The sequence below is a fragment of the Drosophila busckii genome, chromosome 2R (assembly GCF_011750605.1).
Source record: "Drosophila busckii strain San Diego stock center, stock number 13000-0081.31 chromosome 2R, ASM1175060v1, whole genome shotgun sequence".
Taxonomy (NCBI): domain Eukaryota; kingdom Metazoa; phylum Arthropoda; class Insecta; order Diptera; family Drosophilidae; genus Drosophila; species Drosophila busckii.
Genome location: NC_046605.1, coordinates 3,667,027 through 3,739,115, shown reverse-complemented (window position 1 = coordinate 3,739,115; position 72,089 = coordinate 3,667,027). Strand labels below are relative to the sequence as shown.

Genomic DNA, 72,089 nt, shown 5'->3' with positions numbered 1-72,089 from the left:
AAGAAAGCTTCGTTCCTAAGCAATCTACGCTTGCCTGAAGTCTACAAGCCGCTGTTTATATTGATGGGCTTGTTTGCCTTTCAGCAGCTCAGCGGCATCTTTGTCATCATTGTGTACGCCGTGCAAATCTCTACGAAAACCGATAACTCCATTGATCCTTTCATGTGCGCTGTGCTCATCGGTGTGGCACGTGTGCTTACCACTTGCCCCATGGGCTATGTTTTAGAAAAATGGGGACGTCGTCTTGCTGGTCTCATCTCCACCTTTGGGATGTGCTTCTCCATGTTGCTGCTTGCCGGCCATGGCTACTTTGAATTCCTTAGACTGCCTTACTTCACTGTAGCTGCCATTGTTGGTTTTATTATCCTTAGCACTCTGGGCTTGTATACGCTGCCGTTCTTTATGATCTCGGAGCTGTTTCCTCAGAAGGTGCGCGGACCCGCCTCAGGCATCACCGTTGCCGTTGGCATGTTCTTTGCCTTTCTCTGCATCAAAACCTATCCGGATATGCAGTCCAGCATTGGCATGAGCAACTGCTTTCTTGTCTTTGCTGCGATGTCCTTTCTGGCCATGTTGTTCATCTACTGGACATTGCCGGAAACTCGTGGACTCACTTTATTGCAAATCGAGCAACAATTTCGCAGCAAAACCAAAACTATAAATCAAGTCGAAATGGAGGAAATGCTGCAGCACAGAGTTGGTTAAGTTAGCTCTTGAATGCTACAAATTCTGTGATACAACAACAAGGATATGAGCTATTATTAGTAAATGAAGGCATTTATATAAACCATAAAGTCGCAATATTAAAAGTTAGCGCAACATTTATAATAATATTTAGACAAATGAAGACATAGAATGAATGGCGGCCATAGCAAATTTAGCAGCATTTTTAAATTGAAAAATGCTTTGTTTTATTTTAAAGCTAACGTTTGACTAATTTTAAGTATTTTTGTGCAAAGTAAATTTATGAATTTATGCAAATTAATAATGTAAAATAAAAATTCTGACATAAACCATTTTTTATTGTAGCTCAATTTAATTGTTAATACCTATGCCTATATTAAAAGTATATATTTTTCAGCTCCCATTTCGTTTTGGCTTAATATCAAAAAAATATGCTATATATAAATCAAATACTTTAATTTGAAATTTAAAAATATATGTTAATATGTTAATGCTTACTAATAAATCAAATGCTTCAAAAAGTAATTTAATAATATAAAAAATATCAGTACTGACAACAGCCATAAATTTATAATAATTAGATTTATTTATATATACATATATATTTTTGATCTAACTTTGTTTAGCTTTATCCATTTGAAGCTTCAAATCTTTAGAGACTAATATTTCAAGCAGTGCAATTAGTTAATTTGTTAAGACAAGATTATATATTAAATTTTTACATATTCCTATATGCAATATATTTTCTCGCTCTAACTTGCTTCCATCTACATGAACTCAATCTTCACTACCTATAATTAATTAATTATAAAAAATGTATGCAAAATGTTATTTGTTCAAAGTGTAGCTTTGGTATGAACAATTTGATTAATGTAAATTTCATGCTTGTTAACTTTTTGTTGCATAAAATTTGTGTAATTAGCAAATGACAGTCATATGACAATGTTAAAACATCTTACGTGCATAAATTTTAAGCCTTGTTTTGTTTTGGGGCCACAATCAGTTAACCAGCACCAGCCTCATTATGTGCGTTTTACCCGAAAAACTGTTCTGCTTACTTTTGCCTTTTGCTTTGGTTATTAAATGTAATGTGGCTGGAGCGCTGGACCACAAACAAGGAGGAGAGGCCCCAAAAAATGCACAGCGAGCGGTAAAATGCAGTAGCTTGGGGCGTTGAAGCGTACATTTATGCAATTATTATGAATTTGCAATTTTATGGCTTAATAATGCGCTGGGCAAGGAGCAGAGCAGGCCAAGAAGGAGCTGGTGCGACAAGCGTTTAAGCATTGGTAGCAGCAACAAATTGGTTAAGTCGGCGCTTAAATCAAGTTGAATGAACTTGCCACAAGTTAAAACGTTAAATTGATGAGCTGCAAATGTGCGAACATTAAAGTTTCCGCTGCAGCCACAGCTGCCAACATTTTGCTGCGACTCTTCGACACCTGTCGCAAAAATAAAAGAAATTACATAGCGCATCAATTTTGGTCAAAACAAAAAATTATTATTAAAATGTCAACGCGCGCGCAAGTTAAAGTTAAATGATACGTAACAATTTGAACAATAGCCGAACCGCAAATATTTAGCAATAAAAGCGCAGCATATGTGCTGCCTAATAATGACAATCTGTGCGGTTAGCCAGTCACTCATTCATTCATTCAGTCGCGCAGTCAAGCGTAAAGCGAGTCATTGAGGGGTTGGCTCTAGGGGTGGTGGCGCATCCTCAGTTGCAGTCCATTGTTCTGGCCTTGTTCACACTATGCGTTTGTTTTGATATGTTTTTGATTATGTTTAGCAGTCGATAAATTATCTCAAGTTTGACATTGTTTATGGGGGTTGCAGCTGAACCAAAATGTAGACATGAAATTTAAACATTTTTAACTGCATTGCAGCCTTTGGCTAAAACTTAAGTCTTAAGCTCGATGCACTGCTGATTACATACTCGTACTTAAGTGCCCTACAATTGATAGACATCGCTACAGTTACCCTCAAAAGTTAAGCACACACTGCAAATTAACGCGCTGCATTTGCTTTGCAGCTGCGCGTGTCCTTAAAGCTCCCAAACGCGCGATTGATCTGCAGCCCAAGCAACAGCAACAGCAACAGCAAACAAAAAGCAGAAGTGATTTGCAGTCGCATTAAAATTCACTTGAGCTGCCTACAGCGCTTACCCTGTGTTTAACTTTATGCGATTATCTTGCGCGCCAACAATTTTTTATAATTTTCCTTTTTTTTTTTCAACAACTTTTTCGCACATCTTTATGCACTTGCGACAGAGGTGTGCAGTCTGGCACTTTAGGCTTAGGTAGAGCAGGCAGATCATAAGCCAAGTTTAAAGTCAACAATTACTTTAGTGCAAAATTTGGTAGTCAAAGCAGCAAGTTTTGAAATGCTTTATAGCTTTATTAAATACATATAGTATTTGCTAAAACTAATATCTAAATATTTTATTTATTTTTGTGATTTTTTATTAAGCTCTTATTTTTTAAATTTTTAACGTTTTTAACAAATATTTTTAGTATATTTCTATTAGTAACACTTATAGTTCTTAATATATATTTTTTTATTTTTGCTAACATTTTTTTAAGCTTTTATATATATATTTAAATTTTTATATCCTTTTTAACATTTATTTTTAACAAATAATTTTAGTATTTTTCATCTAACAAAAATTCAGATATTTATTTTATTTATATTTTTGATATAAGTTTTTTATTTATTTGTAATAAAATTATTTTTTTTACAAAAAATAATCCTTTACTAATTTATTTATTTATTTTTCGTTAATTGTTAGCAATTTTTTTTTATTATGCTCTTATTTAGAATTTTATATAATATTTGTAGTACTTTTCATCTAGTAAGCATTAAAATACAATTATATTTTTGTTATAATTTTTTTTATTTATTTGTAAGCACTGTTTACTTTTTTACGATAAAAGTTGTGAAATGAAATCAATTCCAATTAATTTAATGCAATTTAAATTCTTTTGATGTTATGATGACTCATGCGCTAATAAGTATTTTATTTTGTTTATCATAAATATATTTTTTGGGTATATATGAAAAATTTGTTTATATATTTTTTTAATTTGGTAATTTGTCAATTGATTATGCTAATCAATTTGAACTCTTTGAATGTCAGCGCTACTTTAATAAGTAATATATACGTTTTTATAAATATACTGTGCAGCTTATGTACAATATTTATGTTATGTAGATTTTATTGTTAAGCACTAATTGGGCATTGATTATTATCATTATTTTGCTCTAACTCTTTTTGTTAATAATTAATATTTATCGATGTAGTGCTTAGCCCATAAATTCATTCATAAGTGGGTCAGCCCAGCAGCTAGAAAATTTAGCAAACCATAACAATAAAGCAGGAATTACGCACTTTAACAACGTTTCCTGAATGGGAAAACTGCAAGATTTATGAGCCAAGCTTTTTTATGCTTGGCCAAAGTGGAGAATGTTGGTGCTGCTTTGAGAGATCTTAAAAAAGAAGCAGCGCATTTTTCAATTAGTTGAGCTACTGTATTTGACTTTTGTTTCTTGCTGCCGCCGCCAAAGCTGCAGCTACCAGTAAATTGAAAAGAAAGAGAAGCCACAACGGGCAAGCGTAGTGCGCCGATTTGTCTATGAGGCATTAAGGATGAGCATATATATTTAAATAATGCGTTTTGTGTATGTGCAGCAAATGCTTGCAATGCATTTTACGATGCTGCTGCTTTGCGTTGTTTTTTAAGTGGCAAAAGTTTTACGATTATTTTTACACTTCGAGAGTTGAAGTATGGCGAGTTAAAAGCTATGAGAACACAGCGGAGGAGCAATGCCGACCATAGACAAGCGTAAAATTGAATTCGTTTCTATGATTTCCGATACACACACACACACGCACACACACACATGAGAGTGAGGGGCGTTGCAGGCTCTTAAAATGCAATTACATTCACGGCCTAAAGACAGAAATTCATCAGCAAGCTGCGCGGCTTGTAAAAAACAGCTAACAATTCTCAACTGTAGACGCTGCTGTAACTTCTGTGAATGAGAAGAGCCAGTTGAGCATGCTTAAATTATATTAATGTGAAGATCAAAAGCGTTTAAGTAACAGTTTGATTGACTTGCTTTAATAAATCAATAACAAGCAATCGTGCACTCGACTAGTATATACACTTGAGAACAATTTCAATTATCATCATCAGCATCACTTTGTTGAATATTAGTAGCAGTTATAAATACTATTACAGCTCGACTGCAATATACACTTGACAAAATAAAAGAGTTTGAAAGGCATTCGACTTTGATATTTGCTTCTCAGAGTTATTCTTTTAAACTATTAAAGCCGTTTCGACTACGCTATACGCTTTAATCACTTATTAAATACATTAAAATCTATTGGTAGAACACAATTAACAATTATAAACATTACTACAAATATAAAAGATGGAAAAAATATTCAACTAGGATATACGCTTTACAAAAAAAGGTCAAAGTGTATAAAAAAGATTGAAATCAATAAAAAAGAACGAATCACTAATCTTAAATTAAAAAGAATTATTCAGAACTAAGAATTATAAATATTATTACAAATATAAAACACAGAAATGTATTCAACTACGATATACGCTTTTAAAAAAAAAAGTTTGAAAGGTATTCGACTCACTAAAGTTAAATTAGCTTAAGTTCTTTCAGACTTATGCACAATTAAAAATATTACTAGAAATATAAAAGAAGGAAAAGTATTCAACTACGTTATACGCTTTACAAAAAAAAAAAAGATTGAAAGATACGAGTCACTAAACTTAGCCTAAGTTATTTAAGTATTGATACTTATTTACTTCTGACAATATTTAAATTAATCAAAATCTTTTTGTGGAATACAATTAGTACAAAAAAGCGCAACTACTATATATACCCAATGAAATAGAGATTCGACTAAGACGCTCTACAAAAACTTCCTAAACTGCAACTATCAGTTTAAAAAATCGTATATGCCTAATTGTTATTTTTTCTCACATGTTACATACCTTAGCACAATTCGTAGCTACCTATCAAAAATATGCTCAAAGTGTATGCAAGTGTAAATTCTTCAATTGCTTGGACTTGCTTTCTCTTGAAAATTGAAACTGACATTTTATTATGTTAGCGCTGCATAAATTCTATTATTTCTCAATTTAGCCATAATTATGTCAGGCCACTACGAAAATTTATTATCCTTAAATAAACGTAAACTTTTTTTTTGGTTGCCGCTCATCCCTGTTTGGCATTGAGTGGCGGCCATTTTTGTTAAACAGGCGACGCAGTGAAGCGTTAGCTGCTCGTCCTTTAATGTGAGAAAATGTTACAATAACGCCATACTCAATGTAATTGTTCATATCGGGGGCTTATCTTGATTGCCAGCAAACAGAGTTGGGCAGGTGTCGTTACCTAGAAAGTTTTTTGTTTTTATTAATTGGCTGGGCCAATGCTACGAAAAGTAGTTCAATGCTCTATGGCAGGTTTTATGTCTGTCAAATCGCGTGTAGGCGTAGGCGCTCTACAATAAAATTCTGAGTCTTGGGTAATTGCAAGAATTTTGTGGAACCCTGGCCATATCATATCTTATCGTTTGTCGGCAAAACTGTTTACCAAATTGTTCGATTGTCTTTGCGATTAACTGCATGGGCCACTTGCCTGCCCCTTGTCCATCAAGGTGTGTGGAAGGCGCGTGTCTGGCAGGCAGAATGCAAGGTGCACACGCCGCCTGCTGCAGCCGGTTTGAGTTGCATCCATCAGTTCAAAAAGAAGCGAACATCGATCGCGTGGTAACGCAGACCCAAACATCAATGCTCATGATTTTTTTCAGTTGGGTAGACACATGCGTAGCCTGTGCGCCAATTTTGTGTGTACCGCCAAACTAAAAATCGTTGTCGTTGTTGCATCTGCTGATTGCAATGTCCAGGGGCAGCGCAACCCTCAATTAGACCGCCCCTACAATTAAAAAGTAAACACTGTCTGCCAACTAGTCTTACCAATACTTATGTCTGTGAGCCCCAAGAGCTCAAAGCATATAAAAAAACATAAAATATGCTATAACGCAATTATTGGCAGCGCTTCACCCACGCAAGCGAACGAGCCAAATTCAGTTTTTTGCTACTGTCGACAGGTAGCAATTTATAAATTCTTGCACAGTAGCTGCTTTGCTTTTGGCCTCAAGCATAGGCCACAACGTTGCTGTTGCTGCCTTAGCATAATGACCATGAAATCTGAAGAAACCGAGCAGCGCTGTCTAGCGCACCTCAGGCCATTGGCATGTTCTTCACTTTATTATAGCTTCAAGCACATAAAGGAATTTGTGTGCCAATAAAAAACTTTCTTTTTATAATTAGTTAGTTAGCATTACTTATAGCAAACGTTTGTTCAATTTTCAAATTGTTTTCATTACATAAATTAAATTTGCTAGAAAGATTTTAATTTTTATCTGCTGTCATCACTTTGACTCTCAGATTCTCATGCGTCCAAGAATATAAATTAACATTTAAAGCTTAGAGAATGCAAAAATTTAAATTTTTATTCGTATTCATCATTTGAGTTCTCATGCGTCTAAAAATATAATAAAACTTCTAAATCAGACCATAGTCTTTGATCAGACCATAGTCTGTGAGCAGAGTTAATTAGGCTAAATGGGAAATGGGAGTTTGTTTGAAGTTCAAAATATAACAACAACAAAAATGAAGAGCAATTTTTTAAATGCATTTATTTTAGCTAATTTGAATTTAATACAAAAGTTAATTCAAAAACTGTTTAACTTTTTTATTGAACGTAGTTTTATTTATTTATTTAATGTCAACTATGAACAGTCGAACAGAAAATTATTACAAAAAATATTTAAAATTTAATTTAAATATAAAGTTTTTGTAGTTAAATATTCAGTGCATAATCTAGTTTTTTTTAAATAATTGAAAATGCCAAATAATAATTAATTTTGTTTAAACACTGTACATTATTTTACAAGCAGTTTGCAATTTTTTTTTAATAAATTCTTACGTAGTCAATAAAAATATCTAATATTAATAATTGTCAAAAAAAATAAATACACTTTTTTTTAAATATTTTACATTATTTTACAATAATTTGCAATTCTTTTTAATAAATTTATAGGCAGTCATTAAAAATATATAATACTTGGTACAAATTAATAATCAAATTACTTAAGTTTCATAGCTGATTACAATTAGAGACTTATTAGCTAATTTGAAGCTAAAAGTGTTTATTTAATTTAATTTAAGCTTTAAGAAAAATATTATAATTTATTTTGTAACAAATTAATAGTCAAAACATGCTATAAAATCAAAGTGCACTGATAAGTTTATGAAATTGACAAGCGCTATGTATAAAACTAACTAACTAACTTTAATACGCTGCGGTCTGCCTAATTTTTTTTAGCCGCTTTGTTTTGTGGTCAGCTTAATGGCAGCAAAGCACGCAGAGTGCGACAAAATTGCCTGCGGTCGAATGAAATGAAAACTAATTTATATGAGAAATCAAAGAGCGAAAGAAGTTAAATTCATAAGCGTATTAGCGCTGTTGAGAGTTGAGGTGTTGAGCCCGAGGGTTGCGGCGGCAGCAACAAAAACTGTGGCAGGGCTACTCGCTTTTATTTCAATTACAATATAAGCGAATGTAATTACGTAGATAGAATCGGAGCGGAGCAGGCCAAGTGAGCACGCGTGGAGCGGAAGCAAGTCAATTGGAAGAAGTTAAGCCGCTTTGACGCCGCCTACCCAGCAAGGACTGCTGAAGTGGCTTGCAGTTGATCATTTTGTGTGGATTTACAAAGCGCACTTCCCACACAGATTTGGCATAATTGGGGCGTGTTTGGCAGGCAGGCAGCAACAGCAAAGGGTGTAGGTTGTATAATAAAAAAGAGAGCAAAGCACATGTTCATGTGATGGACTTGCAAGGACGACGACGACGACGACGACGACGCTTTTGGGCGTTTGGGCATGGCCTGCTCGTATGTTTTGGGCGTCGTTAGCTGAACGCATCGTTGAGTCGCTTGATCTTATTAAGGCGTGCATGGCTGCATGAGAAAGTACAGTGAGGCTGAGCTGAGCTGGTGCTGCTGGTGGCCAAGCAGTCATCAGCTGCTGACAGCAGGCGCATTGTGAGGACTCTTTGACATGCTTATCGCTGCCACGCAGAACTTTATGGCAGCAAAAAAAAAATGTTCAGCCTCTCTGCCATGCAAATGGCAACTAGGAAGCTAAGCAACTTGTGGGCGTCAAGTAGCTTTGCAACTGCTACGCAGCTTGTTTAACTTAACTACACTAACTACCAACTTATTGATTATGTGGTGCTGGCTATGGCAGTTACTTTAGCATTTTATTATAATCGTAGCGCCCAATATGACAGTTTTATCTTTGCATGCCAGCCCTGCTGTAGCGCCCATTTGGCATTTCAGTTTTCAATTGCAAACGTCAAATTCAATTAACGCTTATGCCACAAAAGCAACAAAGCCAAGCCAGCCAGCCACCCCACCCACAGGCCAACCCCAACCCCAAACCCAATTCCAGAGTAAGAGGAAGCGAGCGTGCTGTATCCACAAATCGCGCGCACGCCCGTAGCCGTAGCGGTTTCGGCCCAAGCACAAAAACGGCTATGCTGCCAGCACAGTGGTGCCAAATTAACAAACTAGAATTATAGAAATAATTACTGAAATATTTTAAAAGCGCTTTTAATAATTATTTTAAATTTACGTGCACAGTGCTGCAATTAAAATATTTTTAAAAATTTAAATTTAAATTTAACATTTAAATATTTTGAAATAATTGCTTAAAATATTTTTAAAAGCTTAAATTACATTTATTATTACAATTATGTTGCAATTTAAATATTTTTAAAAATTTACATTTAAATTTAACATACATAAAAAGTAAAAATAAATGCTTAAAATATTTTTAAAAGCGCGTTTAACGCTTAAACTAAATTTATGTGCATTGTGCTGCATTTAAAATATTTTTAAGCATGCAAATTGTATGCAGTTTATTAATAAATAATATTTTAAGCATATTTTATTTAATAAAAATTTTAGTTACGCTTTATGCTTTATGCTTGCACCACTGTGCCAGCGCTAGCAAGCACATGGGGTTGGTTTTAACGCTACGCTACGCCATGCGATTGGTCGGATAACTTTTTAGCTATATACGCTAGGACTTGTAGGCGTTGCCAGGCATAGCAAAAGTTATATACGCTATATGCACGCTGACAATTAAGTTAGTCAACTGTTAATTGCTTGGCTAAGTTTGTTTTAAATTAAGAGCGCACAAGTTGCTTAGCTTGCGCTTATTTTTGTTATAATTAAAAATACATTGAAGTTTACTCAAGTTCGTTTAATTTTTTTTTGGTCTTGTAATTAAATTTGAAATGCTCATGCGCTTGGCTACGCTGCGCTGCGTTTTCAATTTGAAAAGCATAAGCATATCCTGCGTTACACACACACACACACATGCAATTGCTGCTTGCTATAGCAGCGTGCGCGCGTTAGAGCGAGATGGCGCGAGCAGCAGCTAACGAAACGCACGCTGATTGGCTGAACGGGCTTAACACAGTTCGAAGCGCTGCCGCATTGGCGCGTGTGTGCGACTTTTGTTGTTGCTGGCAAACCGGTTAGACTGGAAAAACTGTTACGGCACGCCCACTTTAGAGGCGATTGTGTTACCAAAAAGGTAGCAAACGCAACGATTTTGTCAGTGTGTAAATTTTTGTCGGGCGGCGTTCAGTATCCCAGCGGACCACAACCGCAACACGCAACGGATACAGCTACAGTTCAAAATAAAATAAAACGTTAAAAGCAGAACCGTTGATGCTGCTGCTGCTGCTGCTGGCTGCAATTTTAGTACAATATACGGCGGTTAACTAACAAGTAAGCAGTTAAGCTACATAAAACAAAAAGTGCAGTGCATACAAAGCAAAGCGTTAAGCTTACAATAATTGTGTATTGTGTATAAATTAAAGTGAAAGTGTTGACAACAATTCAATTAACTTAACATTAAGCCACACACACACACAGGTAATTTGCTAACTTTTAACTAATTGCTTACTAACGGCACACCAAGTGTTGGACTCTGCATTGCTTTTTGACTTTAGCTCCCATTCACACGATTTGTTGTAGTTTAACAATATACATAATGCATAAATCAACAACGGATATTGCAGAAATTTTTATTATGCCATTTACATATGCCGCAAAAGCAAGTAGTTCCATTCAAATAAAGTTTTTGTTGTTGTTGTTGTTAGTTTTGTGTCTTTTTGCCGGCATCTAATAAGCCATAAATGAAGCTGCTACTCTAATATGCCGGGTGAGCGTTTTCCCACGAATCGTAGCTGCGCCAAACTATATGCATATATATACTATATCGTATGCTAATTAATTCTTTGTCGTGTTGCCGTCAGTCATTATGTTTTCATTGATATTCCAAAAGCTTTCTACTAAAAACAAGCTGCCGAACAACTTATTTAGTTTTTATATTTAAGCGTGGCCAGGCCCAACTCGCAGTCCCAGCCCTATATCGAGTGATTAGTGTATATTGAAATAGTTATATTAATGCAAAGACATTCAAAAGTTGTTGGTTTTGTCGACTACCGTTTTTTCTTGTTATTGTTGCTCGCTATTATTTATGTTATGCGCTTGTGATTAGCGCTGCCTTTTGTCAAGCCCGCCATTCATAACTAGACTCTTTCTATGCAAATTCAATTAAAGTAAGTTGTAAATAGATTTAAATCGATGCGAACAAACCACAGCGTATCTTGAAGATCTAGATTAAATATATTTAGCCAACTTCGATTCTCTCTCTCTCTTTCTTGCTGTTAATCAGGCCGTCGCATTAGCAATCAATTTTACAGGTTCTCGCTGCCGAAACAGAAGCTCGATGAACCTGTCGGTTCCACTTTCGGAAATTCGAAGACAAATTTGAATAATTTAGTATAAGCTTTAGCTAATTTCTATTGAGTTTTATGTTCGCTACGCCTGACAAGTGTAAATATGCATATTCCATAGATAACTAAAAAGAGTTTTTTTTTGTAAAAAAATTAAAATTAATTAGTAAAGTTTAGTAACAGTTTAGTATTGTGTAGGCTAACAAAGGCTTTGTTTTACAAATTTGTAAAAATTGATTTGGAAAACATGACGAAATTGAAATTTAATTGCCAAAATTAAGAGTGGAAAATTTTTAAGAAAAAGTTGTAATTTAAAATTTATTAAAAATACAACATAAAATAAAGATATAGCTATATAATGTGCAAGTAAGGGTAGTGTAGAAATATTAAAGGATAGCATAAAAATTTAATTCAAAGTGGAACAAATAATTAAAATTTAGCTAGTGGCAGTTAAATTGAATAAAACTTTTATAAAAAATACAACAAAATATAAAGTTATAGATGCATACGGTCTAAGTAATCTGTTATAGAAATTAAAGGATAGCATAGAAATTGAATTGCCGAAATTTTAGAGTAGCGAAAATCTTAAACTTAAATTTTAACTAGTGGCAGTTTAATTAAAACAAATTTGTCTACAAAAAAATTGAAAAAAAAAATACATTTATTTGCGTATAATGTTCAAATAATCTAATTTATGATCGAAAGACGTTACGCTTAATGAACTTAGCCTAGAAGAGCGAAAATTAAAATGATAAACCAAAGCGGAAAAACAACAATAAACGATTTTCATAAATTATAAATTCAAAAAATTATTAAAGTGACCATTAAGACTATTAGCAATTAATTATTATAACATAAACGACGTTATCATAGGGTTTAAAGATAAATTTTTATGGCAGTGCTTAAATTATGAATTTAACGTGTGTGGGCATAGGTCAAGTTTTTATTTTTTATATATAGACGTGTGTTCGATTTGCTTGCAATACAAAATTTGGTACAATTAATTTTTACTGCTTTTCAAGTGCTAGGCCTAAAAATAGTTTAGCCTACAGCACAAATCTCACTCTCTAACAGTTTTCTAATTGCTCTTATTTATGTTCGAAAAAAAAGTAACCCTTTTATTAAGTTGAAAGCAATGCGACAAGAGCTAAGCTGAGCTTGCAAATAAATGCTTATCGCCTGTTTAATGTGGGGCCTTAAGTCACTGGGCACAGTTTATGACCCTAACGGCTGCCACGAGTTTCCCCTTAACCAAAAAAAAAAAAAACATTCGTTTCCAAACTGTGCGCTAGAGAGAAACAACTTAATTTCGTAGCTACACACGCGCATTATTTTTTTTTTTATTTTTTGGGAATTTTTACGAGCTGAAAAGTAGCCGAGAGTAGCAAAAGGACTTGAAACAATTAAATCTAATGTGAATTCCTTAATAACATGGCCCATGACAAAGTGTAGAGCTGCAAGTCAAGGCAGTTAATGCTGTTTTGTTATATTTTGATTTATACGGTTCTTCGACGCGCGTTTTCATGCCTTTGACAAGCCGGCGACAGGTTAACCGAGAGCCGCTAAAATTGGCCCGAAAAGCCGAAAACTTAGATATGCTAATGACAGGAAGCGGAAACCGCAGCGCGGGTGGTTCGAGCATTTGCATATAGCTGAGCATTTGAAACGAAATGGGCAATTGGCCAATATATATTTTAATTGTTAAGCTTACAAAATACATTTGCATATTTGGGAACATGCAATGAACAGTGGGTCAGGTTCACGCTGAGCCAAGAATGTGGCTTGATAAGCAACTAATTTGAGATAAATACATAAACAAAAGCAATGCAGTTAGTACCGACTACTAACATTTATGGCACTCTTTGGCTAGTTTTATAAAATAATTAAGTTTTATGTTTTATGTATTTTCTTTACTAGTTTTTCACTGATCTGCGGCACGGCTGGAGAGCGTGCGCTTCAATTTCGTGGAAGCCGTAAAAACAAAACCCATCAGACATCCCAACCAACCCCAGCCCCAGCCCCAGCCCCGGGCAGAGCTCTCTAGCTACCTAGCTAGCTACTTAGGCCAAACTCTACTCGTCGTCGTCTCGTCAAGCTGTTTGATTGTTTAATGGCGCGCTTGCTTTAAATTTGATTGAATTTCAACGATTAAGCAAAAAAAAAAAACAAAAAAAAATACAGACAGGCAATATCACAATTCATTTGACTTGATTCGGTTGAATTAAATTGTTGCCACAAAATACAACAAAACAGTTTGTTGCTGGATTTGGATTACAACTATGCCACATACAGGTGAGTTTACGTTCCTTTGCTTTTCACTCTTCTCTCTCTCTCTCTATGCTTTGCTAATGAGTTAAAAGTGCTTTACTAAAAGAGATTCATGATCAGTCGCTGGTTTACCCCAAAGCCAAATGCCAACACCAACACCAAAACCAAAGCGTACGTAATTGGCTCGTGTTGGAAGTTTCGATAGCAATAGAGTAAACCAGATTGTAATTATTATGTTTCCACTTCATTAATTTCAATGCAACTGCATATCGAGGGTGTCCTGTGGTGTTGCAAGCGCAAGGGTAACAGCTTGGCAGCTCGATGTGCCAAGTCCATAAATAATAATGCAGTGTTTATAAAAATGTCAAATAAATTAAATGCACACACACATACAAAAGAAAAATACGAGCAGCTACTGTTTACATATAAAATAAAAATTCTAGTGAGCAGATTTTCTTCAATAAGCATCATTCGATTTTAATATAGTTAGGAATGAAATATGCCTTAGACTGCAGTTTGTAGCATTTAGAATTTCTTTTTACTTTAGTAGCCACTTTTAATTAATATTCGCCATTGTAATTAGTTTTGTCATTTGGCATTTTAAGTAAATAATATTTTTAAAAACTCTCTAAGCTTTCAATCTCTAATTTTCAATACTAAAAAAACTTTTTAACTTAAACTTTGTATCAAGTATGAAAATAATTTATTTTTTTTTGCTTATTAACTAAATGTGTTTTTTGAAATTTAATAATAAAATGCTAAGCTCGTAATATAAATTATTTTATACATCAAATTACGATACTACTAAATTATTTTATTTTATTTATTTAATATCAATTATGAACAGTCGACAATAAAAGAAAATGATTAGAGAAAGTTAAATTATGAAACTACTTTTTTACTTAAATATTTTACTACTAAATTATGAAACTACTTTTTTGCTTTTTTGAAAAAGTTTTACTTCCTTTCTCTCTAACTAGGTTTTGTTTTTCAAAATAGTTGATTACAATAATTGTTTTGGCATTTGACATTGGCGAAATAAGCAATAAGCGCTGCCAAATTCATTTTTTAGTTATAGAAATTCATTAGTAAGCTGAAGAGCTTGAAGAATTTCTAGTTAGTTCAATCTCTAGTTATTCATATTTATTTAAAAATTTGATTTTCTTGTAAACTTGTGTTTCAGGTCAAGCTGGTGTCAATCAGTTGGGCGGTGTCTTTGTCAATGGCAGACCCCTGCCGGATATTGTGCGACGTCGCATTGTGGAGCTGGCAATATGCGGAGTCAGACCCTGCGATATATCGCGTCAATTGCTGGTGTCACATGGTAAATAAATTGAAATATGAATAGCACTTAATAGAGTCTAATTTGTTAAATACTTTTTACAGGCTGCGTTTCGAAAATCCTGACACGCTACTATGAAACAGGATCCATACGTCCTGGCTCCATAGGCGGCAGCAAAACGAAGGTAAGTGTAGTGTGGCAAGTGTGTTTGGGGACTAGCGTGTGATACGCACATCTGCATGTGGCGTGAAATCAACAAACATTATAAATAAAATCAAAAGCAGAGCAGTAAATCCATAGATAAGTTAGCTACTGTTTGCCCCATGCTGCATGGCTAAGTTGCACAACAAAATCAATCCACAACTACTGATAAGTAGCAAGTGCGACTTGCTGCCACACGGATTGCTGGCAGCTGTGCCAATTCGCACGCTCAATCAGGCTAACGTGTGTGGCTAAAAAGGCTTCACGGCCAATACGCTGCGAATGGTCGTCGGGCTTATTGCTATCGAAAATAGCTACGCCAACGTCAGTAGCCTGCAGTTGATAAAAAAAATGTTGTTGCTGTTGATAATAACACGAATCACTGTGTAATAAGCATGAGGCTAGAGTGTGAGTGCACTGAGCGAAAAAGGGGGTTAGTCAGTTTAAACTCTTTGGTAACATTTGATGAATGTTAAAACAAAAAGTTGTTTTAATATATTTTTGCTCTTCTGCATAACAATTCTACTTATATTGATATGAGTGCATTATGAGCAAAGTAAAAATAATAATTAATTAAGAAAATTGCTCTATAGTAATATAAGGACAAGTGTGTATCGTATTTTTTGATAATCAGTTCGAGTTGGGTCTTAATTATTGATTTCTAGTCAAGCTTTCAACAAGCAGATTCGTATTCATCTCTACTCATAATTATATAGTAATATATAGTCCATCTTTACACATAATTTACTACACTAGATATAGTCCATCTCACTCATAATTGCCTACACTATATGCACTATATATATGAGTGTGCTGGACACAAATTTCCTTTTTGAAAGCTTGGAGATTGAAGCTTGCAGCCTTCTATATCTTAAACTAAACCCCTCAAAAGGAATCTCCTATTTGAAAGTTGTGTGATTGAAGCTTGCAGCCTTCTATTTCACAAACTAACTCCCCTTTTTGCGCAGTGTCTGCACATAACAGACAAGTCCCTGCTCACCTGAAGCATAATGCTTGTAGTGATTCTACAAAAACTACATAAAAATCTAATAATAATCAAGTGTTATGTCCATAATTTGATGCATGGGCTTGAAGCAAGAAATAAACGCCCACAATGCTCACGAGCTGTTGTTGCCACCTGTGCCACTGTGCCACACAGTGGTTGCATTGCATGGTGATTCAGCTGTGTGTGGTGCTGCTGTTTAAACAAAACGTGCATTTAACACCTACAACGAGTCAATAACGTGGTGTCGTCCTGCCGCCCAGTTGGGAGTTGTTTGGGGGGGGGGGCCAGCCCAGCAGCAATTACCAGGGTTAGTTGTCGGTCATACAATGCACGCACGTGTAGATCAACGGATAACAAACTGTTAGCAGTGGGGGAACACTCAACTATTTATGAATTTTTAATGAATTGCCGCGTCACACGAAACCATGAAACGGGCCACATAAAAAAAAAAACTATAGCAAGCTATAAATTGCTGTGCAAATTAAAACTTTAGCTCGAGCAACAAAGCGATATAAATCTCTTAACTGTTAACATGACAATGTAAGTGGGCGTGGCTCTAGGCCAGGCGCCAGCGCTTTGTGTCAAATATTTTGCAGTTTAGCATAATTTTTGGCAGCTGCCAAAGTCACGGCAATTTATGTTGCACTAAATTTAGTGACTGCACTTTGAGCTTCAAATGCAACAGCAATTTTAGTTTATGTTAATTAGCTTTCATTTAGTTTCATTGTAAATCAGAAGGTCACAAAATTGTCGTCAGTCCGGCCACTTGTATAACCGTTTAAATATTGGCCTAAACGGTTATAGCTGCCAGTCGACAAGCTATTGACGAACTAAATGCTTATAATATGTTAATCGCCTCGCCTTTCATTAGGTCTAAAATATCGATTTATAAATATCTTAAGATTTTATCAGCTATTAATTTGTAACAATTTGTATGCCCAAAGATTTTTTGCCGCCAAGTGTATTAAATGCGTTGGGTCAGCCAATTTGCCCCAAGCACGTGCATAAAATAAATTAGTGGTTCTATCTAAATTAAATTAGAGCTACTACTTCAATATGTAGTAAGTTCAATTTGCTTTAGATAAGTAAACGAGATGTTTATTCTTTTCATTTATAACAATTTGTTTAGTTTTGGTTTTGAATATAATATGAGAGCTATAAATAACGACTCTATAAGCTTATCGAATTCAAAAACAAAAACGTAATTTAAATACTTTTAAATTTAACTTTATATATTTTTTGTAGTCATTTTTGTTTACCGTCGACTTTTCATAGTGACATTAAATAAATAAACAAATTAATAGTTGGCTGTGTTTTATACACTTATTGAAGTCAGCTAGTCAGCTAATGCTTAAAATAAAAATTAGTAGAATATTAAACTCAATTAAATGTTTTTGGTTATGCTAAGAGCTTAAAGTTGCTAGAGCGCAGTTTTTCTTCAGCTTTACTTAAAATATTGTATTTTAATTAAATTATTTTATATATTTTTTCGGCTCAAAGCGTATTTTATAGTTGGGTTTGATTTATTAAACACATGAAATAAAAATTAAAATAAAAATTTTAATAAATATTAAACTAAATTTAATATTTTTGATTATGCTGTGAGCTCAAAGTGTATATTAAAGTTGCGCGTATAAACATATTAAAGTTGCTACATAAAATAAAAAAATATGTTCGATTAAATTAAATTTATTTGATTATTTTTTGGGCGCAAAGTGTTGTTAGTTGTTTATATTTTAAACAAATATTGCGCAGTTTGACAATAAATAATAATTTTATACATTTTGCTTGTTTAATTGCAGCAAGTAGCCACGCCCACTGTGGTGAAGAAGATCATACGCCTCAAGGAGGAGAACAGCGGCATGTTCGCTTGGGAAATACGCGAGCAGCTGCAGCAGCAACGCGTCTGCGATCCCAGCTCGGTGCCCTCGATCAGCTCCATCAATCGCATATTGCGCAACAGTGGACTCTGGACGGATGAGATGACATCGAGTCAACAGAACGCAATGGCCGCAGCCGCTGGCGCAGCACAAGCAACACAACAACAAATGACGGCGGCTGCTACTGGAGGCGGCGCTGCTGCTGCCGCTGCTGCTGCTGTTGGAGGCGTGGCATATGGCACGCCCACACATATGTATGGAGGCGTAAGCAGCGCAGCGACGGCAACAACGCGCAGCAATGCGCTAAATACGCCGGAGCGTTATGCAAAGCCGCCGCAGACGGCAACGCTGCTGGCCGAGGGAATGCCGCTGAAGCCGGAGGCTAAGCACGGCGTGAGTTTGGGACATGCGCATGGCCATGGCTTGAGCAGCGGCGCTGCTAGTCAGCTGGGCGGCCTGGACTTGAGCTACTCCAATTTGCACAAGCATTGGCTATGGAATCCTTCGCTGCTTTATTACACCCAAGCGCACATGCAAGCGGCGCAGGCAGCTGCGAGTGGCGCACAATTTGTGCCCTATGGAGGCGCCTACTTGTCACATGGCGCTGCTGCCGCCGCCGCTGCTGCAGCTGCTGCTGCTGCTGGCAGCGCCAATTGCACTGGCGGCTTTACCAAATCGGAAAGTTCCATTGATCTGACAGTCAAGCCTGAAACGCTGAGTGACTGCGATTCGGGCAAATCCTCGCCAGCGGCGCTCAGTTCAGCACTCACAGAATCTCACACCACCACTGGCTACACCAGTCGCAAGCGCAATCCCTACTCCATTGAGGAGCTGCTCAAGAAGCCCGAGAAGCGTTTGCGTCTGAGCAGCGAAACGCAGTCAAGGCTCAAGGATTTGGTGGCCATCAAGCGTGATAATCTTGAATGCATTAGCTCCAGCTCCAGCTCGTGCGAGAGCAACAGCAATAGCAGCAACAATAGCGGCGCCAGTGCTGAAGACTCCACCGCCAGCTTGCCACATGTGGCAGCTGCAGTCTCTGTCGACGACATTGAGGAAGATTGCAGCGTTGAGGTCGTCAACTGAACAAATCAAAGGCGTGTGCGTTCTTTGTTTTAAAATTGCTTAAGAGTTCTCTTTAACGTGATAATAAACTACGCGTAATTTTAATAACATTTAGCCAAACTAAATGTTTTTTAAGTCCCCCCAACATTTGCTTAGCTTATAGTTTGTATATAGCTTAAAGTTTACTATTTGCTTGTAAATTAGGCTTACGTTTAAGCTTCACAATTAATTAAATTATTTAATTTAGCAGCTCAAATATATACTATATAAAAAACTATGCAAAGCGCCTACAGTAAACGCTCGCTAATTGCTATTATATGCAATTGGAATATTCGCTTTAAATTCTAATGAAAAATATGCTAATTAGTGAGCGTTTCGTTTGTATTTTATGTGTTTTTCTTTTATCAATTAAGTGATGAGTTTTTAATACGTCGGACTGGTTAAATTTATTTCAAATGAGTAATGTGATGATGCAACTTTTTTGTCAGCTACATAAAGTAAAACGTACAATCAACAAATTATTTTTATTAAGTTAGCTGCTTAGGCTATGCATAAGTCTTTTGAAAATATCTAAAAATTAGATTTACATTTACAAATATAGAAAATTCTTTTCAACAGTTGGAAGATGGAAATTTAAGAATTACTTAATTCAGTTCACTACTTTGCTGGATTCAAATTTTTCCATCAGGCTATTAAATGCAAAAAAATTCCACTAATTAAAAAAACACATACGTAAGCAAAATTTTTGTTTATTAAGTTATGTTCTTAGTCCCTAACTCTTTGAAAAGCAGCAGATTAGCAGATTGAAATTGGTAAAATATAAAAAAGAAAATTAAACTTTTTAAAGCATAAACTTGAACAAATGTAAGTCGAAATCCAATGTAAGACTTATATATTTTTCGAATATAACTTGAACAATTTAAGTAGTAAGCCAAGAATTGCTGCAAATGCAAATGAAATTAAAACATCTGAAACTTTTTAACAAACAAACCTTTTAACAAATATTCTGACTACGCTTCGCAAAATATAAAAACTGATCTTAAACTTAAAAAGCTAAAGCTAAAGTGCTGAAATTGTTAAGTCGGCATGATAATCGCTTGATTCTGCGATAAGTTAAGCAATAAATTTCGAATTGTTGCAAGAATTTTGCACTTGCTGCAACCCTCGAGGCTTGCGGCTTGAGGCTTAAGTGACGAACTCACTTGTAAGTTGCAATGTATTCGCTGTAACGACAGTTGTTTTGGTGTAGTCTTTTCATTGAGCAGCCAGTCAGCCAGGCCAGCCTGGTGGTCCTGCTTGACCAGGCCAGCGCTTTAATTAACTTGCACGTCAATGAAGTGTTAATAAGTGTTGGCCAGCAACGAACGCGGCAATAAAAACGTGGCTCAAAACAATGCATGGCAGTATGTCTGACACGACGACCATATTGTCTATAGAGTTAGCTCTATATAGAGTGTCGACTACAACTAGCTGCAGCACAGTGGGGCAAAGTGTAAGACGCGCAAACCGCAAAGCAAGCAATAAGTGCAAGTGACACTGTGCGTGAGTCCAAGGTGAGAATGAGCGCTACATATTTCACCAAAGATTTGGTGTATGCAACAGTTTGTGCGCTGAATTCATAAACAGGCAACAAAACAACTTTTGTTAAGCTAAAGCTGTAGCTTAAATTGTTTATAACTTTAGTTTATAGCTACGCTATGCTAAAGTTGCTGTCTCCCTGCTCAGCTGTGTTTTAAGAATTTATTTTGAGGCGCGGAGCTGGAATGTGACGCCTGTGGCATTAGTAAAAAAAGCTGCCATAATTGCAACACATGCAACACAGGCACAGACATAGACACAGACACAGCCACAGAAGCAAGAACATTGTACTTCATAAACAATGCGAAGCGGCAGACCGACCGACCAACCTGTGCTCCGGCTACGGAATGCTGAAGATCTCGCTCGCTCTTGCGCTCGCGCTCGCCTGGAACTTGATCATAGCCACTTTTGAATGCCCAGGCATGACTATGACTGACAGGCCTTGTTGCTTGACAAAAAGCTGCTGCGTCTGGAGCACTGATTGCAACGCTGGCTCGTCTTTGGGCTATCTGCAACGATCGATCGATTCGATTCGAATCGAATCCCAGCGTAGGAACCAAGGCGACACTTTTAGGACAAAACACTGCAAGCTGCTGCCGGCAACAGAATATTTTTATACGCTCGCGTTCAAAATTTCAATGAGTGCCCAGTGCTCCAGCCAGCTACAGCCCAAAGCAAGGCGATCCTCTTTTTTAGTCCCAGCTCTCCACAGAAGCAAAAACTTCAAGCACGACGCGCTCGTGTTGGCTGAGCATTCGGATTTCGCGCTCGGTTTCTAGCGTTTTTTTTGTTGCAAGTTGCTGCAGCTTACGTCTACTACATGCAACAGTCATTTGGGGCAGGCATAAGCTACGGATCTGCTGCTGATCATCATCATCAAGTTGTGGTGAAGAACATAAGAAGCTCTGGCTGGGCTCTCTGGCTGGGATTGCTCAGATTGTTTTGTCGCGCTGTTTACGTTTGATTTGTGTTTTTGGCTTTTTGCTCACGTGCACGCTCCACGTCTTGAGCATAAATCAAAATCTGCTTTTGGCCAATCTGCCTCAGATGTTAATGCGTATATATTATATTTTCGCAATCAAACCCGCGACCGACCCGAGACAACAACTCAGCGCAACAAAAAAACATTTCAAATTGTACGTTAATAGTGTTATAAGTTGCACGATTAGCAGCCGCAAATATTTTATTAATGCATTGAACATATATCCTGAGTGCTATGCCCAATAATTGTGACACTTGTTAATGCCACTTGGATTTTGAATGTTGGGATTAAGCATTTATATTGAATGCTTAGAGAGTTATTTAGTTTGTAGCGCACTTTCTTTGTAGATTTCTTGATTTTTCAATTTATATAACTAATTAATTAATTTCTTCAAGCTTAAAAGACATTGACTACATTTTAACAATAACTCTTTAAGCCCTTAATACACTAAACTTGGTCAACCTCCTTTACTTTTCATTTGCAAGAATTCTCTTTAATAAAGTTTACATTTTTTTATATATTGTCTAGATTGTAAAGAAAATTTCTGTTTATAAATGAACGCTTTATGTTTTTTCATTTAACCAAAGAACTTGAAAGTTTCTACTTTTACCAAATGATATTTTTCTTTATTGATATCAACACATAGCTAAATTTATTGGCAACAATTCTTAAGTAGAGCTGAAGAACTGACGCATGTGAGAGTTAGTAAAAGTTATGATTTAATGAATAAACTTAGCTTAAATCATTTTGCAATAAACTGAATTGGTAAACAATTCAATAAGCTATACAATTCTTTTATTTTCTTTTACCTAATTAATATTTTCATGCAAAAGATTTTACATACACTTAGACAAAGTCCAAATGGCAAGCCCAATGATTATGGCTCAAGTTTTAGTTTATTTATAATTAAAACTTTATATACATTGGGTAGATTTCTTTGCTTTAAATAATTTATAAATTAATTTCAATTGTTGAAAAAATTTAACGCATTGAAAGTTGTTGGTTACGCTTATAGAAGTTTGTATAAAGTCTTCAATTAATTTCCATTAACTAATTTTTTAAGTTTTATAAGCAAATAATTTTTAATAGATTAAGTAGCACATGCATTATCTATAGAGTACTTGCTTTGCAGAGTAATTTTTTTTACAGCGTACTTTTTATTTATTTAGCTTATTTAACTAAAATATAATTTGCTATTTTTATCCTTTTAAATTTCTATGAATTATGTGCAATTTCTTTTTAAGTTGTTTACGATTTAAGCTTTGTAGATATTTTAGATAATTTGCATATATGATCTATAATAATCTCGCTCTAAGCAAATCCAATTATGTCAATTCCAAAACTTTTGACACGCATGTGGCTTTGGCTTGATTTCAAAACTGGGCTAACTTGCGTTTTAGTTTGGCGGGTTCAGGCCACTCCGGAAACAACTTTCTAAGCTGGGGGGGACCTTTGACACATGGATGGATGGGGGCTGAGAGGTTATCTGGGCTGGCTGCTTGTAGTCCTCACGGGTTGTTTTAGTTTATTTAATGGGCGCTGGCCCTGGCTAAGTGGAGGCATTGTGTGTTTGTTTTTATGGCGCATTGCTTAAAGTACTTAAATGCGCCCAACAGAGCACTAAATCCAAGAGAGAGAGATGCGAGATCTTGAGTGGCGCAGCTCAGCTCAGAGTCGGAGTCGGAGGCTTGACTTGTCAACGTATTTCGAGATTGATTTCGCTGTTAATTGTGTGGCTAAGACCGAACGCTGTGCGCACAATTAAGCGTAAAAAGCGGCCACAAGATCTAAACTAAAAGATGAACAGGAGAGCGGTGTGGGGGGTTGGGACTGAGGTTGGGGGGTTAATTGGCTGGGCAGCGTCAACAGAAGCAGTTATGTTCTCATTTAAAACGCTCGACAACAGGTTACGACCGGCATATAGTACTACCAATAAAAATTAAAATGTTTTCCTGCTTTGCTACCTAACTCGCGCTCTCGCTCTCGCATTGGCTCTCGCTCTATCTGCGCTGCCTTTAAGATCGTTAAACTAGTGAACTTGGCTCTGGGCAGGCGCACACAGAAGCGTCTGCGGCTCTTCGGAGTTTCCAATAACTGTTTGACATTTACATAATTAGCTTTTATTGCTTGTTGATCGCTCCCACGAGCTGGAAATTAATAAAGCAGCAAAAGACAAATGTTCAGAGTTTATTGGGAGAGGAAACGGAGTTGGCTTAAAGACTTAATGTGTCAAGTGTCTAAGCGGAAGCTGCAGCTCTGCGCTCAGTCCCAAATGCTATTAGCGTCAGTCACAGTTTCTGTTCAGCTTGATCGATTTACGTCGCAAGCTGCAGCTGCTCCCTCTCTTTCTAATTGGCATAACGTTTGCCAGAGTCCTTCATGTACTTCCGCATCCCTGATTCACCTGCTCGTGGCACACACAGACCACTAGGCGCGTTAAGATCCTTGCGCGCATTAGCTCTGCAGCCCGCATACAGGATAATTAGCTTGTTGCCTCTTTTTTTATTTTTTTTTTTAGCAATTACCACCGCACACACTTGAAATTGCCTTTGTGATCTGCAATGTTTCGTCCTGCACCTTTCAAATCGCGCACTCAAGTTCGCTTCTCTCTTTCTTTTTTTTTTTTTTCGCTGACTTTGGGCACACGACTGCGCGCGCCTCCTTCGCTTGGGTAATGGTAATGGAATTATAATTATAGAGCTGCCGCTATTTATGTCCTGTCTGTCTCTCACTCTTTGTATGTCCTGGGCTAATGTTGTCAGCGCGTTTCTGCGGCCAGCTTGCGGTTGCATGTTCTCTGATGTCGCCACATTAAATTGTCAAATTGTTTGTGCCAACTCCTTATCATGTTCCTTGGTCAGCGGCGACGACACGTGCTCATCAGAGTTCACTTCTCGTCCAACCTTTCATCAGCGCTTTGCTTTTTTATATGGGCCAAAATTGTCTTTCATTTTTTAATAGCGTGTACTTTAAAACTGTTGACAGTAGAGTGTTTGAAGCCCCCATCATGTATATCGATCATTATTAAACAATATCTGTTAATAATTTATTTACAAACTATTATTATTACTATTGTATTTAAAATTTGGGTTATTTAAGCTTATATTGAATACTAATTGTACGCTATTATTATTATTAGATACACAATTATCCTCTTGTAATTAATACACTTTGCAAATGAACAACAACACTTATTTAATTAACAAGATATTTGGTTAACAAGATAATATGAGAAATTCTTAGTTTCACCTCATTTTGTTCCCACTACAGTTCATTGATTCCATTCCGTCAATAGGGCTTACTTATTATTTTTAATATTAATAATAATGCTTATTATTATTAAATCCAACCGCAAGTCCGTGGCTTACTCTAAAACATAGAAAACAACCCTGTAGTTCGAATATCATGAACTCTCTTAAAGCGATTTATATTTTCTTATTCTATTCCAACACCCGTTCTATGTTTTGCTCTGCTACACAAACCAAGGGAAATTAGGTTTGTGAACGCGCTATGTCTGGGTGCCATTTTTTGTCATGTGTCAAATTAAACATTTCTTTAACATATACACAGGGGTTGTGTCTTTGCTAAATTAAAAGCAGTGGCGGCAAATTCATTTGTTATCTTTTTACTTTCAACAAATAATGTTGATTTATTTATTAATAATTAATTATACAAATGTAGCATTTAAAAATAAATGCAAAGCACATTTTGGCAACATCCCACTTTTTTTTTAATAAGTTCCATATCGCAAAATGCCATTACACAAAAATTAAATTACTTCTGGAGGCGGTTATTTGAAAAAAAAAACTTATTTATGCCGACCATATTTAATGGATATGTTTCAGCACACAGTCACACCAGCAAGTCACAACTGATGCTGATAAAATGAAAATATTCGCATTTAAAATTGTCATACAAGATACCGATACAGTGAAAAAAATTGAGGCTTTTTATCTTAAAAAAAATGTTAAAGTGTAAATAAAATGCCATGTGGCTGAAATTCGTAGATGTATAGTCAAGGCCTATTAACTTAATAAGTTTATTTTGTAATTTAGCTTGCAGTTAAGCTTGCAGTTTTTTAATTGCTGAATCTAAAGATGGAAAGTTACGTTTAAAATAAAGCGAATTAAATTTAAGAAAACTTATAGCCAAATCAAAATCTTTACTAAACTACAATACTTATTATACAATAAGGCAAAGTCTATCAAAGCTATCAAGTGTCTTGAGCATAACTTTTGTTACATAGGTCAGGTTGGGTTAACCTAATTTGCTACGGAAATTGAGAAATATTTCCACATAAGTAGCTAAAAGCATTGAGTAAACAAAAACTCTAGTGAAGCAACCGGCAGTGTCAACTAATTTGACTTTTATCAAGCACACACACTGAGACACACACACACACACATGCACACACACCCATAATGCAATTAAGTAAAGCAGCCCAAAAATGTTAATTAAATTTGAAATTGGGCTCAATAAGTTCTAGTTGGGAGGGTTAAAGTTCGCCTTTGGGTGCCATGATTAATGAGGCAAGAACGCATCAAAGGGGCAGGGGCATGCCTCATCATGTTTGTGGCACTATTGGTTTATGAATAATTATTAAGGTCTGTTGCGCTCTCTTTTGTTCGAGTACAAATAAGCGTATAATTAATAAATATACTTTTTCGCAAATGTTTAGAGCGCAAAATTTAGTCATGCCAAAGAGAAATGGTGCGATTGTTTGTTATTTATAAATGTACGTCAACAAAATGTTGTAAGCTGAGTAACAATAGACGCATAATAGGCTTAGGGGGGTTCAACACGATGACCTTAACGCTTACAGTTCATTTTTATAAAGTCTAGATTCGTCATCATGTGGGTCGATGTCGATGAAAGCGAGCCCACATATACAGTCTATATAGTATGTATATGGACACAGGCGGACGGACATAAGTACACTTATGTTTTTGTTATTCTTTCTTTTTTCACTGGCATGGTCAATTGAAGAGGTTAAATGTGAGTGAGTGTGAGTGAATTTGTGGTTGGATGTCAGGGCTGCGCTAATTCCGACTCTCTGGGGTGTTTAGTGTTAATTTCATCGGTTAACATCAGTGGAAAGCAAAATATGCGTAAGAGGCGCGGAACTAGCAGCAATTATAATTTGTTCAAATTAAAAATTAATGTCTGCTGGTCATGCGCTCGGTTAATAGAAGAATAAACGAGAGTTGATGGGTATGACAAAATGTTTGCTTTTCTAACTGTTTATTTATGCAAGCTTAAATATAGAATGCCTTAAATTAAATTATTATTATTAAACTGCTTTCTTTGCTTACTATTTTCATTTGGCATGCCATAGAATAAATTATTGAAGCTACGACTATGAACTCATTAATTCTTTTAACTCGTTCAATTTGGAACTAAAGTTAATTAGTTACATATTAAGTTATTTATTACATAAAAAATAAATAAAAGTTCAACTTTACAACAGACAAAAAATATTAAAAAATAATTAATGACATTTTTGTTTTTTTTTTTTCTACTTAATGAATTCATTACTAAGCGGCTTCTAGTTAACTAGTTGTGCTTTAAATTATAAAATAATAAATAAATTATTATTAAAACATAATTAAAATTATATTAAATTTAGATTCTTTTGAACTTTTCGAAAGACAGAAATTCTTAAAACATAATTGTTTACATTTCTTCTTTTTTGCAAACTATTTCCATTTAAATTATCCCACTCTAGATTAAATTATTAAAGCTGCAATTATTAACTCATTCTAATTCTTTTATCTCGAAACAAAAGTTAATTATTTATTAAACTTTCTTGCTTCAAATTTTTTGATTTATGACTTATTTCTACAAATAAACAAATTATTATTAAATACTATTTAAAATTAAATTTTTTTAAGACACAAAAATTCTTTAAAAGTATTTGTTTGCATATGTTTTTCTTTAGCTTAGATTAAATTATTAAAGCTATAATAATAAACTCTAATTCTTTGCGAGTTGTTCCTGCTGCATAATTCCAATGCCTGCGCTCATAACTTGTGAATGCCACTGCCCTTTGGCTTGATGCTACAAATGTACAAAATACATATTCTTGCAACATTGCTAAGCCCCTCAGTTTTGCTTGTTGCAGCATCGCTTAGCTGTGTGGCATGCAACGCGGCAAGGCTAGAAAGCAAAAATTCACAACATATTCCGGCTAGTAAAAAACCAACTACAGTCCAAATAGCTTCGACTCTGGGCAACAACTAAGAATTGTTTTAATTTTCATGCTGCGCTGAGGCTGAAAAAGTGAGGACACAACATTCTTAAAAATTAATCCACTGATTGCTAACCTCGTAGCTCGAAGTGAGCCACCCACTGTATGCAAATGAGGGTGTGGTCAAATCACTCAATGTCAGAGCCCAGAGTCCTAAGGAATGCGTTGAGCATGTCCCTTACTCTATTTTTTATATTTTACTTGCAGCCATTTCTATAACTTGACGTTTTGCCTGCTCTCGCAGCCCCCCAAACCAAAAGGTTTTGCCTTTTGCTAGACTTTGTCTACAGATTGTGCTTTCTACCAATATTTTAGCGCCTTAAGACAAACGCTAACAACTTTTGAACGAAAAAAAAAGGATTTAATTGACGTTTAGGTTGCGCGCTCTCATACTCTGACCCAAAGACTTTTTTCTGAATCAATAAAGAGCAGCGAGCAGCACAGACTGACAAAAGTAGAAAAATTCTTTAGCACAGCAAATTCTTTGTTATCAACTTTATGTGCAAAGCGGCTTTACTTAGAAGTTTGAATTATAGTACAAGTCACAGCAGCTGCGATGGTATTAAAGTTGCTAAGCGCGCTGATAAGCTGAGGCTGCAATTTAAGAGTGTACTAAAGTAAGAGCAAAAACTGTTATACTAAAGAGTGTTTTGGGGCAAAGAGCAAACTGCTGCGCTAAATTACAACAAAGCATTTATTTGCAATTTGTATGATATGCTTAACAATTTGTGTTCATTTCCGTTGATTTTATTGCCAGCCAAGTGGCAGCGTTGGGCCAGCATTTTATATAAGGACACTAAGCTTGCTTGGCTGCTAACAAAGGCAGTCGTATGTACATAAATTCCAAATCATTTACTTTAGTTTCCTTTTTGTCTATTTTTGCCGGCTTTATTTTGCGCTCTCTTTGCTCAATCGCCTGCGCTTTAGTCGCTCTCTCTTTGCAACTTCAGTCTCCAACTCTTAGCAACTTCTTTTAAGTCCACGTGTATTTTTAAGACATTTTTAGCTTCAATTTTGTCTTTAATTGTTGTCTTATAAATTTTGTTATCAAGCCTTATGTTTGCTCAAGTTTGTTCTTGCATAAAATCAAATGTAACTCTTGTTTTAATTAGCATTAGCGCTTGTTCCATATGATAATGAAGTCTATTAAATTCATTAATAAAACGTCTGTTACATTTCATAAATAGGCTAAATTAACTGTAAGCAGCGCAGTATTGTCGACTTATGTATGTCTGTCTGTCTGTGTTTAAGTACATGTAGCCAAGTCCTGGCGGCTGTTGGAGTAGGCAGGGGCAGGCTCAGAGCATAGGACATGCGTTGAATATTAACTGACTAAAATGGGACACATACATATCTAGATTTCTAAATGTATGTACATATGTCTGTCTGTCGCTCTGTCTGTCTGTCTGTCTATATCTGCTACAAGTAAATTTTTGTTGTGGAAAGCGCTCTTGCAGTTTTTCATTCTCTCACCGCCGCACCACACATAGTACGTATTTACTGTATGCGAGATTAATGATTAGTGTGATGTGCATAATAATCACGACGCCCAGTCGCCGCCGCCGCCTCGATTAGCTTCTATCCTAGCCCCATAGTCGAAAAGCAAAGCCATTGTTTCTATTCTTCGGGCTCTCTACTTGAATTTCTTATGCTTTTGTCTTTTATTACTACGTTAAATTATTAATAATTTGAATGGAATGGCGATTACGTTGGCGCGTATACCCCCCACCCGCTACTCAGCCAAAATCGTAGTAGGCTGCTTAAGTTTTCGTCGATTTGTCTGTTTACTTAGCATGCATTACGTGTTGCCCATGAATTCATCAACATATTTTCGCTTTTGGGCAATACAATTGCCATCAACTGTGCGTTTGGTCATAAATAATAAAAGACACATATATACGTTGCTTAAAAATAACAAAAATCTATTGAACTTAATTGGCATTGGTGGCTAATTAGAAAATTATTTAATTACGGCGCGCAGTGAAAACTAAAAATTAGCTTTTGTCACTGTGCGCATTGTTAGCTGACAAAAGCTGTCGGCGCTGCTCGCACAATATTATGCTGGATAATACTTGTTAATTTCGCTTCGCTGTGCGTGCAAGCAGTGCAACAATACGCGGTGCAAGCGAGAGCTGCGATGTTTGAGCTCGACTGGCAGATGACAATAACGATAACGATAGGCACGATTGGACTGGCAATAACGATACAGTTACAGTTTGAAAATAAAACTTGCTGTCAAAGAGTGCGGACGTGGGTGCGGACGTCGCGTTAAAAAAAGCGTTTTATTTTTGCCGGTAGCATTAACGGCCGGCGTGCGTGGGAGAGTCGCTTTAAATTATTGCTTGACAGCAGCGGCAAAAACGAGAATCAAAAAAACAACAAACAACAGATCGTGAATGCAATAAAAGCAAAAATACAACAACAACAACAAAATGCGTAACTAAGGTGTTGCATATTGTCTTTAGATAAGAAAACAGTGGGACAACAACAACAACATGTGTAGTTAAAGCAAACAGCTTTAAAAAAATATATAAGTACATACATGCGTCTATCTCTATGTATGCCTGCTGAGTGTGTTAACAAAGAAAATAAAGTTATGTGAAATTTAATATCAACGAATGATATCATTCGCAGTGCAAACGTGAAAATTAGTAAAGAAAAAAAAAATAAAGTTAACGAAGAGGTGTACGTGCATGAAAGTAATAGCTAAAATAAATGAAAATTGTTGTGCATACGCCGGTGGTCGTTTAGGGTTTTTGCAGTGTTTGTTTTTGTTTACTGGCACTCGCTGAGTCGTTAATTCTGCGTCTTCTGCACACACACACACACACATACACCCACACTCTTGTTGTGTACATGTATGTATAGTTTTTATGTATGCGTGTAGTTATGCGTACGCTTGTGTGTTTGCGTGCTTAAACAGGTTTTTTGCACAGTTGGAGCTCGTCAAAGTGACAAGTGTTGCAGCAGCGGCGGCAGCAACAACAACAACCGAGACTACAACTGCAATTGGTAAGCAAAAACAAAAGTTTACAGATTGGTTAGCTCATTGACTAGACTATCATACACATACAACTTTACTACGCTCTGCGCTCTTTTTGTCTTACGCTCTTGCTCTCTGCGCTCTTAAATTTGTGAATCATCAGAACTAAGCTAGCACCCCAAGCGCTGCTGGAATGCTTGCTTAACCGCAGCATTAACACTAAAAATACTTGGAGCTCGCATACAAACAAACAAATATGTATATATACACGAGACTTGTATGCAAGCGTTTAATCATAACAACTAAAGTATTCTTAAGATTTTTATAGTTTGCTTCGCCCGTTGTGTTTATTTCAATCAAATAACTTTGCCGATTTAACGTTTGTTGATTCATGCATACTATAGTTCTTTTTTTTTTGCTTTGCTGCTTTTGCGGTTATTGGGGCGCTATAAAAAATATACACTTGGCATAATACATATGTGTATGTATATAGCAAAATAAATATGACGCTGACGCTGATGCTCATATGCATATTATGTATATGTATGTGTGAAATAAATATGACTGCGAGCATATACTATGAGTGGCCATAAACATATGTATGCATGTATGTGTGTGTGTGTATGTGCTAATTAAATGGAATGCCTGGCCAAACAAATAATACACTTGTTTGATGATTGATGCGAACTTGCGCTTGCTGCGCTGCCTGCTGCGCTGCTGCCGCTGCACTCAGCTTACAGTTTCGAGTTTACGTATAAAATAACAGTTTTCTGTAGTACTAAACTCTACTACTTGTTATTCAATACTTTTGCCAGTAATTGTTAAAAGAGTTGGAAAATAGGAAAACTCAAACTTGTATACGCTACATACAAACATATAAATAACGTTTTGTTTATAAACACAGTTTGCTATAAATAAAACTTGTGAAGATTAGATATATGTACATAGAGCAGTTTTCCATTGCTATTCCCGACTTCTGAAGTGGCGGCGCAGCAGCTCTTAAACAAATGTGTGGCATAGCTATTAATACATACTATATAATATGCTGGCAAGGCTGGGAAACACATTTTGTTTGTTTAAAATTGTGAAGCCAACATTTAAGACGCTGACAATAGTTTTGTCAAACGCAAAAGTTTCCATTTGTAATGAAAAGTAAACAAATTGCCAACAAGCTGGCAAGCTGTCTATTTGTTTAAATATTTATAGCAACAACTACGCTACGCACTTTCGAGTTCTTTGGAGTTTTTTTGGAGTAGCGCAGTCTTGTGTTTTTGCCTTTTATAGCTACGAATACTTAAAATACTTATTTACCAAAAAATATATGTAAAAAGAAAAGAACTCAAACTGTACCAAATGGAAACGAGCAGCTCTAACTGGTGGGCTCGTACTTTTTTCTGTTGTTGTTGTTGTCAGTAAATACAAAAGACAAAAAAAAAAAAAAAAAACACAAAAAATACAAAAATATGTTGTGGAAAGAGCTAACAAAAACAGGTAGTAAAAATCAACAGCGCTGCTGCCCACGGAGTGAATTTTGTATTTTTTTTTTCTTTCATTCTGTCGCTGGCTTAGTTAGCAGGGTAGGGAACAAAGCGCTCAGAAATTAATGTAAAATTCAACACATCGGAACGAACGAAGTAGAGTCGGAGTGGCCCGAAACGAAAAACCCGAAACTGACTGCGTTTGAGCCGTGTTAACGTTTTAACGTTAACGTCACAGAGTGCCTAGGAGTTATGTTTTTGGCTTGTGGAACGCTCGCGCACACAGAAACAAACTGAAAACAACATTTGAGCTGCAACATAACACATTCAACTGAAGGTTGTTGACCCAATACTTTGTTGTTGTTGCTGCTGCTGCTGGCCTGGCAGTGAAAACAACAACAAAAAAGTGTTGAGTGTGGCTAAAAGCGTCGTAATACAATATTTTTGAATACATTTTCTTTTTTCCAAAACAAAAGGGCGCAGAAAATTCCCATTTCCATTTCCATGCAACAGAGATTTATTTTAAAACAATGCACACAGCCTATAATTGTTTAACTTTTGAACTAAAACGCATTTTTCTTTCTATTTGCAGCTCAGCATGTTCAAACGTCAATTTCGAATGCGCAACAATTCTTTAACTTTATTATTATGTTGACAAGCAAAGTCTGTTTAGCGTCAGTAGCTGACCAAATTAATAATTATAAACAAATGTGTCAAGTGCAATAAGTAAATAGCAACAATCAAAAAGTCATACGTAATAATAGTAACTATTGCTCAACATTTTTAATATAAACAAATAAACGCTTTTGGCCAATCCAGTACAACTACAACGGCCTCAACACGGAGTCGTTTGAGTTTTTACCCGTTGAGGAGGACGACTTCGACATGGATATATTACCAAGTGGCAATATATTCAATGAACTGGAACGCATCTGCAACACCGGCTATTTCTCATCGCAGCCATCGATTGAGGATCAATGGCAGCAGGTGCGTACAATTATATTATAAATAAATACAACTACAACTATTAATAAATAAATAAATCAAATTCCAATTAACACACACACAATTGTTGGCAAGCTGCTTAGGCTAAAGCTCAATTGTTGGGTTTATATAACAATTGTTATGCAAATATTTGTTTATCCTTCACATACAAAGCGTTTATCTATAAGATACTTACTGCTTGATTATACTGTAGCGGATATGTTGTGCCTTTATACAATTGCCTATCAAGATTAGATATTACAATTAGGCAAGCAAAAAGCAAAGTGTATACAATATAAGGTTGATGCGTTCGATTTTCGATATCGAAAAATTACTTACAATTTCTCTAAGCCTCAAACATTGTTTTGCATCACTATAAATTATAGTTATAATGTTAATACGCTTAAGCAGAAAATATTTAGTTCGAATTTCGATATCGAAAAATATTTTAAAGGCATAAAGTTTCTTTGGCATTACAAAAGTCGCAAAAAATGTGTGTATGCTGCTAATACACTTAAGCAGAATATTTTAAGTGCGAATTTCGATATCGAAAAATATTTGAAGCCATACAATTTCTTTTGCATTACAAATTTCGCGGCAACTAACCAGAGTTAATGCATATGCTGCTAATACGCTTAAGCAAAGCCCTTTTAGTGCGAATTTCGATATCGAAAAATGTTTTGAAGAGTAAACATTACTAATTTTGTAAAACTTAGACCAAGTTGTATAACATTTGTGGCTAATAAGCATAAGCAAAGCCATTTTAGTGCGAATTTCGATATCGAAAAATATTTTAAATGCTTAAATTTGGTATTGCAGCACATATTTTGTAGAATTTCCACTACAAGTTATACAACAATTTAAAGATAATATGCCATGCATTACATTAGAACAAAACTGCCTTCATTATCTAATCGTAGGGTATGCATAATGTTTGCATATACTATATTTGCATATCGACAATGGCTGCTGCTAAATTGTTTGCAGTTTTTTTTTTTTCTGCTTTTTTCGTGCATTACTGAAAAATTTATAAATTTTTGATAAGCAAAGCAGAAATTAATACGGGGCATGCACAATTTAAGCTACAAACACACACACACATATATAAGTATATATGCTAAAATATGTGCGTATGTGTGTGTGTGTGTGTGTTTGTGCTTTGTTTAATCTTATGGCATGTGTTTATTTCATTTAGTCATATGTTTGTTTGCTTGTGTGTGCGTTTTTTCTATAATTTGTAAAAATAGATGCGGTCATAAATTAGTAGCTGACGCTGTTATCAACGAAGCTTATAAATATTCTATATGTATATGTTTTTATTTTCTCTTAGCGTCTGTGTGTGTGTGCGTGATAAAAAGCAAGCAAGCGTCACTTGTGCTTATCAGCGAGCAACAATAACAAAAAAACAACAACAAAAGTTACATATATCTTTGCAAACTTGCGTTAAGCAAAAATTTGTCGAATTTCACTTTCAATAGCTAAGTTATATATTTATACAATAATTTAATTTTGTGCGCTATGAGCATAAAATATTTTGCATCTGCTTGAAATCTCAAGGGTGTTCAATACATAAATAAAATAAACAAATGCCAAAACAGCCAAAGAAAAAGCTTAATAAAACTATTCAAATATAAACAAACAAAAAAATGTAAAAAATGTGCAGATAGAGAAATAATGAAACTATAGAATTAATAGCTTGATGGATAGCGCTTGCAACAAAATGTTGTAGCTCGCTTTGTTTGTTTAAGGCGGCAACTGAGGCATTTGTTGCAGTTGCAACAACAGCTGTGCGCAGTTGGGCAAACAAAAACTTAAAGCAACAGTGGAGAGCTATAATAGTTTGCCCAAAAGGACACACACACACACATACATACATATGTGCTTATATATAAGTATGTGTGTATGCGTAATTGCTTAAAATATGCTTAATGTGGCACGAAACGTGCTTGCGCTACGTGCCGCTTGCTTATAAGTATAATATATATAGTATATATATATTTTATTTATTTGTGAAAATCAAGTAACCCCCAAAACTGCGCACACTGCACAACAAAGCAAATGTTTCGCCTATGAATACACTAGGCAATCATTTATCATGCATGCTGGACTTGTCTGTAATTAATCATTAACTACTTATGCGGGCTCTGCTGCTGCTGCTGCATTGTCTACCAAGGTTATGTATGAAATTTTCATTTATAAGTAGCTGGGCGCATACAAATTTAATGCCTTATCAAATGTATAAAGTCACTGTGCTCGCTTAAACAGATAACATGGCATGTTATAAACAATATAAGAAAACAATGCTATAAACGATAAATGCATATTATTATTATTGCTGCCTTGCTATCAGCGCATGTGGCAGGATCAATGTGTTTGGTTGGCTGCAACTTCCTTGGGCTTAACTTATTATCAACTTGACTCATAAGCTGACTCATAAATATGTCAGCGGCTTAATCACGTACGTGCGCTATATTTAGAGCCAACTACTGTTAAACAAATTTTCACAAGCTTATGCATAATTTAGTGTAGTTGCTGTAATTACAGCGCCCCTGCTGTTAAACAAACCAAGACCTGTGCTCCAATTTAAACCAACATTTATTTCGATATTATTAACTTGCTTCTTTAGATAACAAATTCCACTGCTATGATTGCCAATTTGAGTATAATGGCAAAACAGAAGAGAAACAATATTAACACCTTGTTTGGCCTTTGCTTATTTTCTTCACACGATTTTCTGAACATTTTGAAGCTGCTGCTGCTGCGTTGAAAATTGTTTGCTGCGACGTTTTTCTCAATGCTTTTACCAGGTGTGAAATAACTTTTCAAGTGGGCTAAAACAAATATTTAACTAAAGCTTTCTAAACTGCATTTCGTGTCATTTCAATTTAAGCTTTAGCTTATCGACAAATTTGTCCAACTCTATAAACTGCACAAATTATGTGTAGAGTAGATTCTACTATAAGCTAATCAAAGTTACCTGTGTGTCTGCTCTAAAAAGCATTTCAACATTACATGCGCCTTCTAATGACTTACTGCTGTTCGCGCTGTCTCTTTCACACACACTCACGCTCGCTCTCGTTCACTCGCTTGTTGCTGTTGTCAAAGTTTTCCCCATTTGCCGTTAGCAGCAGGCAGCTATCATCGTCATTTTGTATGTGTGTGTGTGTGTTTATTTTTTGCTCAAACTGTTTTTCAACGGCTTTCAACATTTTCTTATGCTTGTTGTTGTTCCGGTGTTGCTGCTGCTGCTGCTGCTGCTCAAGTGCTAAGAGTTTGCCGGCTTTTCTTTATCATTGTCATGAGTAGTTATTGCTGTTGTTGTTGTTGCTGTTGCTGTTGTTGGCTCTCGGCTTTACCTTGCCAGCTGTCGTCTTTGCTTTTTCTTTGCTTCGTTGTAAGTATTTTTCCTTTGCCAGTTTTCAAATTCAATTTTTGTCAAGTTTGTGGCTCGAAGGACGTTGTCATGCTTCCTTTTGCTTGTGTCTTGCCACCTTTATTATACACTTTGATATAAAAGAAATGCAAAAGGGTAGCATCAAGTGCTGCAAATGTATGTAACAAAAAGAAGAGGGCGTAAAGTATATAAATTCTTAAGCAGCAAGACAAACTGCGTCGATTTAGACATGTTCGTCTGCCAGTTCGTCTGTATGAGCAACAAGAACTCAGCGACTTTAAATGCTAGAGCTACCAAATTTTTTGCTATGTAAGTTCTGCTCTTTCTGAAGCATTTCTCATACATTTTTTAATATATTTTTTCCATCCCCCACCTTAACAAATGCAAAAACACATTTTACGCCCACTCACAAAATCTGACAAGCTTGGTTATGTTTTTGACCGCTACCCAAGTCGCAAGTGCGTATAAAAGTTGGTTGCGCCCAACTTTAACTTGTTTTTTTTTTTCGCTTTGCTTATTTGCTGATAAAGTCCTCGTTACATTTGCCTACTTATGTCTCTTGTGACACACACTAGTTCTCTTAGTTCTTCGAGCGTTAAAATACATTTTATATTAATTGATTTTTGTATGCCGCAGGCACGAAAAGTACAGAAAAAAATACAGAAAATTGCGCATACGCAGCATTGCACATTAAAAAAGTTTTTACGAGCAATCATTTGGGCTGGCTGGCAGGCGAATATATACAAATATATATATATATATGGGCACATGCATGAATATTTTGGCACATGAACCGAGCTGAACTGAACTGAACGTGGGTGCGTGTTTGAGTGTTTGAAGTGTGTACGACTCGCTCTGTGGCTCAAAATGTGACCGAGTGGCATGTCCTTATAGCAAGGGCTATTACCTAATGCGCTGCGACAACACGTTGCGACATAAATTTCGCTCCCACTCACTCTTTCGCTCGCTCTCATCTCATCTCGTTGTATTACAAATGAGCTTGAAGCTCTAACAAAAATTTATATTAATATTTAATGCTGTACGCAATGCGCTTTAATATTTAATGCGCTTCTTGGCACTGAGCGAGCTCTCAGCGCCCCGAAGCGTTTTGAGCTTTAACCTCTTTTGCCTGCCTTTTAATTTCTTTTGCTTGGCCTGGCCCACAACAACTTTGGCTAATAGAAAGAAGCAAACCAAAAAAAAAAGCAAATAAAATAACCAAAATAAACTAAATAAATTGTCAACTGATAATAAGCTGCTGACGAGGGCAGCAGCAGCTTGGGCTGATAAGCAAGCGATAAATATACCTGAATCAATTAAGGTGTATTAAAAGTTGGTCAATGTCGTAACTAAATACGTAACTTTTATATATACGCTGATACTTTGATATATATTTAGATAACTTTTTGTAAAGAATTTCAATTATTTGGTGTCGGCTTAATTTGTAAACAAAGTGTGCATAGCTTAGTTAAATACAATTGCAGCATAAAAGGTACACTAAGAAAAATTGAAATCAATTGATATTAAATTAAGAATGTTTGCTTACTAAATAGGAACTAAGCAAAAATGTTCTTGAGTTTAGTCGCTATTAAATCAAAAACAACTAAGAGCACTGGTACTGAAATTAAGAACAAATGTTACTAAATTAATACGCAGCGTATAGCTTACACTGAAAACAAAGAATTATAGTAATTTTATTACTATTTCAGTATAAAAATTTATATTAAATAAAGCACATGCGGCTAATAAACTAAAAACTTTGTTCTCAAACCAAAAGCAAATGTTCTTAAGCTTATGCCGCATAATAAAATAATTATAAAAAAATTTGAATTATAGTAATTTTTTACTATTTTAGTATAAAAATTTATATTGAATAAAGCTCATGCGGCTAATAAACTAAGAACTTTGTTCTCAAACCAAAAGCAAATGTTCTTAAGCCGCATAATAAAATAATTATAAAAGAATTTTGTTTGCAAAAATTGATAGCTTAATTAATAGCAGCTCAGTGAACTAAAAATAAGTTCGTTTCTCCAAGTGTGGCTTTCTATTTATATGAATTGCTTGGGTCAGCCAAATGTACTATAACTACAACTTGAATAGTCTGGTAGTCCATTTATTATCTAATTTCCGCTTGAATGCGCATAAAATTTAAAATAAATATAAACGTTCCACAGTCACACACACACACATACAAAGGCAGAGGCAGCGACACATACGCGTGTATAGCTTAAAATTTAATAATGAAAATTGCAAGCGACAGTGAGAAATTCAATTAGCTTGTGCTCTCGACAATACTTGCCCAAGGGGGTGGGGGCTGTAAGGTGAGGGGGCGAGCAGCAAGAGTTTGGGGCATAGAAAGAAAGAGACGGCAAGGGAGTGAGACCAAAATTCTCTCTCTCTCTGTGTGTGTGTGTGTGTCGCGTCATGGCATAATTTAATTTGTACGCTTGCTGCTCATTCATTCATTCATTCATTCCAGCCAGTACATTCATTCAACGCTCCGGCCATTGTAAGTTGCCTGTATAGATATATATTATATATATACATATATCTATGTATTTGCTTAATAGGTTACTTGCACTATTACATCTTAATTTAGCTTTATTTGATTTATATATACTAAGCGTTTAAAACGCAGCAGCATTCGATATATCTATGCTATAGTAATATATATATCTAAAGCAATTAAAAAGACAATTGCTATTGAGCAATTTCACTTGCTGCTGCTGCTGGCTCAGCAAAGAGCATTATCGTATAAACTCAGCCTCTGCGTTTGCCCTCTCCATGGACACAAAATTAACCTCTCCAGTGGCTGCCCACCCTTGCTTGGCTGCTGGTCTCTTTGTTGCTGTTCCTGCTGCTGTTCATGCGGTTCAATGTTCAATACTTTCCATTTCGAATTAAGTTATTTCCAAGTCGAATGCAATTTACTGTCCCTTTGGCACTTTGGCACTTTAGCCTCAGCACTGCCACCACAGCCGCAGCATCCACTTAGATATGGCAATTGAACTCAAATGTGCGTGACACGCAGGCGAAGGGCCAAAGCTATAAGCGTAAAAAAAAATATATTTTAATTTTGTTAACACTTAGACAAAAGGGTTGCATTTGTAAGAGAAGTGGGTGCACCCCTTTAACGAAAATATAGAGCAGCGTGACCTAACTGAGTCGTTTGAGCCATTTCAGACTGTATGAGCAACAAAATCTTAGAAACTAGCAGAGCTAGAGACGCCAAATTTGCTGTGTAGACACTCAATAGGTAGCTAGATAGTATTAGTAGTCAACTAAGCCTTGACCTTGACTGTATGAGCAACAAGATCTCAGAGCTCAGAAGAGCTAGAGTCGCCAAATTTGGTGTGAAGATACGCGATAGTTAGCTAGATAGTATTAGTAGTAGTAGATAGTTAATTAAGCCTTGACTGTCTGTATGAGCAACAAGATATCGAAAACTAGAAGAGTTAAATGCATTAAATTTGCTGTGTAGATAGTCGATTGATAGGTGGTTAATATTAGTATTAGTAGATAGTCAATTATGCCTTGACTGTCTGTATGAGCAACAAGATCTTAAAGACTAGCAAAGCTAGAGACAACAAAAATGTTTTTTTTAGATATGCAGCAGAGTTACTCAAGTTGATTGAGTCATTTTTACAAGATCTTAAACACAAGAAGAGCTAGAGACACCAATTGCGCAAATGATTCCATGTCAAAACGTTGACTGCACCCAAGTTTAATATTTTCAATTGGCATTGACTTGCTTAGAATTTATTTTGTCACGCGCTCATCTCTAATATTGATAATGTTGAGTCAGCTGCACCCAATTGATGATCGGGGCAATCGAGCGTGGTTGCTGGCTGAGGCCCTAGAGAGTGCTACTGCACTTTTTATCATTTGCAGCGAGCGTTGCATTTTAGATGAAAAAAAAAAAAGAAATGAAAGAAAAAACAGAACTTGTTGTAATCAAGCGACAAGCGCGTGTATTGAGCCACTTGTTTATGCTAAAAGCAACACATAAAGTATGCAAACACACACAGACACACACATGCACATAAACACACACACACACATACACACGCACACTGATGTTTGCTTGTATGCTATCATAACATTCTTTGGGCTTGACGTAGCCATTTGCTTAGCCGGCTTATTATTTGTATGACGCTGAATATAATAATTTGTTATTTACACACACACACATGCATTGCATACATACATACAAAGAGCTACGTGTTGTCTGCTTTAATTGCGCGAGAACTTTAGCGTCGATTCATACAAATAGAATTAACCTTCAACTTTCAAATGTTTTGCTGTTGCTGCTGCTGCTGCTTCGACTGAATGCAGTTGTTGCATTGTTTTCAGTTTGTTGTGTCTTGCAAAAACCTTGACTGTGTTTTTTTTTGTTACAAAAACTTTGGTGAGAACCCGAACAGCAGCAGCAGCAGCAGCAAGTTGTTGTTTAGTTCATTGACACAATTTTCATATAAAATCAAATGTTTGTGTATTTGTGTTGACTGTGATATTTTGTTTAGCTGCTGGTCAACTGGCAGTTAGTTTGCAATTTATAATAAAAACTCGTTTTCGTTTGCGCTCAGCCGCAAGCCAAGTTAATAATTTGTGCCTTTTATTTGTTAAGCCACAAGCATGTTTAATATTTTTTGCACAATTCGCAGGCCAAGCAATCCACCCTCGTAAAGTTTGTTGGCAAAAACAGACAAAAGCCACCCCCAAGCAGCAGCAGCAGCAGCAACAGCAACAGCTGCTGGTCAATTAATGTCCAACTTGTGTTGTGCCCACTGTAGTTGCTGCTGCTGGTGCTGCTGGTGTTTTCTGGTCTTGCAATAAACAGGGTTTTAATTTTCTAATTACACATGCCAAACAAATGAAAATTTATTGTTAACCCCACAGCGGCGTTGCCACAAAATTTTTACCTGCGCGCTTTGCCAAGGTGTGGCGCCTAACCATCCCTCAAAATAACAACAACAACAACTACGAAATTTATGCAAACAGCACACAGGCTTGGCTTTAGTCAGCGTGTGTGTGTGTTAGTGTGTGTGTGTGCGTGTCTCAGCTTGGTACGCAGTGAATGAAATTCCTTTTATGACTGTGCGCCTGTTTGGTTTGGTTTGGTTTTTGGCCTTGTATGTTGTTGCCAGGGCAGCTCGGCACAAGGCACAAGCAGTTCGTGCAACAGTCACCCTGCTTAATGTTGCACAATCCGCAAGTGTATAACGTGGCACGCCTCCCCTCTTTACCAACACAAGCACACACACACACCCATTTAAACCATTTAATGTGTTACAACAAATTTATTAAGAGCTGCAAAAAAAAAAGACGTTTTTACTGCTGCTTGCCCCTGGTTGTTGCCGCCGCTGCTGCTGTGTGGCACAAATTTGTTCAAGGTGGAAATAATATTGTCATAATTTTATGTAAAACATGCAGCGACATTAACTGTACATATTAATGGAATTTGGCTGTAAAGACAAGGCCAAGTTAAAGTCAATTTAAGCTCCATTTTCCAGCCATAAATAATAATTGAAATAAACATTTTTAAAACACCCCTTGGTATGCATTAAACAATAAAAATAGCACTTACACAAATTAAATCATAAATATTTTAGCTGCAATTAAAGGAACTTAACTTAATTGATTAAATGTGTGCGCAAGTTTTAAATGCGATATCAAAGTGTTAAAAGTGCACAATAATAAAATTCTTAACAGAGCATTTAACAATTAAAAATGCATTTTTTAAAGTGCAATTAAAAACTTAAGCGATAACAATTTTTCTCAAGTCTTAAAATCGATTAAAATAGTTTGTATCATGCAAAGTATTTGAAAAATGTAAGCTAAATTTATTAAGAATTTAAATTTCAAAAGAATAAATAGTTAAAAATTTGTTTGTATCATAAATATATTTTAAATAATTTTTACTTTAAATTATATAAGTTCAAATTAAAAGTTAAAAAATTTTTAATCACAAAATTGAAGGAAGAAAAACTATAAAAAAAAGAGCCAAGTGAATAATAAATCTTTGAAGCTTAATTATTTTTTATATTAATTAAACTATTACTTACTTTTTAAAATCAATTAAGTAACGTACTAAAAATAGTTACAAATTTATTTAATTCTTGCTACAATTAAAAATTGTTATATTTAAGTTTGACTTAGCAAGTGCGCACTTTTAATTAAAAGATTAAAATGCTTTTGATATATTTAGAGTCGCGCTTTGAGTCGCGCAACTTCAAAGTGCCAACTCATTAAGGACTTTAAGTCATGATTAAGTGCAATGAAGTAAAGTAAACGTTGCTGCTAAGAAATCAAGTGCAAGGCAAGCGACAAAAAATGATGAGGAAGAAGCAGAAGCACAAGAAAAAAAGTGGCAAAGAGTGTGTATGTGTGTGTGTGTGTGTGTGTTGCAAGTGAGCTAAAGTGTCAACAGGGCCTGCGTCAAAAGTGTCATTGTGTGTGTGTGTCTGTGTTTATATCCTTATCCTTATAGCCAAGTGTTGCTGAAGTATGTGTCGCCAGCTACGTCTCTTCCTCTTCTTCTTCTACGTGCATAAAGCACTTAATTAAAACATCAAATGCCCCTTTGAGTGCTACAAATCCTGAGTAAACACAAACTCTTGAGGCACAAAGCGCTGGATCCAAATATATATAACTCTCACGCACGGAGCTATATCAGATCTATATGCCGCATGCTAGAGCTGAATAACGTATCTATTCTACCTCTTGGTTAATAAAATATAAGAAAATAAAATATAGTATAAAAATCATAAATATGCTAATACTAACTATTATAGGAGCACTAATGCAAGCTTCTGTGTCGACACACGAATCTATATAAATATAAATTAAAGTATACATATATTTAAAATATTAAATTACAGCAACTCCTTGTCTTGGAATGTCTAATATACAAAGCTAAACAAACGATCTGTTTATATATATAAAAATAAATTTATACGTCAATTGTAATTGCCATGGAAGCACATTGAGTGCTCAAAAGTAGGCAACACATAATTGTCAACAATATTTGAAGCACTTGAATATCGAATTGACATCAATATTTATTTATTGAACTGATACGCTCTAAACTGTCTTGACGCAAGACTTAAAGCTAATCATCTATTGTGTTATTGATAAATTTGATTTTAAATAAAATGTCTACATATAAAATTATAAAAAATAAAATTAATTGATATAAATTAAAATTAAACGCATGAGCTAAGCCAATAGGCCATGTGTTAGCTAAATGCATAAAAAAAAAATTGAATTGAATCAAACCTTGCAAACCCAAGCTTATTAGCATATCGCACTAAGCCTTAGTAATTAATAGAACTTATATAGTATTAAAAATATAAACACAATTATGATTTTCAGCACAAATATAAAGCAAGAGTAGGAATGCGGAAATATTTTAATGAATTGCTCTACTATTGAGAGACTCATATTTATTAAGCTTTAACTAAAATCGACAATTGATTTTAATCTTATTAATTTAAAATAATAAATATATAATATACGCCATAAATGTTTCATAATCTTAAGAAGTGTATAGGTTATCATATTTTATAGTTATCAGATCTTCAATATAACGAAATTTATTATTTTTAATATCTTTGTTATTATTGAAAAAACATGTATAAAAATATAAAAATAAAAACTAAGAAATTCTCTGCCTTAAAGAGCTGCTCAAAAAATATTTTACAAAAAATAAATTATTCCAAGCTTAAACCACAACTGTCACTTTAGGAATCTGTAATTTAATTAATTTGATTTAATCTTCTGACTTATATGAGTATTATTTGATTTCAATACTTATGATAATATATACTACACACTATAATGAAAATTATAAAATTACGCACGCTTTAAGCCTCAGCTTCTATTTATAGTTTGAAGCGCAGTGCAATTTATTTATATATTTTAAACTTTATGTGTAAACACCTCAACAAAGTTCGTTTTGTTGATAAGCAATGACAATTGCCAGCACGAGTTACAGTCTCTCGTTCGTTCTCTTTCGCACTTTGTTGCTGTCACTGTCAGCACGGCGGCCATTAGCCTCTGTTAGTTATTATTACTTTTACAACTATTATTATTATTTAGTTGGAGCCACTTTTGCTGCTGCTCCTGCGGCAGGAAGCGTGCAACGTCATGCAGGCGCGCCACACAGACGCCTAAAACTAAACCCCCCCTCACTCAGCGCTCCCCCCTCTCTCTGGTGGGGCAGCAACACACACGCGAGGCAAACAAGGCCAGGCTGGCAACAAAATAAACGAAAGTCAAAAGTACATAGAGCCGCTCGCTCTGCCTATTCTAGGCAGGCTTTTTATATTGCCACAGCGCCTGTCGACGGCGTCGTCGTCGTCGTCGTCGTCACAGCTAAAAGTAAACATAACTAAAATTGAATTTGATTTTATTTTTGCTTTTGCTGCTTTTGGCGACACTGCAACTTAGCGTCAAAGTCTTGTGCTTTTAAAGCTCAACTCGCACTCATATCAATGCCAATTTTATGCTCAAATTTTAAGCTTTAACTATTAAATAGTTGATGCTAAGTTACTTTGTTAGTGTGGCCAACATAAACCGGTCAACCGATTACGTAAGCAGAGTTGGCCAAAATGTGTTGCAAGCACAGAAAAAAAAGCAGGACAGTGTTTAAGCCAAAAAGAAAATCTAAACAATTTTTTAAAGCCAACCCTACGGCTTAGGATTGCTATATGATTTATTAGGCAATTAACAAGGCTATATATACAGCCTGAAATTTAGCTTAATTTTCGTAGCACTCACATATCCATAGCTTGGCTTTGTTTACATATTTCGCACGCTTATTTAAACAGATGCTTTGAAGAAAAACAAATTTGAGCCAGCAGCTTGCACTGCGTGTGTGCAGCTGAACCGGTTTTAGCCACTTGCTAATAAGCCTGGCATCTCTTTTGTGCGATTTAGCTAACAAACTAAACTATTAGACTAAATTTAGTTGGCTTGGTTTTGAAAGCCGGGCCAACAATTCATTCAAACTGCTGCTGCACTCTGCGTCGCGCCGGTTGGAAAACAAGTTTTGCGCTGTTTTGTTTATAAACAATTTGTTGTTGTCTTTTATTTTTAAACGAGTCGTGCTTGGCTCTGCAAAACAAATGACATAACTTGATATTCAAATTCCAAAACAAACAAATTTCAATTTGAAAAGAAAACGAAATTGAATAATGACGTGACAAGACGCAGCAGCAGCAAGAAGTTATAGCTATATATATAGCTATGCTAATTACTTGACTCAAGTGTTTAATATTTAAAGCGTTTATAAGCTATATAGCTATATATGTATGATGTCATGCTATATAACACGATCGCCATTTTTAAGATAACACGTTAGATTCCTAAGCATACTAAATTACAATTGATATGGCATGAATCATACAGAGAACTAATGAATGAACTCACTTTTGTACACAGTTGACTTGTAGTCAATTTAAATAAGAAATTCGTGTAAATGCGTTGACTCATTGCAATTGCAGTTCACACAGCAATCTAAGCAACAAAACAGCTGATGGCAGTAATAATAATAATCATGTAGTTGCTGATGATGATGTTGATAATCATGTGAATACATGACTAAATGGGCGCCACTGCGAGACGTCGCCAAGAGGCGTGACTAAGGCGTATGTATATAGTTTATTGTTTCGTTCGAAAAACGACTTCAGGTCTCGGTCTGGCAATTGTTTATACTTATGTGTGTGCTCTGCTATTGCAACATTGAGTCATTTGGCATCTGTTTTTTTAGCAAAAGCTCTTCCACAACAATTTAAAGTTGAATTCGAAGCACTTGAGGCTGACAAATCAAAGGCCCAAGCACATTCATAAATTAAATGTAAGCTTAGGCGCAAACAATTATTAATCTAAAATTCTTTGGCTGCTGCTGCTGCCAAAAGTTGCCCCAAACATTTAATCTAAAACATGATTTATGGCTTAAGCATCAAAGTGGGCCAAAAAATAATTCAACATAAAAGGTGTCAATTTCATGCATGAGAGCATATTAAAAATATTCACACACACACACACGCACATACAGTGGAGTGCTATATATTTCATTTAAATGTAAATTTTTTAACGCTACTGTCCCTGCATAGAAATGTCAAATGTCAGAGATTAGAAAAAGGCATGTCGCAAGTCATGCGTAAGTAATTAGAAAAGAAGCAGCAGGCTCTACACAACAGAAGACAATGCCACATATTTTTACACAAGTTTTGCTAAATTAAAAATACTTTTCATTCATTCATAATTTTGATATGTAGCAAATTCGTGATGAAAATTTCCGTTTGCTTGTTAATTAAATTGCAAGAGCAATTACGAATGCTGCGCTGTTCTGCATACTTGAAGTTTTGTCAATGCTCAGTCAGTCAGTCAGGCAGTCAGTCAGGCAGTCAGTCAATAAGTGGCATGCAACAGCTGCAGCCGAGACTCGATTGACCTCATTGTAATTGTTGTTTAAAAACGCCATTGTCAACGCCAGTATATTTCAATCTGCTCAGACCACTTGTAGTTGTAAAATCTTTGACGCATTCCAAGTGCATTTTTCTCATGAGCTGTGTAGGACTTTAATGCTCTTTAAGAAGGATATCCGGCAGCAGCAGCAGCAGCAGCATCTTATGCATAAAACATTTTACTCCGACACATCATCTTGAGAGCTTCTGCTCACTAGACAACATAATTGCATACAAATTGTACATACAATAAATTATAGCATAGTATTATATTATATTCGTACAAGTGCCGTGCCGTGCTGTCTGTGCTGCTGCTTGCTTTTAAATTTCATTTATATTTATATTTCATGCGTAATGCTATTTAAAGTTTAATCATTAAAAATACAATTTAATGTGTCGCTCGTCTGTGTGTGGTATTGCATTTCATAATCCCAGTTGTAAGCCCAACAACATTATTTATATAACTGCAAATTGGCAAAATAATTAATGGCAATGGTATTTTAAATGCACATATAGTAGATAATGTGATTAAATTCTTAAAGCGAGCAGATAAAGCAAAGAGCAAAGCTGGATATGCATTAATTTTGTTACTAACGCTAGTTTTGGCTTATATAAATAATTATAGCGATAACATTATTGCACAGCTTTTAATTCATTTAATTCTGCATTTTTAATATATTATATCGATACTATCGATACATGCTCAGCAGCTATGTTGACAATTGTGCAACTTAAGCATACAATTAATAAATTTATGCAACTTTTGTTATATTTTGTAACTTAACTTTCAAATAGTCTACATTATGTTTAAATATATCGATACTATTGATTCTCAGCAGCTATGCATACTAACAATTAAACAGCTTAAGCATACAATTAATAAATTTATGCAACTCTTGTTACATTTTTTAACTAAACTATTAAATAGTATGCATTATGTTTAAATATATCGATACTATCGATTCTCAGCAGCTATGCATATTAACAATTAAACAACTTAAGCATACAATTAATTAATTTATGCAACCTTTGTTACACTTTATAACTAAACTATTAAATAATCTGCATTATGTTAAAATATATCGATACTATCGATTGTTTTGTCAAGACTATGACATGTTCAGCAGCTATGCATGTTAACAATTAAACAACTTAAGCATACAATTAATAAATTTATGCAACTTTTGTTATATTTTTCAACTAAACTTTCAAATAGTCTGCATTATGTTGAAATCTATCGATACTATCGATTATTTTGTTAAGTGTATTAAATGCGCAGCAGAATGATTCGCAATTCGAATACAGCTTAAGCTTAGCAATAATAATCTTTAACAGCTTTTAAATTATATACGATATATTGATTGTTTTGCCAAGTGTATCACATGCTCAGACAAACTTCAGCAGAAATGCTGTTGTCGGATTACTCGAAGACAAGCCCAACTCTACCAAAAGGTGTGTGTGTGTGTGTGTATTGTATATAGGGGAAACGTTGGATTTGTCGATATGGCAACTTAAGTACGTGCTTGCGTTGAGGCTTATGTTTATGCTCTGACCGCTAGTCAGCATGAAGAAGAAGAAGAAGCAGCAGTGGCAGTAGTGGAAAACATGCCTAGAATGTTCAATTATTAAGGTGGGAGTTGGTGCATTGCAGACTGCAGAGAAATATTTAGAGTTGGCTTGCTATTTATTTGCTGCTGTCTCACTCATTAGCAACTAAAAGGAATTTAAAGTTTAATGAACTTTATGAATTTGATTAAATGTCAGTCAGGCAGCTATCGCTAGTCACACACAAATGTTTGTCATTTTACTTTTGGAAAATGTATAAAATTAATAATGCCAAGTGCATATTTATTACGCTGTACGTGTCTCTGAATTATGGTCAGGCGTTCAATTACGGCAACAAGCAGCCTCAGCCTAAGCCTCAGCCTACGCTACATGCTGGCATTTATCAATCGACGAGTTTTTTATTTTTCTTTTGCATTTTTGTAGGCTTGACTTTATGTTTAATTATTCAAGCAAACAAAGCGAGGCATTTCCTTAGCTCCAACTAATAGCAGCAGCTGTGTTTGATTTGCATACGAGTGCATAAAGTGCATAAATTTAATTTGAACTTAATGCACTATTAGCAGCTTAATTTATATCAGTTGAATTAATTGCTTGTAATTAAATTAGCTAGCTAAAGATTAATGCTTAGGTGATAAGAGCTAAGAGTAAGATATTTGCTAAACATTTGCTATGTAAATAATATATCAAGTCAAGTTAGTAACTAAGTTTATAAAATAATTTTTCAATATTTTCTTTTTATTTTATTTATGGTTTTAAGGCTTTCAAGAAGTCCTGTATGAATTTAAAATAAGCAGCGCTAAGAAATAGCAAAGAGAAACATTTGTTAAGCATTTTGAGAAAATCTTTTATGAGGTGCAAAATAATTCTAAACACATTTGTAGCAGCTGCACATTTTTTAAATAATTTGGTCAAATTTGAGCTGCAGTATATTTCCCTAACTCTTATATATACAGATATGCATAGCAATTAAATATTATAGTGATAAATATTTATTAATAATTTAAAAACAAATGTAGGTATTTTTTAACTCTAATTCAGGATTTTCCAGCTTATTACGATTTATATTTTTTAGTCATTTTCTGCTGCTCCAAATTTTAACAATTGCGAATATTTGCTTAACTCTTAACAAGTCTTGAATAAATATAAAACACGCAGCTTAGCTAGCCTTATATAAATATATATTCAGCTTGAGAGCTAATACTGCGAAATATTGATTAAAAATACAGTAAATTGTTTTTATTATTAAAGAATTATTAACACAATGCCACAGCTCTTATAAATTTGCTTAATTTCAAATAATACAAAAGTACGACTTGATTGCCACAAGTTGTAGGAATATGTTTTGAATATTCTGCACTCGAGAAATTAGCACAACTTTAATATACCCTTTAGCACAACTGTTGTTGTTGTTGTTGTTGTTGTTGTTGCTGCTGCTGCTGCTGAATGGAGAGAAAACAAAAGCAGGTCGCTACGCTAAGTACTCGCATATTTGCGCAGCTTATTGTGACTGAGCATGATCTTTAAAGACAGCGAGCGCAACAAAGTGCACTGAAACAAAAAACCGCATTTGAATGTAACAGCGCAGCCTGCCACACCCCCGCAACCCCAACCGCCCACCCACACAGCATTTTCCCTTACGTCATATTACAAATGGCACAGCAGACAAAGCGCCGCGGCAAGAAGAAATAAAAATGTTGCAGCAACTAGCAGCAGCAGCAAAACGCGCGTATTCCTCAGCCTGAGTGCTGCTCTATGTATGTGTGTGTGTGTGTGTGACTGTGTGTGTGTGAGTATTTGTCTGCTTGTAGTCTCTCGCTCAGTTTGTTTGTCAGTCTGGGCTGCCTATAGAAGAGCCTGCCTGCCATAAACAGTTTGCCGCACACTAACACATGCACATGCATATATGTATGTGTGTGTGTATGCTGCCACAAGTCAACCACCATTGTATGCTGCCCCCACCCCCGCACCCCCCGCTCCTTGCATCATAAACATTTGCAGTGACTGCGTAACATACAAATGTTGAAGCTGCTTGGGCTTGGGCTTGGGCTCTCTGTGTGGCTGTTGCATGTTTTTGGCTTATGGCAAATCCCTACGCTCTAAAAATTTATAAGTGCGCGCAGACACACACACCACACACATGGGACACACACACACTTGCAACACAGCTGCGTGGCATGTTTCCTTTTTGCATTTGCGAAAAAAAAAAAAAAAAACTTTTGTAAAATGACAAAAATATGCCCATTAAAATGAGCAAATGTTGGGAATTTATATACGTGCCGTGCCGTTAGAGCTGCTGCAGTGCGAAAGAGAGAGAGAGAGAGAGCGAGAGCGTGTGTGAGTGAGAGAGCAACACATGTGCACACCTCTCATAAGGGTTGCGCTTTTATTTGCTGCTGTTGCGGCGGCTTTCGCATTGCGCTTTTTTTTTTTGCAACACACACACACACACTCAAACAAAACTCATTCATTATTCGTTGCGCTTTCAGGCTCACACACACACACAAATACAGAGACACAAATGCGTGTGTAGCAAAGACAAGCAGCTCTCCATGCCTTAAACTTATTTTCATTTGTGGCAAGGCAAACAATTAACACTCGTTCTAATCAGGCATTAGTTGATAGCTTTAAGTGTTGCTTGTGTGTGTGTGTGAATGCAAAGATTTGATGTTTATGACATTTGTGTGGCTAAATTAATTAATGCTATAGTATAAGACTATATTGTTAGGCAACTAGCATTAAGAACTAGTATAAGAGTTTTTTATATGCGAATGTATCAAGCAATTTATTTTTGTATAAACATAAAACTTTACTTGTTCATTTTTTGAAACTATTATTAGTATAGCTGATGCTTATTGAAACTTTTTGATAGATATAGAAGCCTGAAACTTTAATTGTAAATTTTTAAAAATATCGATAATATCCTATACTGCTTATTGAAACTTGTTGATATGTTGATAGTTAAAAAGAATAAAAACTATTTGTATAGGCATAAAACTTTAACTCGCTAATGCTTATTGAAGCTTGACTAAAAATATTTGTATAAACATAAAACTTTAATTGTTAATTTTTAAAGTCTATCGATAGTACCGCTGATGCTTATTGAAACTTTTTGATATTTAAATAGACTTTAATATATTTTTATAAGTCTAAAACTTCAATTGTTAACTTTTAAAGCCTATCGATAGTATGGTTAATGCTTCTTGAAACTATCAGCACATGAAGAAGCAAAATTTGCACGCTAAATGGTTTTAAACGTTTTCGAGTAAAGAGCTAAAGTTAAAACTAAGCAAAGCTACTAAAGCATAAAGCGTTAGACTTAAAACAGAAATAGTTAGAAGCTTATGCTGAAATCTGTAACAAATTAAAAGCACAGCTCAGCGGGAGCTAAAATAACAACAAACAACATTTAGGCCATAATTATTGCAAACTAAAGCTTTAATTGTTTATATTTAGCAACTATCGATAGTATCGATTGCTGCTTCTGTTGATTGTTGGCAAGCTAACTCTGCAGCTCGATTAGCTCATTTGCCTTATACAAATTTTGAAGAAGCATCAGCGTTTATTAAAATGCTGCTTGTACCCCCCAAAAAAGAAAAGCAGCATAGCTCTAGGCCTTATCCTGATGTAGTCAAGCTATTACTTAATGCGTTTGCTAGCCAATAGAGGGTTAATCTTACACCCCCCCTACCGCTCTCTCTATCGCTCACTCTCTTGAACTGCTGCCGCGCTCGCTTACCTCAAACAAATCAAACTTTGGGCAAAGAAGTTTGGGCGCACAAAGTTTTTTGTGTGCGCACAGATTTTACAAGCGTAGATAATAAAATGGCGCTCGGATCATCAGCTTGTTCATAGTCTGCGTCAACATTTTGCAAAGCACTTAAACAGTTTGTTCCTTATATGCAAACCCAGGCCAGAGCACAATCAAAGTTCTGCTACAGAGCGTGTGCAAGAGCGAGAAAGCAATAGAGAGACAGGGTGCCCTCATCATCAGCAGCAGCAACAGCAGCAGCATCATCATAGTGCATTTCATTTTTCTCTTTTGATTGCAGGCAGCTGTGAGCTAGCGGCGATTTATGTTTGAAAATTTTCTCTGTGTGCTGCAGCGGCAAGTGGCAGCGGCAGCTACTTTTAGCCAAAAACTATGCAACGTCTCGTCGCGTTTGCCGGCGGGCCAGAAAAACATGGCTCAGTACTTTGTAAATATGTATAGTATATCTAGATATGTAGATATATACATAAAAGAGAGCGAGCGAGTGAGCCCGCACCCATAATCCAATTCATGAAGTTTTACAAGTTGAAAGTTCCGCAAGCGACGGCGACGGCGTCGAGAGTGGGGGGGTAACCCCAAGGCGGCGAGACGGCAGCGCCGCACATTTTGGCGAAAATTTAATTTTCAAATAAACTGCAATATAGCCAAAGGGGCCAAGCCGTCGTCAGTCCTCAGTCTGCCCAAAAATAGTAAAAAGTGTAGTATATTCAATGAATTTGCATTTACATCTTGTTATCGCTTGATTAATTGTCATTGTCAGTGTCACAAGCTGCACAAGTTGCTTGCAAACTGAAGCTAATGGTAATGACATGGCCAAGAACTTCAAAGACAGCGAAAAAAATAAAAAATAAAAAAGTTGCCGCTGATTGGCAGCGAAGCTTGAGAGACGTTTGGCTGATTAATTTCCGCTTGGCTTCTTGTTAATTGAATCAAAAACTCTCACTCAAACGCACTCGCGCTCTCTCGCTCTCTCTCTCACTCTATTTGTTTGCGTCTCTGTCTGGGCGACAATATTTAACGTGCAATTATCGCAGACCAAAAAAAAATCAAAACAATGCATTAAGCAATTTGTACTACGCACGTGTGCACAGCATAAAACAAAAAACAACAAAATTGAAACGCAATTTGCTCTCTCGTCGCAGCCAAACATAAAAAATAAAAGTAAAATTTGCCAAAATTTCGAAAACTCAATTTGCTTGCAAATTACTTAGTTGGCCAAGGGTGTTGCCAAAGCAACAAACACACACACACACACACACACACAGCAGAGAGTGTGACAAAGCGGCAAGAAATTGTTGCAGGCAAAAAGCAATAAAAATTAACAAAAAACTCTGTGTCTGTTCGGCTGTAACTTTACAGATTTATAATTGACATATAAAGCGCATTTGAAATGCTTTTCAGCTGAAATTTATTGATTGGCCAAAGGTTTTTTGTTTGTTGTAGCCAAGTCGTAATTCAGTGACGCTTGGTTTGATTTTTACTTTTATTAGCCAATCAGTCGTTTTTATATAAAACAGTTGAGGCTACAACATCCTTGCAATATATTGATTTATTTCTTTACATTTCAAAGAAAGCTAAAATCATAACTATAAATTATTATAATAAATATTTTAAATGAAATGTTGTTAAAAAGAAAAATAAATAGCAATATATCGACGCATTTCAATATATCATATGTCAAAAAACCAAATTTTACAGTAGAGCGTTTTTAATGATTTATTTCTGGTATAGCCTTGAGCAAAATCAAAGAAGTAACACATTGTATCTTTATAACTATAGGGAATATCATTCTAATATTTATCCAGATGAAAAGTAATTGACTTTAAAACAAGTTTGCATCAAAATCTGAATTTCCATAAAAAGCGACATACGATAATTTCCCGGAAATGCGTTGATATATACGGAGTGTTCAAATTTTCTCAATAAATGTTGCATCTGCTTAACCCGATTATATAAATTTGTTTATTTAATTTGAAATTCTTTGAAAAATCGATCGAAAAATTAAAACTGCTTTAAAATATTTAACATTAAAAAGATTATTATATGAGAAAAATGTTCTTGTTTTATCCAATCCAACATTAATTTCATATATAATTCCAATCCAATTAATTGCTATTAAGGCATAAACAAATAAGAAGCGCATTCAAATAATCAACACACCAAATAATGATCAATCCAAAAATCAAGGCTCTTTATAAAACTGTTGATTTTTTTTTTGTTAAGTTTCAAATATTTAACACCAGCAGAAATTATTATATGCATTGCAGCTTTTGCGTGATCATCATAGTTCTTAATTATAATAAATATTTAACATAAAATGTTGTTGAAAAAAAAAAATCAATAGCAAAGTATATAAATTTATTTATTAAAATTTTTTTTACAAATGTTTGAGCTGTTTATATAAATATTTGAATATAATTTGAAATTCTGCCTTAAAATATTTAACATTAAAAATATTATTGTATGCCAAAAATGTTCTGCTTTTATCCATAGTACATTGCAGCTTTTACTTGATCATCATACTTCCTAATTATAATAAATATTTAAAATGAGATGTTGTTGAAAAGAAAAAGAAATTGCAAATTATAGAAATTTATATATTTGGAGTGTTACAAATTATTCCAACAAATGTTTGAGCTGTTTAACTGCTTTAACTAAATTTGTGCTTTAAAATATTCAACATTAAAAAGCTTGTTATATGCCACAATTTGCAGCTGTTTATCCATAGTACATTGCAGCTTTTATTTAATTCCCAGCGCTTACTGTTAGCTTAACAACGTTTAAACTCATTCGTATAGATAATGTAATTTTTGTAAGTCTTCATGCGTTCGCTTGCTCTGGCAAACCCAAAAAGTTGATGCTTTAATTCTCAGTTGGGCCTGTGCGTAGCCCTAGTCGTAGCTGTAGCGTAGCCCTTTGTTGCCTGCTAATTGAATAAAAACTTGCATTTACTTCAAATTGCGTGTGCGGCGCACTGAGAAAAGTGAAAACTTTAACAACTTACAGTAATTGCAATACACGCACACACACACGCACACATATTTTAGGACAGGTGGAAAATGTTATGGTAATTATCTTATCTTAATTAGCATGTTGTTGCAAAATTTTCATTGTGAACGCATTAAGCTCAACTCAACTCACAGTTGTAAATGCCACACAGCCTGCCACAAAACGAAACGAAAAATTTGTTGCTGTTGCTGTTGTTGCAGCTGTAGCTGTGTGGCAGAACTAACCGCACAGAGGGCAATTGTCATTGTCGTTGTTTACTTTTTATTACTACTAGTTGCTCAGTCTGTCGCTCAGTCGCTCAGTTCGGTCCGTCTGCTGTTGATTTTCTATGCTCAATGATTTTACGTGCGGGTTCGGAGCAACGAAAAGTGTTTACAATTTTTGCAGTCTATGGTGTCGCACATTTTGTGGCGAGAGTTCAGGCCATAAATGAAATGTGGCAACAACAACAACAGCAACCACATTGACACAAACGTAATTTGGTTGTGAGTGTGAGTGGGGCGCATAACAATTGTTTACGGCATTTACTTCGATGCCATATGTGCGGCTGCAACTAAACTCAAATTAACTGTTTTAAGCGTAAACAATTATGCTGCGTTCTATTGTTGTTGTTGTTGTTATGCTCAAAAGCTTACTCAAATGTTAATTAAGATGCTTATCTGGCTGGCAAATTGTTATGCGGCCCCATCTGCTTTTATTATTAGACATGCGAGAGCAACAACAACAACAACAACAACAACAATAATTGCGTTCAACTAACATTACAAGCGAATTACAAGCAGCAAAATGTCGAGAAAATTGTGCCTCAAATCAGGCCAGAGATGTTTGTCGTTTGCTTACGCCGATGGCTCTCTGGGTGATAGCACAACAGCAACAAAAAAAAAGCAAAGGCAAGTTGGAGTGGGTGGTTGGGTTGGTAGCAAGGCCAACAACGCCCGCAGTCAAACGGTCAAAATGACTGCCAAAGTGTACATTAAAGTTTTATTGGCCTCGGCCTATTGAGGGCATCCGAAAAATGAGTCCGAGTCCCTGCGCCAAAAGCTCGCCGCGTTTTTAATTTCCACAGCAATTTTTTTTGCAACATCCTTTTCAATTCCGTTTTTATTTGGACGTTTCGGTTTCGGTTGTTGCTGCTGCTGCTTTCATCCATCCAGTCCATCCAGTCATCCATCCCCTTGGCCCGTTTTAATTGCTAATATCCGCTTTTGATTAAGCCAACTTCCTTTACAAATTTATAATGCAAACAGTGCGTTTTATTTTTGTATTTTTTGTGCTCCACTGTTTACATTATTTATGCATTAATATATAATTTGTGCATGTTTATATTGAAATATAATACATGAGTATGTATTGTGCATAATTTATGGCCTGACCTTTGGGTCAAAGGTTTTCATTGACTTTAAATTTAACAACAGCTTAGATGAAGTTCAAAATATAACTATTTTTAAATATATTAAATAATCTTTTGCAAAATGAATTATTTTAGCGACTAAAGCAATATATATAAATTTAATTTTTAATATTATTAATTGAATATTTTTTTTATCAATATTTGTTTAGGTTTGTATACATTTTTTGTTGTTTTTTTAATACGTTTAATTACGCATAAAGTAGCTCGAAGTCAAGTGAAACTTTTGTATGCAAATTATTATGCAAAATAAATATAAAAATACAAATAAATTTCAAATATTGTAGTACCTAAACTACTAAAAAATGTGTAAATAAATATTTTATTGCATTTTATTATTTTCACATATTAGTGCTCAATTTCTTATTGATTTTTATCTGCAATCTAAAATATTTTTGTAGACTTTTTGCAGCTTTCGCTTACAATTTGAAACAACTAAATGTTGCGTAGAGCAATAAAAATATATTTTTATGTTTATTATTTTGAGCATTATGTTGGGGGGGGGGTTATGTCAAATTGGTTCAACACGCCTTGCTATGGCTTCGTCTTTGACTTCGACTTGTGACTTCGGGGAGCAGAGCCAAAGCAACAGGCAACAAGGCAAAAGCAATAAGACAAGCAAAAGAAATTTGATACTGAAACAAAGGCAAGTTATGCAGAATACACATATGTGCATATATATATATCCATATATAACTTTGAGTATGTTTAGGCTGCGCTTATCATAATCTAAGCAATATGCAGCAAACCCTAAAAGTTGTTTAAAAGCACACTATAAATATTTTGTAAGCCCCATGTTATCATAAAAAAAAATAAACAAATTGACTTTGGGGCACACACAGACACAAACAAAGGCCTACAGTTTAAACCTTGTTTTTTGTCTGGCATATAATCAACTTAAATTTGGTCTAAAAGCAGACACACGCACATAAAAAACATAAAATTACATTGAGTTGAGGCCAGGCCACAAAATAGTCGCAGCAGTGAGTGAAAGAGAGAGAGAGAGAGAGAGAGAGAGCAATGTTAAAGTATGTTAAATTTATTTATTATCATTGTCAGCGCCATCATTTGCGCAAAGTGCCATTTAAGCAGCAGCAGTGGCAGTGGCAGCAACAACAACAAACAAGGCGGCAACATGCCACAAAATAACAAAACGAAGCGTAAAGCGTAAAAGGCAAAGGCAAAGGCAACACTTGCTCCGCTCGCTGACTGCTACGGCTTTTTTTGTTTGGAGTATGCGCCGCTGCTGCTGTTGCTAATAACATCAAGTTCAAAGCTAATGGCGAGGGCGGTGTGAAAGATCTGAAAATCAGTGCCAAGCACAACTTCCTGAGTTGAAGTGGGTGGGAGTGGGAGACGCATTACATAATCGAATGGCTTCGAGAGCGTACAAAATGCATGCAGCAAGTGCTAAAACTGTTTGTGTAGTCAGCGCCAGCAAAGAAGAAGCAGCGGCAAACAAACTGCAGAGACACACACACACTAACGCACACTCGAGTGTGTGTGTGTGTGAGGTTTTGGGGGTTGCTCTGACGGGAAATAATGTACGCATTAATTCCTCATTTAAATTCAGCGACGCGTACGACGCATTAGTTTGCCAGCCACCCAACAATAGCGGCAGCCCTCGCTGCTGTCTCTTTCGCTCTGTCTCTGTTTTCGTAGCTGTTGTAAGTGTTTCGTAGCATACTTTTGTGCGTTGGTTGTGCTTTAAGTGCTCCGCTCGATTGCTTAAAAGCAAAATTCCGTTGCCGCGCGCGCGCGCCAAAGCGAAAGTGATCAACGTCAATGCGTTTCAGCTGCTGCCTGCCACTGTAAACTACTTATGTGGCAAGTTGCTGGCGCTCACTTGAACTTCTTTAGCATAGCGCCTGAATTTATGCAACAGCTTGAAGTCTGTTTTGCACTTTAAGCAACAAAGCGCTAGCGATTCAACTAAATCAATGCACTGCTAGTTGCTGTAATGTATCTCTTTGTGTGTGTGTGTGTGTGTGTGTGCAACTGATTTTGTCTCAATAATTCAATTATCCTGCTGCGCTTGGCTGCAATCAACAACAACAACAACAACGGCAACGGCAACGACTTGTGTCTGGCTTATTGTTATTGCCAAATCAAGTGACTTAAGAGCCATGTTGTCGCCACTGCACTACAGTCGCCTCGCCCTCACAGCTCACACAGCTGGCATTGTTCTAAGCACTCACTTAGCTCACAGTCAGATAAGCAGCAACAGCAACACACACAGTTGGGTGTAAATTGCAAGCAATTGTCGCAAGTAATAGCCAAACAATACAACGATATATTTCTCTTTATATGTTTATATAGCTTAAAGATTATTATTGCTGCCCTGTCTCATAATTTGCGCTTAAGTGGCAATTTACTAAAAATGCTGACAACCCCATGTATGTTAGTCTAATTCAATTTTATTTTGTTCATTAAAACTTTGGGCTTCGTTCGTTCGTTCGGTGCCCAAAGGATTCAGCAAAGAAATTACTCGACAAGCCGAAAAAAAAGCTTGTGCCCCAAAACGCGCTCGCACTGAAATTATGGCTCATTAAATGACACAATGCGGCAAAAAGGATACACACACACACAGAGAGAGTCACGTACGCTTTTCGGCATCTTAGCAGCTGTGCCTGCTGCTGCTGCTGCTGCTGTCTGGCTAAAAACCACAGACCAGAGTCAGAGTAGCCGTCGACTGTCGTCTAATGTCTTTCTAATACACACACACATGTCTCACTTGGCTCACACTCTCTATAGCTGTGTCCTTTAGATATATTTGCGGTTGTACACAGCAAGCAGAAATTGAAACGTTGGGGTTTTCAGCTTTGCAGCTATCAAATAATTTCATTTCAAATTAAACACACACATATTTTAGTTTAATAGCAGCAACTGAATTTAAAACTAGGAAAATGCAAGTTTTGGTTATATAAATAATTTAGAATATTTTTACAGCTGATACTTTGCTTAATTTCCACTTTCTATTGCTACTTTGTAAATGTTACAAATATAAAATTATATACAAATATTTCCTAAAAATAAAATATTCAATAAATTTCTATAATATTATACTTGTAAATTTTTATATTTACTTATATTTATTTAATTAAAAAAAATAGCAAATAAATGTGCTTTCTATGCATATATTAATTTTTATAGTATAGAATAAATTTATTTATTATTTGGTAATATATTTGGTTATTCATTTTTGTATTAATTAACATATTTTTGGTTTTTTTTTTAACCTATAGATTAGCAAATATTATTTTATAAAATAAATAAATTATAATATAAACATGCAGATTTATGTGTTTTCTATGCATATATTTATTTTTATTTTTTAGCATAGAATACTTTGTATATTTATTAATATGTCCATACCCACACTTTCTCGCTGTGTAGCAAGTGGCAACTTAAGGGCGGCACAGTGGGCATAACGCCTGCGGCTTTTGCTGTATATCGAAGATATTTTGACGCAGTAACTTTTATTTCATTTTTGCCTTTGGTTTAACTACCATTGCGTCTTTTTCAATTACGAACGTAATTAAATATATTTAGCTGTGTTGTGTGTTGTGTCGCTCGCTGCCTATTAAGCTGGCTAAGCCTGCGAATCCTGCTCGAAGCCTTGCGAAGCTTTAAACACATACATAAAATATTTGCTGGCAGCAAATCCCTTTTAGCTTTGTGTGATTGACAAGCAAATAATTCTCAGTTGAATACAGAATTTAGACTTGAGTTTGCTATTAAACAAAAAGCACTTGAGCTATATATACATGTGTACTTGTAAATCGGCCACGCTGTTGATGATGATAAATCCTTAAAAAAAAAGTAAAGTAAAGTAAAGCATTGCTCGACGCTGCTTGTGGTGGTGTGAGCTTAAATGTTTTGGCCATGAATCATATGCTTAGTGTCATATATTTGGCAATTAGAGTCTCTGTGTTTGAGAGTTTTCTATTATGCTCTGGCATACAAATTTATGCGCACCAAAAGTATTTCGCACTTACGGACAGTTACAAAACAGAAGAGGAAAATACGATAACGTCACGTCACATAAATTTCTATTAGATATAAATGAGTATTGCCAAAAGTTTTGGCCAAAAGCAGCAAAAAAAACTTTTCGCTTTTGGGTGAGAAATGTTGTTAGCGTTTGCTGATTATTTCTTATGTGAATGCGACTCTAGCCTAGGCTAGTAAATAAATACAGCAACTTCATAGATAAAAGACACGTTTGACTATTTTTTAAGTGTTATTTATTGTTGGTCGCTTTAAAAGTTTAGCTTTCAGACTAATTGCTTGCGCTGTTCGCTCGGGCTCAATCCTTAGCCCAATCGACTAGGTGTCCTTGTAATCGATTGGCAAACATACGCAAAGGCCACACAGTACACATCAATCAGGCAGCCGAGTCAGAGTCAGAGCTAGCGCCAGCTCAGGCGTAACGCCAAAAGACTTTTTCAACTACAAACTGTGAGCGCAGCGCGCGCGCGCGTCACGTTGGCAATTTATACATGTTCTGCTATATGGCAGTGCTCACTGTAGCTGTAAGCCAAGTGATTTGTTTGCCAGTGCACAAGTCATAATTCAAGCCGTAAACTGCTTTATCAGCTGGCATAGCTATAGCATAGCATATATGTTTAATCTGACTGCTTGCTTAGTTCTTTAACTATACCCTGCAGCACCAGTGCAGGAGCTACTTACAGAGCCAAGCAGCTTTACTTACGCTAACTAGTGCCTTTTTGAACTAGACTAGAGTATGAACTACTTACTGGGTAAGCAGCTCTACTTACATCAAGTAAAGTAACATTTTTTAAACTAGCAGTTGGTTCTGTTAGTAGCTGAGCAATTAGACAAACAGCTCTACTTACTTAAAATCGGTTGTAGTTCGTAGCTGTTGAAATAACTACTTACTGGGGAACCACTTTGACTTATTTCAGCTTTACTTATTATAACTTTTAAGTATTTAAATTCGTAGCTAGTGAAAGCACTACTTACTGGGTAACCAGCTCTACTTTTACTACTTATAATAAGTAATGAATTATAAATTGGGAAGTAGTTCGTAGCTAGTGAAATAACTACTTACTAGGCAACCACTTTGACTTATTTCAGCTTTACTAACTTTTAACTAAGTATTAAAATTTGTAGCTACACTACTTACTGGGTAAGCAGCTCTACTTTTATTACTTATACTAAGTAATGAATTATAAATTTGGAATTAATTCGTAGCTGGTGAAATAACTACTTACTAGGTAACCACGTTTTCTTATTATAGTTTTACTAACTTTACGAGCGCTACTTACTTTGCTTATACTAAGTAATGTATAAATGAATTCGTAGCTAGTAAAAAACTTACTACTTACTAGGCAACAACTTTTACTTAATATAACCTAAAGGTATTTAAATGGGGCAGTAGTTCGTAGATAGTGGAAGCACTGCTTACTAGGTAATCAATGCTAATTACTTTACTTATACTAAGTAATGAATCATAAACTGGGAAGTAGTTCGTAGCTGGTGAAATAACTATATACTAGGCAACAATTATTACTTATTATAACTTATAAGTATATAAATTAGTTCGTAGCTACTGATAGATCTGCTTACTAGGTAACGAGCGCTACTTACTTTGCTTATACTAACTAATGAATTATAAACTGGCAAGTTAAATAACCACTTACCAAATAACCAAGTCTACATACTTCAACTGAAGGGTAACTACCCTCAGCAATATATTTGATATCTTAGCATTAGATCGTAGCTGGTAGCCAACCACTTCAGGCTACTTTGCTTACCCCAAATAATGTATTTTATAGTAGTTCTTAGGTGGTGAAAGAACTACTTACTAGGTAACCAAATTTACTTATTTCAGCTATTATTTATTATAACTTAAAAGTATTTAAATTGCTTACTAGTTAACCAATGCTACTTAAGTAACCACTTACTAAACTCTACATACTTCAGATACCCTTTTTGTAACCAAAACTAATGTATTTTATAGTAGTTGCTAACTGCTGAAAGAACTACTTACTAGGTAACCATGTCTACATACTTTACTTTGCCCACAGCAATTGTCTTTTAACAATTAATTTATTTGTATAAAATATGCAGCAAGTAAAGTCAAGTACCCAACATAGTTATAGGGTAACTAGTTCCAGCGCCACCAATTGACAACTTTCACTACTGCAGGGCTGTTATTATTAAAAATTCTTGCATAGCAATATTTTTTGTTTATAGTATTTATTTTTAATTTAAACTACATTGCTTTGTAGTCTGTGCGCTCTCGCTCTCTTTCACTCGTTCGCTGGGGGTTCATAAATAATAGTCTGATTTTTATCTCTTTTTGCTTTGCTCTTTTACCTCAACATTGATTCATTATAAATAGCATTTGCTATTGTTGCTGCTGCTGCTGCTGCTGTTGCTGCTGTTGCTGGCTTAGCTCATAAATCGCACACGCTGCTTGCTTCAAAGATTTATATGTTGCAATAAGCTTGAATAAGCAGCTCTAAGCTGGGTGGCATGCCACATAGCAGCAGCAGCAGCAAGACACACACACTTGTGTCTCTAATTTGTTGCTGCCTCATTAAATTGCCGTTATATTTTATATATGCTCAAGCTATTTGATATGCTTTATTTGATTTTGTTCGCCTTTGTTTCATTTGCAGACGTGCTACGAGCTGGAGCAATATCTGCGGGATGAGCCCAATTTGCAGAATTACAAGAAGATGCATCCGGATCTGGATACGGCCTGGAATATATTCTCAACCGCTCCCGCTCGCTTGCTCGAAGAGCTTAAGATTAAGAGTAGCCTAGATGCCATATCGACCACATCCTCTGTCTCGTCCAACTGCTCGGGCATTTCGTGGGACAGCAGCGCCAGCCAGACGCAGCTGCTCAGCTGCGCGGTGCGCGTCAAGCAGGAGCATCTGGATGAGGACGACGAGGATCTGATGCCGCACGCTCTTGTTGCCTGTGATGATAAGTTGGGCGCTCTCTTCGCAGCGCCATCCTCAGCCATATCACCCAATCCTAGCATTAGCAGTGCCGGCAATATCACACCCACCAGCAACAGCAGCAGCAGCCACAGCAGCAGCAGCAGCAACACGAGTCGCAGCAGCTGTCTGAGCAGCTTTAAGAGCAACTGCAACACCATAACATTGAGCTCGGCCAGTGGCACGGCGCCGGCCATAAAGGTGCGCGTGTTGCACGCCAAGACGACGCAGCGGCAACAGTTGCAGCTGCAGCCGGGTCAGGGGCAAGGTCATGTGCATGACTTTTTGCTGCCCACGCTGACGCCGCCCTCCTCGCCCGAGTCCAGCCTGCGCAACAGTCAAACGTATGTGCAACAAGCCGTTGCACAGCAACTGCCACTCAAAGTTGAAGCCTGCGAGCTGGCAACACTTGTGCAGCAGCAGCAGCAGCAACCAACAACAGCAATGCTGCTGTCAAGCGGCTATAAGCATGCAACCAATCTGCAGCTGCAGCAGCAGCAGCAACAATTGGCCATGCAACACTTGAGCATAACGCCGCAGGCGTTGAGCTCAGCCAGCAATGCCAGCAACAGCAGCAGCAACAACAACAACAGCAGCAGCAGCAGTAGCAACAATAGCTCCTTAACTAGCAACAACAACAACAACAACAATAGCAGCAGCAATAGTAGTGCTGATAAGACTGCAACGGGGAGTCAGCAGCAGCAACCACACCACAGCAACATTCCGCGCAGCACCATCGTACGCTTAACCACAGCCAATGGCAAACCGGGCAGCGCCGGCATCAGCCTGGCACGCGTCATCCAAATGCAAAACAATGGCAATGCCAATGTTGCTGCTGTGCTCAACGCTGCGGCTGTCAATAGCAGCAGCAATACACAACAACAACAACAACAGCAGCAACAACAGCAGCAACAACAGCAGCAGCAGCATCAGCAACAGCTAACGCCACAAATTATTGCCGTGGTTACGGCTACAGCACGTCCTGAAAAATCAGCAACTGGTAAGTGTTTGTTTACACCCGAACAATGCAATTATTTGTAAGATTACTTTTATTTGCAACTGTAGCGCGCACAATGAATTGTGAATTCAAGTCAAGCTTAACAACAATGTAGCTAAAGATTGCTAGCGAACTAAAAAAGATTTAAAGCTGTTTGAAATTTTAATTTAGTTTGAATTTACTGCAATGAATTTACTTAATTTAAAGTTGAGTTTATTGTTTTCATTTGAATTAATTTTTGCTTAACAACAATGAGTTTATTCTTTCAGTTCTCATTTTCATTGCATAATTTATTTTTATTTAATGCAACAATAATTTATTTTCATTTGAATTATTTGCTAATTCAATTTTTGCTGTCATTTACATTGAATGATTTCTTTTTAAATTAATTCAACATTAAAATAATTTATTTTTATTTGAATTCATTTTTTGCCAAGCAATAATAAGATTTTATGCTTTATGTGTCATTTACATTGAATGATTTCTTTTTAAATTAATTCAACATTAAAATTTATTTTTATTTGAACTAATTTTTTTATAGTCAACAACTTTTATTCAAAAAGAATTTATGCTTTTAGCTCTCATTGAATAATTTTTTTTTTAAATTTATGCAACATCAAAATAATTTATCATTATTATTTTTTAGTTTCCTAAAATACAGAAATCAAGCATTGAATGAATTTTATTACATCTATGCATTTTTCTATTTTAATTTTGTACAAAGAACTTTTTGTTCACATGTCGTATACTTAATATTTATGTAGCAGTTTATTAAGCTGTCGTTAGCTTTTATTTATAATGCGGCATACATTTTTTATTTATTTTTAATACGCTTAGTAAGCAAAGCTGCTCTTCATTTTTATCAAGGCAAAATTTACTTACAAGTCGTATACTTAATATGTATGCATATGCATTGATAGCTTATGTTGCAGTATGAAATACATTTTAGCTACTTGTGGCTTTGACTTAAAGTTTTCTTTGGCCTTACTAAGAATTATTTTTACATATTTGCAATTAACAACTCAATCCATAAGCACAGTCGTATACTTAATATTTATGCAGCTATTTAATAGCTTAAATTTCGAATGCAGCTTGCACTGCTTGCTAATTTTTTCACTTGCTGATTTACGCACACTAATCTAATCTTTTATTTATTACTATTTATAGCCTCTTCCAAAAATCATCACCTGCGCCAGCATCACAGCGATCACAGCCCGGACGCGAAACGTCGGATACACAAGTGCCAATTTCTCGGTTGCAAAAAGGTCTACACCAAAAGCTCACATTTGAAAGCACACCAAAGAACGCACACAGGTAATATATACACTATATATATACACTATATAAACTGTATGCTACGACATAACGGACAGTCTATAATAATAGGCTCATTAGGCAGCACACAAATGTCATTGAAACTGCGGCTGGCAAACAAAGAGAAAAAAGTCAAAATTGTACATGTTCAACTGACAGTCACACTCGCTGAGCAGCGCAGCGCAGCGCAGCTCTTGGCGCAGTTCCCCAACATAAATCAGAGTCGTCTCTCCCGGATTGCAAAAAAAAAAAAATTAACGAACGAGAAAATTTGGTTATACCAGCAACATAACATCACAAGGGCGTTGTTCCGTTGTCGTGGACAGGCATGTTGACACAGGGTCCAGTTGTCCATTGTTGTCACTGTATGTGTGCGTGTGTGTGCGAATGTGTGTGTGTAGGCATATTTCACAAAACTATGCAAATGTGTGATGGGCAGCGAAGCCTCAAACATCTCGGCCCACACTCTCGCCCTAAAATTTCAATAAAAACCGCATAATTCACAAACTATGAAATATTGGTCAACAGCAAAACTATGTAAATGAGCAAATACAGTTGTTTTAATTGTTAATTTATTGCTCAAATATGCAAACATTTTTAGCATATAATTTTATGGCAAATTGCAATGCATTGATTTTGTAGCTTAGCCTCAAAAGCTTTTAAATAATCATTTAATTTTCAGCACAAAATCATTTAGAAATATGCAGCATTAGCTTGTTCGATTTAGAAGCTATTAAACAAACTTTGCTTGGCATAAACTTTATTTATATTCTAATTTATAAAGCGTTTAGTTGCCATTGTACACAAATCTGCTAGTCTCATTAAAATAGCCACAATATAAATTGACCAAATATTTTTTTGAAACAGTTTGTTGCGTTTTAATCAGCTGCATGCTGTGGAACAGTTGCATATGCATAAAGCAGCCACAATGAATGAATGTTGTTGGTTTTGTTTTTTTTTTAAATATAAATTGAATGTTTGAATGTATTTTCTGCTGCTTAAATAGTTTTGAAACTAATGAATTAATCCAATTGCTTATATTCTTAACATAACTTTATGCACATCTGTTTAGAAGTTGTTGAAAATTAAGCAAGAAATGCAAATTTTGATTAGTTAGAATTTGAAAAATAAAATATTCACACGCTTATAGTAGAAAAATCTATCAAATTCAAGCTAAGCCTGCTGTGCTGATTTTCAATGCTTAAGTTTTCTTCAATAATTTTCAATTATTAATTTTAAGTAACATTATAGGGCTTAGGCCTCACTCATTATTTGTGAACAAAAAAAAAACTATAAAGCAAAAACAATCATTAACAAAAATTTCTATTGTTTTGTTTGAATTTATCGAAAAATAAAAAGAAACAAAATCTTTGGTGCCTCATACAACAAAATATTAAAAGTTAAGCTTATTAAGCTACTGGCTTCATACTATATTTATAAAGGTTCAATCCTTTTAATTTTCAATATTTCCTCAAGATTTTAATTGTTATCTGTTATAATAAAAGGAACATTGATTACAGTAGCTTCTAATTCTGGACTAAATGTAAAACTCGTTTCAAACTTAGTAAGCTACGACTTCTAGCATTATTTCATATCTGTATAATCAAGTCATTAAGCTACAATGCACATATTTTTAATTAAGCAAGCTATTGAATTCAACACATTTCACTCTAAATTTCAATAAAGCTGCTCGCATAACTTTGTTTGAATTCTACTCGATTTTGCTTTAGCATAAGCTACTCTTCAGTAAATGCAAAGAGACATCTTTGGAAATTGTTGCCAATTTGTGTTGGCCATAAAATGCACTCTAAATGCAAAAAAGGCGAAAAGCAGCAGCAGCAGCAGCAGCAGCAAATGTTTCTATCAACAGTAATTATGCAGAAAGTTATAGCAGATCCTATTGCTTAATGTGAAATTGAGCACGGCAAGGAAATATCGCACATTTCCGTGCACATTAAGTCCTGAGCTATTTGTACATGTGCATACATATTTAAGCTACTGTCTGTTTGCCAGCCGCCTCTCTCTCTCTCTCTATAGCTGTGTGTGTGTGTGTTTTTCACACAGCTTTATGCACTTTTCTTTGCTGTCGTCGTCTTTTCCGGCCAAGCTCGACTCTCGACTACATTTTTAGCAGCAGCAGCGGCAGCAGCGTTGATGGCAACGGCGGCAATTTCCTGCCGCCAGCGACTGTTGTTTGTCTTTAAAACTCAAATAATTTTCGCCAGTTTTTCACATTCTGTATGCTGTGTATATTTTTTTTTTCATCTCTCACTCGCTTGTGTTTCACTCTTTGGCATTGCCCTGGCTGCTTGCCTGTTTTTCCACAATGCTGTTATCCACACTTTGCGCATTTTTAGGTTTTGATGCCTGTGTGTGTGTGTGTGTGTAAAAATTACAACTACGCTTTTGGTCTTTCTTTCGGTTGGGCAAGCTGTGTGTGTGTGTGTGTGCTCGCTCCCAGCCCTGCAACTGATGCTGCTGCCCTTTCGGGCTGCTGCTGCTTCTGCTGCTGACTTTTGTTGCTTTGGCTCGCTCTCTGCTCATCCTTTGAGATGCCTTGATACGCATGAAAAATGTTGGCAAAGGCATCTGCATTTTGGCAGCTCAACAATTGTTGTTGTTGTTTTTTTTTAGTGTTTTAATTTCGTGCTGTTGTTCACTTTTTCATTTTTAATTGTCTTGAATGCTGTTTGTGCGTTTACAATTTTTTTCATTTGCTGTTTGTTTTTTAACGCGTATTTAAGTTGGGCCGAAGCAGAAGATAATGTAAATAAATTTTGGTCGAGGCTAACTTAATGCTAATTTAAGCAAAATTAAATAATAAAGCAATTATGTTGATAATATCTAAGCGTTTTTTTATGCCAGTGTAGCACCACTGTGCGCCAGTGTAAACTTACGCCAAAAACTTTTCTCATTTCTTTTACCAATTTTTGCCATTTTCCTCAGTTTCATTTCATTTCATTTTGTTGCTACGCATATTTATGAGCTCAGCGCTCTTTCTGTGTGTGTGTGTGTGTGTGTGTGTGTGTGTGTTACCGCTAGAACTAGCTGCAATACTTTATTTATGCTCACTACGTTTGCTACTCTGATTACAGGTGAGAAGCCATACAAGTGCTCCTGGGAGGGCTGCGAGTGGCGCTTTGCGCGCAGCGATGAACTCACACGACATTATCGCAAACATACCGGAGCTAAGCCCTTCAAATGCCGCAACTGCGATCGCTGCTTTTCACGCTCCGATCATCTGGCTCTGCACATGAAGCGTCACATGTAAAGTCAGTTGGCGTTTGGACTAAACATCACAAGAAAGTAAATCAAAGTAAGAGTAAGAAAGTTATCACACAGCTTTTGCTTGTAACATTCACATTTGACATTGAACTATAATTCATATAGTTAATGAGAAAACCAACAACAGCAACAACAACAAACTTCGTGTTTCAGTGCCGTAATAATATTTTGTTAGTTTATTACAATTGTAATTTTCCCCCATATGCATTCGCAAAGGCATTTAAAAAATGTAGAACAAATATTGTAAAGTTTACCAAAGCTAAGATCTACTTGTAGTAAAATCGTAAGACACAAAACACACATTTAAAACAAAACAAACATACGAATCGTAATTAGCCATAACACACACACACACACACACACATATACAAGTGCAAGTGCAAGTGCAAGTTGTATGCAATTAATTATAATTTATTTTTTGCTACATTAAACAACAAAAAAAATGTAAACACTGCCAAAACAAAAAGTAAAAAAAAATTATATATATATTACTGAGCGTAATTCTAATTAACTAGATTTAAGCTATGTACTAGTAGCTGCGGTGCAACAAAATACAAACATAAACAAAAGGAAAAAGTAAATGAAAAGAAAGAAAAAAAAAACACAAGTGCAAAATATGTTTTAAACAACTAATTAAACTGCTTATAAATGTACGTATGTATTTTTTAATTATTTTTAATGTTATGTATATCGTAACGTCGTGTGTATTTAAGTATATCTAATAGTTCTGTTGATATAACTTGGTGTTGCTGACAGCGCCAAGTTCAAGATATTTACAAATGCTTTTATTATTATTGGCGAAACAAAATTTATTGATATTTCTTTTATTGAAAAGCAATTATTCTTAGCATTTATTCTATATATTATTATTCCAAATATGTTTAATTTTTTTTGTATGCAGCACTTTTGAGTGTTTCGAAAGTATTACGAAATTTTATGCGTTCTTAAAGCCATTGTTTTTAATTTTGATTGAACAGCAACAACAACTGAAAAAAAAAAACAACAACAACATTCTTATGTGCCTCATTAAGTTTTAAAGTGTTTTGTATTGCTTAATATTAATTTAATAACACATTATCGATTTCTTCTAACTAACTGAACAAGCTTAATATAAAAATCTCTTGATAATTGTAGCTAATGTCTCTATATACTACTATATGTATGCTTCGATGTATTTTTAATTTCATTTTATATAATGTGTGCTAATATTTTTATTGCCCTCTCTTTTTTATGCAAATTTTTGTATTGTGTAAACTATATTTTTGCATTTTGTTTACAAACTTCATTATTTTTATAAATAAATGTAAAATTTACATAATCGATGTTTTCATTTCTCTGATTTTGATTTACTTATAGCAATAAAATCAAATATATCTAACAGTTGGTGTACCACAACTTTTATATATAAAAAAAAAGTTGACATAAGTCATAAATTTGGTTGTCAAAATTGCGGGTCTGCAATATAATATTAATATATTAAAGATTTTCGGGAACACAGCTGCTGAGGATGGTTACAAGAAATGAGTGCACAGCCTTCCAGTCTAATCCTTTTGGCTTCCAATGTGAAATTGACCCAAGCAACACCCAACTATGTGTATATGTTAACAATTTAAATACAATACTGAACAAATATGTGTACGATGTGTCAAAAATGTTTCAATCAACAACTCTATTTAACTAAAAAAATCAAAACGAAAACTCAAAATGAAATATTTTATATATAAAAACCTTTAAATTAAATATAAACAAATTACGCAGTGAACAAACAAACGCTGTTAGGATCAACAAATGAAATTGAACCTATGTGCATGATTTTTTTATGAAATAATTTTCAAACATTTAACAATGTACATTGAAAAGGATCAAAAAAAAAAAAAATTACTATATTGTGTTGTAAAAAAAAAAAGTAAATTGAAAGAAAAGACTGGTCAACGAGGTGTTCCGCGTTTTTGCAAATATTGCAACAAAAATAAAAAAAATATATAAAAAAAAGTAAATGAATCCCCAAGGCTACACCATGTTTTAATGTACATGTCACTAAGAATATATAGTATACTCGAAATATTTTTTTAGCGTGTTGCTAAACTGCTACAAAATCCTAAAGAAAAGAAAAAAATATAGAAAGAAAAAAAAAGAAAAATCGATGCATGGACTAAATAAGTTTATATCGTATGTAAGAATGTCGTTAAAGTTTAAACTGTGGCGCTTGCATGGAAAATATAATTTGTTTTATTTGATTTATTTGCAAGGCCTGCAAATGTCAGCTACTAACAGAAAGAAAACAAAAAGCAAAAAACAAAGCAAAACTAAACTATTGTCATACGTAAGCAATGCGTAATTAAAAATAAATAA

The 72,089-nt window shown here is 35.4% G+C and overlaps 3 protein-coding genes across 3 annotated transcripts in view; all 3 read left to right on the top strand.

Annotated features, from left to right (window-relative positions):
- Positions 1 to 953, top strand: part of LOC108595134 (solute carrier family 2, facilitated glucose transporter member 8) — a 2,315-nt gene extending 1,362 nt beyond the window's left edge. The window contains exon 3 of the mRNA XM_033293037.1: positions 1 to 953. This exon is cut by the window's left edge and continues 77 nt beyond it. Coding sequence (XP_033148928.1) covers positions 1 to 705 — 705 coding nt within the window. The 3' untranslated portion in view covers positions 706 to 953.
- Positions 954 to 13,877: 12,924 nt separating this feature from the next.
- Positions 13,878 to 19,433, top strand: LOC108594681 (paired box pox-neuro protein). Its single transcript, XM_017979822.1, has 4 exons — positions 13,878 to 13,890; positions 15,050 to 15,190; positions 15,253 to 15,332; positions 18,158 to 19,433. Exons 1-4 carry the CDS (start codon positions 13,878 to 13,880, stop codon positions 19,316 to 19,318), a joined length of 1,395 nt encoding a protein of 464 aa, XP_017835311.1. The 3' UTR covers positions 19,319 to 19,433.
- A 10,913-nt stretch (positions 19,434 to 30,346) lies between these two features.
- LOC108594659 (Krueppel-like factor luna) lies at positions 30,347 to 70,096 on the top strand. The gene is given in 7 exon segments (XM_033295087.1): positions 30,347 to 31,116; positions 33,158 to 33,552; positions 63,815 to 65,017; positions 65,019 to 65,067; positions 65,070 to 65,141; positions 66,306 to 66,452; positions 69,548 to 70,096. Coding segments are annotated over 6 exon segments (1,749 nt in total). The 5' UTR covers positions 30,347 to 31,116; positions 33,158 to 33,450; the 3' UTR covers positions 69,724 to 70,096.
- Positions 70,097 to 72,089: the final 1,993 nt, after the last annotated feature.

Coding starts and splice junctions, on each gene's coding strand:
- LOC108594681 (XM_017979822.1), top strand. Junction 15,191..15,252: donor TCAATTGCTGGTGTCACATG/GTAAATAAATTG, acceptor TACTTTTTACAG/GCTGCGTTTCGAAAATCCTG. Junction 15,333..18,157: donor TAGGCGGCAGCAAAACGAAG/GTAAGTGTAGTG, acceptor GTTTAATTGCAG/CAAGTAGCCACGCCCACTGT.